The sequence below is a fragment of the Ambystoma mexicanum genome, chromosome 11, assembly GCF_040938575.1.
Source record: "Ambystoma mexicanum isolate Mex_15411 chromosome 11, UKY_AmexF1_1, whole genome shotgun sequence".
Lineage (NCBI taxonomy): Eukaryota > Metazoa > Chordata > Amphibia > Caudata > Ambystomatidae > Ambystoma > Ambystoma mexicanum.
Window position 1 is genome coordinate 1234838083 of NC_090934.1, and position 72089 is coordinate 1234910171.

A 72089-nucleotide genomic window follows, 5' to 3' on the forward strand; every position below is an offset into this window, starting at 1 on the left:
GAAGAGAAGGAATGGGAATGCATACTGGGATTCCCTCAGGAGGTGTGCAGTAACTCCCGCTTTACATTAATTCAGCTGAATGTGCTGTACTGCACCTAGATGACACCTAATAAGGTAGCTAGATTCAACAGCAGCACACAACCAACATGCCCTTGGTGCGACACCATGGGGGCGGGCTAAATACATATGTTTTGGGGCTGTGCGAAATTCTTAGTTACTTACCTGTAACTGTATTTCTCCAGCATTGGTATCTTTCATAGATTCACATGCTTGAATATTCCCCGTCGTCAGACTGGGAATCCTCGGTGATAAAAAGAATTATATATATATATATATATTTTTTTTTTTAAATATACACACATTGCTACATAGCAATGCATGTACATAGCCCATTATGGCCTATGTGATATTCTATTGTGTAGTCCCTCCACCTCACTTTGGTCCTTTATGGCCCCAACCAATGAGGTGGCAGGGCTTAAGCTCTGCCCCCAGCAGCCATCTTCAGATTTTGAACCGTAGAGACTACAGTATAATGGCTGCTGAGCGTAGGAGCAGCCTCTCAGGGGAGTTGGGTGAGAAAGCAATGAACAGTCAGTACGAGGGTGGGCGCATGTGAATCTATGAAAGATACCAATGCTGGAGAAATACAGTTACAGGTAAGTAGCTAAGACTTCTCCAGCATTGGATCTTTCATAGATTCAGATGCTTGAATAGAATACCAAGCAGTAAAGACATGCCACCATCATATACATATATGCATAAATACGGAAAGATCATATTTCTGATCAAACCTTTACCATGCAGCAACACAACAGTTACATACTCCGGGAAAGGTGGGAAAAAGGAGGCTGGTCCTACCTTATGCAAAGAGATGGCGGAGCACTGCCTGACCAACAGCAGTTTCTTTGTTGGTATCTTCAGCCAGGCAGTAGCGTTTCGCAAACGTGTGCAGAGTGCTCCACGTGGCGGCTCTGCATATGTCCTTCAAGGCAACCCAAGCGTGGAATGCTGAGGCGCATGTGAATCTATGAAAGATACCAATGCTTGAGAAATACAGTTACAGGTAAGTAACTATGACTTCTCCAGCATTGGATCTTTCATAGATTCAGATGCTTGAATAGAATACCAAGCAGTAAAAACATGCCACCATCATATACATATATGCATAAATACAGAAAACATTTATTTCTGATCAAACCATTACCATGCAGCAACACAACGGTTATATACTCTGGGAAAGGTGGGAAAAAGGACGCTGGTCGTACCTTATGCAAAGAGATGGCGGAGCACTGCCTGTTCAACTGCAGTTTCTTTTTTGGTATCTTAGCCAGACAGTAGCGTTTCGCAAACGTGTGCAGAGTGCTCCACGTGGCGGCTCTGCATATGTCCTTCAAGGCAACCCCTGCGTGGAATGCTGTTGACGCCGCCCTCCCTCTGGTGGAGTGCGCTGATGGCGGTCTAGATAGAGGGTCGCCTTTCATCTGATGGCAGTGGGTGATGCAGGACGAAACCCAGCGTGCCAGACTTTGTTTAGAGATATGCTGGCCCTTGGTACGGCCAGAGAAAGCAATGAACAGTCGGTATGAGGAGCGGAACACCTTGGTTCTCTGCAAGTAAAACTTCAGCACTCTCGCAACGTCCAGAGAATGTAATGTTGTTTCTGCTTCAGAGGCGTGATTCTGGAAAAAAGTTGGTAAAACAATGCGCTCAGTCAGTGTCATTTCCGACAGCACTTTAGGAAGGAACTTAGGATGTTGTCTTAAAATGACGCGGTCCTTCTGGAACAAAGTAAACAGAGGTTCAGACGACAATGCTTGCAACTCACTGATCCTTCTGGCTGATGTGATGGCTATCAAAAATGCTGTTTTCCAAGACAAGAACTTCACCTCACATCTGTGTATGGGTTCGAAGGGAGGTTCCATGAGGGCTGTCTAGATGGTGTTCAGGCTCGAGTTCGGGACTTGTGTGGGCGTAGGAGGATAAGTATGCATCAGCCCTTTCAGAAAGACTTTAACCGCTGGCAAAGAAAGCAAGGATTGCATCTCCGGAGTTGTTGTGTACGCCACTATGGCTGACAGATGGACCGTAATGGAGGACAAAGAAAGCCCTGTTTTAGCTAGGCACAATAAGTAGGGTAGAACTTGGTCAACCAAAACAGTGTGAGGATCGAGGGCAGATCTCTCGCACCACTTGGAAAATGGAGTCCACTTCCTGGTGTAGGTGACTCGTGTCGACGAGGCTCTTGCTGCCCTGATGATATCCCAACATTCTGATGGTAGCTTAAGATTAATCATTTTGTGCTGCTCAATAACCATGCCTTGAGAGATAGGCTCCTTGGGTAGTGGTGGAGGACCTTGTGGTTCTGTTGCGTAAAAAGGTATTGATGCGCCTTGAGGCAAATCGGGGGCCGTCGGGATAGACGCTTCAGAGTCGAGTACCAGACTTGTCGCGCCCAATCTGGTGCAATTAGGATCGCTGAACAATTCTGTTCCTTCAGTCTGCGTAGTACCCACGCAATGAGGGGAATGGGGGGAAAGGCATAGAGGAACTTTCCCGTCCAAGCCACTGAGAAAGCGTCTCCCATTGATTGATAGTCTGGGAACCTCGAGGCAAACCTTCAGCACTTCTTGTTGAAAAAAGGTCAATCTGCGGATGGCCCCATATGGCAAAAATCCATTGGGTTTCCTTTTCGTCCAGCTCCGTGAGACGAGCTGTAATCTCTGCTTAGTTTGTCCGCTAGGACATTGTCCACTCCTGGAAGATGCTCTGCCTTGATCTGCACTCCGTGGTGCAAGGCCCATGCCCATAGCTGTTGGGCTTCTTGTGACAGGGTCTCTGACCTCATGCCTCCTTGCATGTTTGTGTAGTGCATGGAGGTTGTGTTGTCTGTCTGGACTGTAAGTACCTGTCCAGCTACTACAGGAAGGAAAGCCTTCAGCGCCCACCTTATGGCCCTGAGCTCTAACACATTGATGTGGAGTTAGGTCTCTTGTGCCGACCAAGTGCCCTTGGTTTGGAGTTCCGCTAGGTGAGTGCCCCAGCCTGATAATGACGCGTCCTCAGCAGAAGGGTGGATGTCGGTGCTTGAAACGGCATCCCTTGTAGAAGATTCCGTGGAACATTCCACCATCGAAGAGCCTTGCGTAACGTCGATGGAATCTGGACGACGTCCTCCCAACTTCCGAGAGCTTGTTTCGATTGGTGGTCCAGGGCCTCCTGAACCCGTCTCTCTCGCCAGGAAGCACGAGGTTGAGCATAGAATCTCTGATACTCTTTCCGCCGATGGTCTCACTCTGGGAATGGTGGTATCGAACTTGACACCCAGGAAGAGAACTGTCTTGCTGGGAACGGGGCAGGACTTTGCATTGTTTATGGAGAAACCTAACTCTTTTAGGAGGTTGATAGTCCTTAAAACTGCTGAGCGAGCACTTGCGGCGGAACATGCTTTTATCAACCAGTCGTCCTCCTGAGTTTTGCAGCTACTGGTGCCAAGCATTTTGTGAAAACTCTTGGTGCTGATTTCAGCCCCAACGGGAGCACTCGAAACTGAAAATGAAGCTCTCCAACCGCGAACCTTAGGAACTGCCTGTGAGCTGGATGGATCGGTATATGGAAGTATGTGTCCTCCAAGTCTAAAGTGACCAAGAAGTCGTGCTTGTTTAACCAAGGAAGCACTCTTTGCAATGCTACCATCTTGAACTTTATGCGTTTGATATATTTGTTCAGTGCCCTCAGATCCAAGATGGTTCTCCATTGACCGTTTTCTTTTTGATGAGGAAGAAGAGGGAGTAGAAACACTTTCCCTTCTGGGGGTACAGCACCGGCTCTACCGCTGCTTTCTGGAGCAGTTTTTGAAGTTCGGACATGACCTGCCTTAACATATGCACCTTGCGCGAAGTTGTAGGCAGGGAAGGAGGTTGGTCTAGAAATTCTAAGGTGTGACCCTCTCGGATCACCTGCAACACCCATTTGTCTGATGTAGCTGACTGCCAGCGCTGGAAGAACTGGCTCACCCATCCACCCACTGGGGTGTTACGTTGACGGGAAAGAATCGGATAGTCAGTTTTGTTTGCTTTGCGACTTCCCCTGGGCGGAGCCACACCTGCCTCTATGGGAGTATCTGTTGCAGTATTGATATTTGTTCTCTTGGTACCTGCTCCCTTGCGCCTTCTGACCATAAGAGGAGCGGCCGTACCCTCTGTACTTAGAAGATGAGCCTCTAAAGGGGCGAAAAGACAGACAGTCCTTATCCTTGTCCTTTAAAGAATTGATGGCTTGGGCTGTGTCCGTGTCGGATTTAATTCCCTTCAGATGGTCGTCGACTTTTTTCCGAAGAGCTCTTCTCCATCAAAGGGCATGTCCAATATCTGTGCTTGGACTTCGGGCCTGAAATTGGTAGCCTTCATCCAGGCCTGTCTCCTGAGTACTGTGCCGTGGGCCATCTGTCTGAAACCTGATTCAGCCACATCAAATGCTGCGTCGATCATATGATCCGAGGTTGCTTTACAATCAGCGATTATCGATTCAGCCTCTTCCTGGAGCTCTGGTGGTAACTTCTTAGCCAACTTGGACATACAGAGCCAAAGCTAGCGGTCAAATCTCGCAGTCATGGCCATTGCATTGCCCGCTCTGATGGTAAGCGACGCAGAAGCTGATAACTTCCTGCCCATGGCTTCTAGCGTACGTCCGTTCTTGTCCGGTGGTGCTGACAGCGACGAAGCGGGATTGGCAAGCTTGTTCCTAGCTGCAACTGTGATGACAGAGTCCCGTTTTGTATGACCTCTCAGACAAAGCGGTGCAGACTCGGGTGCTTTATATTTCTTCTCTGGTCTGGACACCAGAGCCAGAGTAGATAATGGCGTAGAAGAGATCTTGGATCCGGACTCCCAGATGGTGTCGAGGAGAGGGATGGTGGTCACCGTCCTCCTGCGTTTGTCCCTGTGCTCATAAAGCACTGATTTCTTTTCCTCTGATGTAACTTGCAACTTGAACAGTTCTGCAGCCTTGCCTATTGTGGTGTGGAAAGAAACCAGATCATCCGGAGGTGAAGCATCGCCTGGGGAATCTTTCTTCCTGGGCTTCTCGACAATGTATTCATCCCAATCACTTGCTGCGTCAGGGTCCTGTGTAATCTCGCCTTCTTCTGGATCAGAGAATTCTCTAAAAGGATCCTCCTGCCAATCCGAGACTGAAACGGAGGACGGCACCATTGTTGGATCCCTATCCGGAGATCGAGGTCTATGCGATGATGCTGGTGATGGGACCCTTGTCGGAGAAGCACTGCGCGTCCTGCTCATAGATCTTCGTGCAGGCTCAGGTGATTGTGCTCTCTTTTGAGGTCTACTCCCGTGAGGTGAACTTCTTGATGTACCTGGAATTGGAGACGTGTATCTCCGATGAATTTCCGGTTCTCTCAAAGCAGCAGGCCTGCTCTGCTCCCTTTGACGCCTGTAGAACTCATCCATGAGCCTCTGTATGGACACCATCAGCATCACGTCATGAGGATAGGTGGCCTCTTCCGTAGAAGGCTGCCAAGGGAACTGTATTGCTTAGGAGAAGGACAAGGTCGTTCTTCCACCACTTCTGCATCTGAAAACTCCTCCTGGAGAATCACGTCAGGAAGCTCTGCCATGTCCCCCCAAAGGAGATACTTGTGCTATCATTGGTTCAGCAGCTTCTGCAGCTTCAAGGAAACTGTCATCAATCACAGGTGTCACTGTGGCGTGAGCGGGAGGTGTCTCGGGCTCCAATTCCTCCATAGTTACAGGAACCTGCGGTGTCGTCGACGGTGTTGTGGTCGACGGTACCTTCGTCGACGAGCGTCCCGACGACGGTAGCTTCGTCGACGAATGTGTTTTGGATGGTCGCTCCCCCGTTGATGAGTGCTCCGTGGATGAGCGTTTCGTGGACTAGTGCCTCGTGGACGAATGGTGTGTTTCCTTCATTGACAACCGTTTCGTGGACAATAAATCCGATGACGAGGACTTTGCTGTAGACGATGTCTTATGTGTAGTCGATGATGAGGGTTTCGTCGACGGTCTGGCTGATGATGGGCCTTTACCCTCCCCCCCTGTTTTTTGCAAACACCTCCTTACCTTTGGAGGTAGAGTTTGCTGCCAAATGTGACTTCTTCTGGCTTGTGGAGTCCAGTGGAGGTAGAAAAGGTATTAACTCCAGCTTCCTTTTACTTTTGGCAATGGGAGAGGAACTTCTTTCCACTGAAGAGGCCCTTTTCTTCGAAGTTTGCCTCTCAGATGGAATGTTGGAGTGGACAGGAGCTGTTCTGACAGACTCTTCATGTCAGGTGAGGACAAAGGCAGCGAATATGGCAAGGGAAATGTGCAAAAAAAACAACGTGCACACAGGAACCAAGACTCACGTATACTAAAACCCAGGAGTGCAAATAGAGTGTGACAACAATACAAATATATGAAAAGGGATGTAGGGTAAGCACTTAGAAACTCCTTATGACTGCAAGGAAAGTCGGCAAGCTCCTTACCCACAATTGCTGTTACAGGTACTGACAGCGCTAAGCCCTCGTAGAGGGCAAGCAACAATAGGATCTGTGAGCTAACACTCTTGATGGTATTGAATAAGAGAACTTAAAAACAGTACTCACGAGGACGAGAAAAAACACTTGAATGTCAGCAAGCCCACAAACCCTGTTGAAAGGCTATAACAGCAATGGGAGGATAACTAAATACATAAGACTCAAGACAAGGGGCAAGTAGGACTAGTGATTACAGAATAGTGAGGAAAACATAGGCATTCATTCAGGAGCTAGCTACAACAGCACACCACACTTAATAATCAATGGGAAATAAATGCAGAAGTGCAAAGGAAGACATAGAATGGATTCCAAGAGAAAGTAAAGGAGCAGGAGCAGGGCAAATGAAATTACAAAGGCAAACTTCCCCCACCCATCCAAGGAAAAAGGCAGGAAGCTAAAGCTATAAAGAGGAAAGACTAAAACATCAAGGTTTACAGCAGCAAAGGACAAAGTCAAAGAAAAATAGAACACAGGCAAACTGGGCTGCACCAAAAGGGAAAGCACTGAGAAAAGCTGCCTGTAAACAGAGGAATACAGAAAGGGAATCTAGGAAGCAGACATCAATTAAGCACATCAATTCGAAATCCAGGGTTAAGGAACAAAGAATAGAAACTAGGAACAAGGAACAAGGGACCAGTCACAAACAGGAACACTGCATCAATGACCAGCGCTGGACTGAAGCAAACTCAGGCTTTTAAAGCTGCTTAACGAGCACACGCCTCAGGTGTGCTGATTGCTGCACCTGCAGCCACAGGTGTTGCCTATCTCCACTCAACCTTGTCCTGCAAGGGTGGAGATGAAGCAGTGGGCCAGGCATTCTGGGAAGCATAGTCATTTGATTAAAGAAGCGTGCTGGCTGCCAAAAACTTGGATGGATCCGGAAGGGAAGTAGCTTGGAAAATTGTCAATTGGCTCGCGTTCTGGTTCTTCCGCCTCTATGTCGGACAATACCCCCTCCTCCTCACCTGTTTCTTCAGACGTGCTTTCCTGTCGAAAGTTCTTTCTTTGTCGTCCTCTTTGTTTCTTTTTGAAGAGATAGGGTCTTCCCCGGAGCAAAGCCACAATGGTACCCTTATTAAAAGGGCAGCAATGGGCCCCGCTCCGGAACAGCCCTTGGAGAGGAAAAAGCCAGGAAGGCGGAAAAAACCTCTCAAGAAGATTGATTGGCAGGACTTGCGGAGTGGTGACTCAGCGGGTGATGGTCTTCTCAAGGTATTGGAAGCGCGGGCTGGTCCAAGCTCTTTAAAGGTCTCCAAGGCCCACAGGCGGTCCTTTCAGTAAGTATGGGAAGTGGAACAGTGATATTCCGAGGGAAATGCAGCAGAACCCAGGTAGACTGGTCACGTGAGGGTTTGTATGCCGAATACGCGGCAAGGAAGGAGAAAGAAAGAACGAGCGCCGAAAAAAGGGACGGACCCAACTCGGCGAAGGAAAGGGAAAGCCGGGTAAAAAAAAACAGAAAAGGGGGAGAATGGCTAATAGCGGAGAGAACCGCAGGGAGAAGGGAAGAGAGGGAACCGCAGAGGAACGGGGAAGGGAGCAAGCAGGAGGAGAAAACAAACACAGCGTGTAAACCCAAGAGCGGAAGCGAAAGGGTTGCAACGCGACGCGTCGCAGAAAGGGGAGTGGTTAAAAAGGGCGGAGAGACGACAGATAAGAAAAAACAACTAGAGCCACAAACCCGGAAGTAGTGAAGAGAAAGAACGGCACACCCTAATGGCCGGAAAAACTACAAGCCTTCCATAGCCTCCATGAGGGCAGGCACCCAAGGCGCGTGACAAAAATAGGGATTTAGCGCTCCCAATTCAACACAGCACTGTAGCATAAGGTTCGGAGGAAAAGTCCAGAAAACCCCCAAATCATGCCCCCAAGTGGTGTGGACGGGAGCGAAGGGAGCGAGTCGTGACACTTCGTCTGAAGATTGATCACTGGCCTCCAGATGTAAAAGAAGTCTTCTGTGCCTGTCCTGAAGGGTCTTGTTGGAAAAGGGCTTGCAAATTTCGCATTTCTGAATGTCATGCGGATACAAGCAGTAAATTCAAAGTTCACGAGGATCCTTCATGTAAACTAACTTCTTCTTGCACCTCGTGCAGTCCCTGAACAGGGAAGGCTTCTTGACAGCCTGAGATGCAGCCATTCTGAAGAGAAGGTTTACACAACGATTTTGGGTCAAAAACAAAAGTTATTTGTCCCAAAAATTATATAAGGACAAAGCCCCTTACCAGGGGAACGAAGTAGAATATATTTGAAAAATATATTCCACAGAAAAAAGTAGAAAAGAATTGAAGAGCTCAGAGAGCTTGAAGATTTCATATGTCTTTTAGACTGCGGTGAAAAATCTGAAGATGGCTGCCGGGGCAGAGCTTAAGCCCTGACACCTGATTGGTTGGGGCCATAAAAGGACCAAAGTGAGGTGGAAAGACTACACAATAGAATGGCTCATAGGCCGTAATAGGCTATGTGCATGCATTGCTATGTAGCAATGTGTGTATATAAAAAAACAAGTTTAATAATTATTTTTATCACCGAGGATTCCCAGTCTGACAACGGGAATATTCAAGCATCTCAATCCATGAAAGATCCAATGCTGGAGAAGTACAGGAGCTCTAGGCACGGATAGAGCAGGCCTGTAGGAGGGCTGGGGTCACTATGTACGCCTGGAACCTGAAAGAGAGTCTGTTGGGTGCACACCCAAGGAACAGTAATTTAAACATGTTATAAAATTAATGGAAATGGCGTGCATATTAGCTAAAAGTGCATCACCATGGCGTGGAAATCAGCTAAGGGCCCGCAATACGTACGCTGGCACAAGGAGTATGAGTTCTGGGTGGAGGTAGAATCCAAAGTGTGGGTTGGTGCAGTGAACGGGTCGGAGGCGAGTACTAGTGTCACCTATGAATCCTGGAAAACGCTAGTGTGGGACATGTTCCACCCCTCAGATGATAAGCCTCCGTGAGGCTATGATGCAAGCCGCAGAGGAAAAATAAGACATTACCGGAATGAAGGTGAGGGTCCGGTGGCACACTCATAAAATGGAAGTTGTAGTTACTGTCATGCATGCTGCACCCGATTAAAGAGGGCATGCGGTGCACAAAGCGCCCCCGTACATTTGTCCTGCATAAAGGAGCAACATGTAGGTTACACAGCCCACTACGTGAAGAAAGTTTTACTGTTGATATGTTAAATTGTCTTTGATGATCTGTACCTACCATACAAATCAGCATATTATACTGGCAATAATGGAAGAATTGGTAAATGTATAACTATTTCTGTATAAATGGCAACAAAAAGATGTAAAAAAAACAATTGTTGCCAAGAGTCACAAATAGATGCATTTTATATCCCCAAAATCACCTAGAAATTGCATAAAAATGGCACAAAGAATTCAATCAATCCACATTATGGTTGCTGAGGAAAAGGCATAAATGACAATAGTCTTTTTTAAAGTATTGTGAATCTTCATGTGGGGCAAATGGCAATTTCTGCTTCTGGTCATTTGTTTTCACTGATTCAGGTTGTACCTTCATCAGCCTCCTTTTGTGTTGGAAGCTTGCTCCTTGAAGTGGGTGCCCGCATTTTCACACATATTAGTCGTGCTCCAGCCAAGGTCTGGAGAACACTGAATATTGCCTTTAGCGGCACATTTTTACTGCGGGTGGTCATTAGATGGGAGATGTGACATCCGGGCTGGAAGTGGGAGTTTTCCTTTGTGATATTTTGCCCACAGCCAGAAACAGGGTCTGCCTTGGGCTGACATTTTCCATGAAGACAATGTCACTGGAGTTTTGTAGGTGAAACCAAATATACATTACTCTTGTGAACCCCCACATCATGTTTTGTTTTCATGACATTTTTCTGTGAGCAGTGATATTGTATCCACTTTTGCTTTTTAAAGCCGTTTTTATTTGCACACACATGTGCAGGCCGTTTTTGATTTCAATGTTTAAAAATCCTGTTTTCCATGTGACAGGGATCTTTGATTCCTCCTCTTTTTGTAAATTAAAATGCTGCTTGTGCATTGGTAATGACAGGTAGGCCCCTTTCCACATGGCTCTTTAACTTTACTTGAAAAACAAAAACAAAAGCCATGCCGTTTTTGTTTCAGTGTTTAAAATCTTGCAATTCATGTGAAAGGGACTTCTGTTTGGGGCCTTTAAATGCACCCACCATGCCGTCCCCTTTTCTTCCATGACTCTTTGTGGGGGAAGAGCAGAGTGGGGTTTTCTTAGGTGTCATTTTCAACATCAGGGAGTGGGCAATGCAGTCTCCCCTTCCATCTTTGGGTTGGGGGCTTTGGCATGGCACCCCCTTTCCTTCTTTTAGGAGTGGACATTCCAGCCTCCCCTTCCACCTTTGGGTTGGCGGGCATGGCACAGCACCCCCTCTCTTCCTTCCTTTCGGGGTCCCCGGGTTACTCACCAGACTCTGCTCTCCCCTCCAGGCTGGAAGTGTAAACAGTTTAGTTCTCTAATAAAAGATAGAAAAAGAATTTCAGTACTTTTTACACACATTTTCCCGGGGGAAGAATTTACAACAACAACATACAATTATAACATGACACTAAAAAAAAACGTTGTTAAGGGGACGTTATGGTTAAGTTGCACTACTAAAAACCTATGCAATTCACTAAAAACACTTTACAAACGTGCCATTATGGTTCAAAGTAAAACCAAAAAACCCCAGAAATTCGCCAGTTATGGTAGGCTAAGCAACCATACCTGCCCTCACCACTGTGCACTGCTAACACTAACACCCAGGACCTGAAAGATGGCAACACAAATGTCATCGATGACTTCACTGATGATATCACATGTGTAGCACCTTTGTTTTTGTTCACTGCCATATATATATATTTCAGTAAAAAACTTTTTAAAAGGGACGTTATGGTTCAAAGTAAAACCGAAAAACCCTTGACATTCGCTAGTTATGGTAAGCTAAGCAACCATAACTCATACCACCTACGTGCATTGCTAAGACTAACACCCAGGACATCAAAGATGACATCACATATGTCATTGATGACATCACATGTGCATATATTTTCATTAAAAGTCTGCACAAGGGAGTTTTATTATAATGTTGATAAAAAAAACTGTGAAGGCTCATTGGAATAGATGACATGAGCTATGTGGTGCATTAAGCAATGCATTGACATAAATAGCATTTTATTACAAAGTTCATTACAGTACAATAATGTACTCATGTACAGACATAAGCATTGTGTACAGCATACATGATGTAGGTGCACTATTCATTCATTCACTATTCTTCGATTTCCAAGAAGGCCCCATCAGCTTGAGCCTACAGCACCATAAATGATGTGATGTTGCTCCGAATAGCGAGTTCAGCATACGGACAAAGCAGGCTTAGAGTGTCATCCCACGTAATTGTTACGGACAGGCAACCGCTAACGAGCAGTTGTATTTGCCGGCCGAAAAATCTCTCACTCGGCATCTGGAAACCATGGCACGGACAGTATGGCAATATGTACCTGGGCGGGAAACGTTACAGAAAATACGTGTCAATAACCAACCTCTACCAAAACATTTAAAAAAAGACACAAAAAATGTTCAAAGTAAAATGTAAGTGGTCAAACATGACATTTTACTGAAATGTTACTAATGACCATGTGTATCTATAGTAAAAGGCTACAAACGCTGAGATTCTGCATGCACCGTAAGAGAAAAGAAAATGCCAACTACACATGAAGACGATAATGCAGTTATGAAAGCAAAATGAATGGACAATTAAAAAAATATTACGTCTCGTGATTGCAAACAAGACGAAAAGAACGTGCAAACTGATACACAAAAGCGGAACCTGTGCACTATGCAATATTACAGGAAAAATGTAAGAGCGCAGAAAGATAATACGTCAGTTATATTGGCACAATTAGCTTTTCGGTAATGTAAAATTAAAGTGCGGTTCGCTGTAGAATGGGCAAAAGTAAACTTACATAATATTTACTGCCCCCATTATTTTTCTGCAAGTCAGACACCAATGTGTTTGCATCGAAGAATCTTCGTGGACTGATACTGCATGTCCGTTACAAACTTTTTAAAACATAACCTTATCAATTTCTATTTTTTTCGACCCTTTCATTCCGTGAATTTCTTCAAAGCTTTCCCTTTCGCTCAAAGTCAAAAAACAATTGCCCCTTATACATTCACTCGGATGCACGGGCGTATTGAGCGTCCAACCAAAAAAGCAACTCATGTGACCTTCACTCTGAAGCCAAATACATTCTTACTTTGCATCAACATATTGAAATCCAATTGTGAGAACCGCTACTCCCACACACCTCCAGAATCGCTGTTTCCAGCCAAGAGTGCAGATGGTGGCATTAGGTTTCAAAACTTAGGACCCCAGTCTGACGGCAATATAATTCCAAAAACATTTTAACCCGCATGCACTAATTGGTAGTGGAACAGTGAGCACTAACTCCATTTAAACGTATGACTTTGGTGACAAGAAAACTCCACTTTTTCAGTTTGTGCTCTCACATCCCATCCTACCCCCCTCAAAGGTCCCCTTCTGAAATAGTATTACAGAAGTGTGACACGTGCAATGCTGTCTTGTTTTGTATGTGTTTTTCTGGTGATGTCCGCATACAGCAAAACATAATAAAAGATAGCAGGGGCACTGAAGAAAGCTAACATACTTTAAGCTGTTCCACAACCAATCAGGGAAAGCGCCACATGTCAGCGGGCACAAACTTTTTCCCCCATTCAGTCTAGGGGGAAAAGAGACATTTTGAGAACCCCTCTTATAATTCCCCCCCTGCACCAAACATCACCAAACTTTCCAAAGAAATTCAGAGTGTCTGATATATATTTTTTTGCAAACTTTGGTGAGGATTCATCCAAGGGGAGCGCAGTTATAAGGCACCCAAAAAGTGCTCTTCCTATGGAAACAGCAACTTCACCATAACAACAGGGCCTAGAGTTTTAGGAGTATGACGTACGGCCTACGGCCTGCAGCCATGCACCCAAAACTCTACATCCTGCCCACAACCACCTGAGTGATGTGCGGAAATACAGTTGTATCGATAGGTGTGGTATGCTTCTCTTGTTCTGGCCAGAGGCTAGACTCCTAGCTGTATGTCCATAGATATTACAATGTGTGGGTGTGCAGTGGCTTATATCTCCAGTGCTTTTAACTTTGTTCTTGGGTGCATGTCCTTCGGCCATGCACTCAAGACTGTACACACTCCCCACAACCATCTAATCGATAATCAATACTATGGGTGTACCCATTGCTGTGAAATGCTGCAGTGGTTGTGGCCAGGGCCTACAGTCTTGGAAGTATGGCCTTCGGCCTACGGTCATGCATCCAAGACTCTAGGCCCTGGCCACAACCACCGCAGCATGTCACACCCATGGCGGCGTACTAATCAATAGCACACCAATAGGAAAAAATAATGAAATCACGACATGTACTCAATTTTGATGGTCGCTAACACCACGCGTGTTCTTAGAACAGTTTCAAGGTGCCTGTTCACAGCACAGACTGAAATACTACCCTTATTAAACCCCTCATTTTCTGCACGTACAAACATCCCGAACAAGGTGGGCATAGAGAATACATCATTAACACCTGCTGCCCAAACAAGTACAGTATTTCACCCATCCCTTACTCTATGAACCTCCCCAAGCACTGTAGGAGATCAAAATAGTTTCCTAAACAGCATTTCACATGGAGACTACATCATTCCCACCTGTCGCCCAAACAAGTACATTATTTAACCCATCTCTTGCTCTGTGAACCTTCCCAACGCACTGTAGGAGAGCAAAACAGTTTCCAAAACAACATTTTGCCTCTGGTGGCGACCGCGCTGTCTTCGGATACAAGATGTCGGGCGCATCCACACATTCTGACGCTCATCACGGCTCGCTGCAACCAATCGGCAGAGACTTTGCGTGTCCGCGGTCATGACCAGCCCCTTCGCCAATCGGAATCTTGTCCGCGGAGCGAACAGGGAAGTGTGACCGCGGAGCGGACATTGAGAATGACTAATTTTTTAGACCTACTTTTTGGTCGTTTTAAAGGAAACTACTGGACGAATTGGTACCAAATTTACAAAAGAACGCTTTCGGGACCAAGCTCCTGCCACAAATTTGATGAAAATCCGTCCAGAGGGTTGGGCTGTAGGCATGCGCAAAGTTTTTCCCCCATTCAGTATATGGGAAAAAAAGACGTTTTGGGACCCCCCCTATAACTTTTCCCCCCCTATACGGATCTGCACCAAACTTTGCAAAACAATTCTGAGTGGCCCATATACTTTTTTTTTGCAAAGTTTGGTGAGGATTCTTCCAGGGGGAGCGAAGTTATAAACCACCCAAAAAGTGTTCTTCCTATGGAAACAGCAACTTAACCATAAATATATATATATATATATATATATATATATACACACACACACTAAAAAAAACCTTGTTAAGGGGACGTTATGGTTAAGTTGCACTACTAAAAACCTGTGAAATTATTATGGTTCCAAGTAAAACCGAAAAACCCCTGAAATTCGACAGTTATGGTAGCCTAGGCAACCAAAACTGCCCACACCACTGTGCACTGCTAACACTAACACCTAGGACATCGGAGTTGACATCACAAATGTCATTGATGACATCACTGATGACATGACATGCGTGTTTACCTTACACACAAGGGGTTGTGAATGAAAGTTTGGCAAAAAAGTATCAGGGGTTATCGGGACATGTGTAAAAAAGTGTATACTTCATCACGCAATGTAGTGTTGTAAATAAAATTCCATTACAGTGTTATTTCTAGTAGAGGAACCTACTCATACAGAAATGTAGGTATAGGCTGCAGCATAACCACAAAGGTGCTATGTTTGTATTTTCCAAACTTGTATAATAAAACAGTGATTGCTTCAGTATGAGACTTTTCTGGTCTGTGAAACATGTACTAAATTGCTAATAATTCATCACATACTACATATTTCTACTAATACCCACATAACATAAACAGAGTACAATTCATGCAAATATGAGGCTTATATGTGGAGAGAAAAATAAGCGAACAGGAAGCAGTGTCATTAGCAACTGTGTATAATCTACATTTTGTATTCACGCACAAAAATGTTAGCTGTGTTGCATGCCTACTTCTTCCCCTATATATGTACATCATAAGATGGGATTGAAATGTAAGCAAAGTATTTTAAGAACATGTGAGAATAGCAATATCTATAAATCTAATCCCTTTTGAAAGTTAAGTTTCTGACTGTCAATAAATAAAACCACCTGGCCTAGATATGGCAGTGAAGAGAAACGAAGGGGCTACGGATGTCATGTCATCAGTGATGTCATCAATGACATTTGTGATGTCATCTTTGATATCCTGGGTGTTAGTGTTAGCAGTGCACAGTGGTGTGGGCAATTATGGTTGCCTAGGCTACCATAACTGTCGAATTTCAGGGGTTTTTCGGTTTTACTTGGAACCATAATGTGACGTTTATAAAGTTTTGTTAAGGGAATTTCACAGGTTTTTAGTAGCGCAACATAACCATAACGTCCCCTTAACAAGGTTTTCTTTGTGTGAATTTCACAGGTTTTTTGAGGGGGAACCTAATCATAACATCGCGTTTATAAAGTTTTTTTGCCCAATATACACTATCATCATGTGATCATGGGAGATATATTGTATAATCTGCTTAATTTATATACATGTAACATAGAACATACAGAACCCCCTTGCTCTTCATATTTGAAAGGCACAGACTGAGCGCCTGTCTAGAGACAGACGCGGACGAGGCAAACAGCACCCAAACAGTCAGGGGGTATCTGAAATTGTACTAATGTCTTACACAAAAAATGTGCAACTTAGAAAAAGGACACACAAAGACATTATAAGTACTAGTATACAAATAGGGAAACCTAAACGTCTGAAACAAAAACATGCATTTAATCACCATGTGAAATGAAATGGATTATACCATAAAAAAAATGTATGCCTTCAACGTAATTACCTCACAGAAACTCTGCAGCCAGGACCGACAGTAGACGCATGCACTACAACCAACACAAATTACAAGAAAATAGTAAGTGACCTTCTTATATGTGTGTGTACTTTTTTGCTATGAGGGACAGAAAAAATAATTTCGTTTAGTTATTTTGACACAGAAATGTGCAGTACTTTGGATTGGCTCGAGGAAAATTTCCCGCATGGGGAAATGTCCAAAGATAGCGATAATAATGGTACACAGTGCTCTGCATATGCAAAGTAATGGTGAGTATTTTATGGTCATTTAACATATATATATTCATTTTTAACAGACCAGGAAAAAAAGAAGAAAGGCCAACAAACGACACATAGGAAGACAGGCTGAAAAGAATAGAACTTAAAATGGACACACTGAGTGACAACTAATAGTTTAAGGCAATTTGTGGAGGAGTTTGTGAGAGGAAAAATACGTTATCACTGTCCCATCTGTACCTGCCCCCCTTCTCCATTTGCTAGTGAACCATACCCAAACCTTCAAGGAGAAAATAGACGTTTTGATGAAACATCCATTCCTTCTTCCCCTCACAAATCATTTTCTGACAATCAGCCCGTGTTGAACCCCATTTCCCCTGTATTCGTGTCATTATCTGCTTACCCCGGTATTTCTGTTTATTAAAGTATGTATGTGTTTTTAGAAAGTTTTGGTATATTTACTGTAGTCGAACTGTTTGAGGATTTTTTTTTAAAAGACTTAAAATGTTCGCGACCAGCGCACCTGTTCGAGCTAGCCGTAATCAATAGAATATGGATGTTCTAACGCCAATACAGCTACCCGTACCAATGCCACCCAAGATGAAAGTGATCTGTGCAATTTATGCATAAATTAACAGAATGGGACGTTCTAAGGTCCTTGTACCTCTCCGTACAACTCACAAACGAGATAAAACATGTTCCTAGAACACACCAGGAGGCGGGAAAGACACACCAGAGCAAAGTGGTAGCGTCCTAAGGATACTATAACCGTCCGTATTGTCCGCAGCCAAAATGGAACTGGAACACCATCCGTAGAACAGGCGCGGTGGTCGGCATGTTTGTAGTCAAACAAAATGGAGGTGTCCTAAGGACCCTGGACCTGTCCGTACAGTCATCAGATCATGTACGCACATGCGCAGTACACCCATAAGTACTGCGAACAGCGTGCCTGTCCCTAACTGTCCGTCTCACTTGTGTCGCACTTTTAATTAGTTCCAGGACCCGAACACTGTCCGTAGAACACTGGCACGCATGCGCACGTTCATTACTCTGCATTTGCTGTCCAGCGGGTAGGCATTTCACGCTCAGATGTGTTCAGGACGTCATCATCTGACCACACCCACGCTGAGCGTGTGGACTAATTTGCGCAGTTTGTCTACTTCCGTAACATTGCAAAAGAAGTTATACATACATAAGAAAATATTTTACAGTATAAAATCACCATTTCATATGTCGCATACAGTAGATCTACCTGAGAACGTGTCGTTTAGAATTTTTGCAGCGCTTTTGAGTGATCAATATGGTCACGAGTCGCACCCCTCCAACCCTACAAATGGCCACACCCCGAGCTCATCTTCATTGTGCTTCTGGCTATAGCTGTTAGAGGTGTGCTGCTTTTAGTGCTGTAGCGACCACTAGGTAACTAATCCTTATGGCATCCATGGCTACTGTTGCTTCATTAGCCTCAGCACCACCGCCAAACCCTCCACCGCCACCACCTCCCCAAGGGCCTGCAGAGGGATATATGGGTGAGGATGTAGAGATGGAGGAAGAAGAGGAAGAAGAGAATGAGGTGGAGGAACTCTGCACTACTAACACTCGGTGAGAGTCGTGGGTGTGGCAGTTGTTTTCCGTTTTAGGGAACGTACCGAAAGCACGTGCAAACTTTGTCAGGTGTAACGGATGCCAGTTGGTGCTCAGTCGCGGGAGACCTGGTGCGTACAGCTTTGGTACGACAACCATGAAGCGACACCTAACTTCGTTTCACAGTGCGGACATTTGCAAGGTGGTGCCATGCGAAGAACGTAGTAGATGGAGTTCCTCCACAGCATTCTCCTTGTCCGATCCTCTCACCACAAGAGACGCTCCTGTGGGTGAGCGCATCCCTCCAGCTGCCTCACAAGCCCTTCGCAATGCTGTTGACCCTTACCTTTCGAGGGTCACAATATTGTGTATGTATTGTGATGCAGTACTCTGCAGGGGGGAGAGTCTGCTAAGTTCTTTTGAGGCTACGGTCACGGAGCACCAGAAGAACTGCTCCCTCCTAAGTAAAGGCCACCCTATATCTTTCTCTCTGCACCTGCCCCTTCTTATCCCTGTGGTTGGTGTCCGTACCTTACCCTCCTTTGCCTTCCTCTCCTAGTGTCTCTTGTCGTCAAAAGTAGTAAACCGGATAATTACAAAAATTAATAAAAAGGCTCTTTTCAGAGCCGCCTTTTGCAGTTAAAGAATACTATCAAGTGACGGTTGTAGGCCTCCGCGCATTTTTTGAAAAGTTTGCGGACAGTCGTAGGACACACAGAGTAAGCTTAACAAAACCAATGGACTTTTTGCTGGGAGTAAGTGGTGGCTCTGAAAAGAGCCTTTCGGTGGTGGTGTGTGTCCCTCAAGAAATTTTGTTTTGTAAAAAGGGATTGTCACATACGTGACTATGATGACAAAAAAAGTTGTAAAGCATTTTGTACATTGCGAAGAAAGATCTGATTGCCAGCATATGTGAGATGGACTCCATCTCTACGAAAAATTAAAGAACTACGAAACAAAACATTTTAATTGTGGAATCAGGACATGCCAACATCTCTTAGAAAAGCATAAACAGCCTTATTCACATTGCGCCTCGCTTTCTCCATTTGTGGACCAAATGCAGACGAACGCAACCATATCTGTCTTTGTGCAATACGGGAAAAAACAATTTGGCAATTTGGAAACATGTCCATGACCTTCGCAAGTCCTTCCTTCATTGCAAATTGCAAAGAAATTTCAGACACATGGCCTAAACTGTTTCCTCCACAATGAATGATAAGTATGTCCGGGTGACGCTCTGTCTGTAAAGTTGCACAGAGAGGTACCAAGTCCAGCCACCTCATTCCATGCACGCCATGCCAGTGCACTTCTACATTAGGAAATCCAAGATCTGCACATAGACCGCAACTTTCAGCATGCACCTTCAACCAATGTATCCATGAGTCTCCCATAATCCAGATAATCTGTTTTTGAGCACACAGAGCCATGGCTGTCTGGTCTCCTGTCAGTGAAAAGACGTTCTCACTAAATGTCTCCAAACAAAACACACCCACTGAACTTTACTGATCAATCCCTAGCTTCGCACATTCTCATTGGCATGCGTCTCCACCCCAGAATCAGCGCCGCCTGCAAACTACCGCCATGTTCGCGGACACGTACAGGATCAAAGCGTGAGGACTGCACATTTAAATATTATTCCCCTTTTCCCCTTTAAGGTGGTAAGGTGGGCTCTGAAAAGAGCCGTTTCTTTTTTGGGCAGATGCCTTACAGACATCTGTTATTTTGTATTTTTTTTTATATTTTTTCTTCTAACTATACTCCTACAACCATTAGAGAACCTTCTCCAAAGCAAGCCTCACATTCCAAAAGAACATGGCATTTCCCAAAGAAGATAACACAACACCATCTGCTTCAAAATAAGCCGCATTACTGGGCACAATGTTCTCGTGGCTGCAGAAAAACATACCAGAGCATAACATAAAAGCATGCATGCCGCGATTGATGGTACACCTCCCAATTCCTTGATCAGGGCAGAAAACAAAACTGTTGTCCCATTTTCCTCTAGGGAGTAACTCAGAAAAGATGTATTTCGCAGTTGGAAATATGTTCATGACTGCTTGCACCAACTGTTCCAAATCGTCCAACAAAGTATGTGCACTCACATAGCCCAAATGACAACCACTGTAGTGCAAAAGGACCACATGAGGAGTGCTCATCGCACGCATCTCGGTGCAAACTCTGAAAATTGCCGCAACATTGCGATCAGTCTCAGCGCTCCACACCACCTCTACTCCTCTCACAACGAAATGGTGCGCTACATTCCTACTTTCGGCATATGCTGTAAACCATGCACAAAAATATCTCCAACGATCAAAACCTTCACCCTCTGCACCTCTGCCATCTTCAGTATACGCACCGTCTTTCGACACAAAAGAGCACTGTGAACATCTGATTGACTGATGGCCACCGTTCCCTTTCCATGCTAGATTTGCTGTAGAAACCCATATGTGACACACCCTACCCGCGCACAAGCGTTGTGTACGTGCAGCACGTAATTCTTAACAAGTCCTTCTACCCTTTCCACATCACTCACAAATCCATTCCCTCATTGGACACACCTAAGCAGTCACACAACCATCCACCAATCAGATTCAACATCCCATCATGTAACTCTGTCATCACAATTTCGCGCTTCAAATGTACTATTGATCACTCTAACTACAAGTTGCATATCATTGCAAAGCACCTACTTCGAAAAGTACTGTACAAGTGTCGCTGGTTTCTACGTACAGCTCCATCGATGTGCACATGCATGCGTATAAAGTACAGGTATGCATATTTTAATCAGAGAACATGTACAACCCGTGTGATTTCATTTAAACAAATTAATGCTACTAAATCTGCATAGCCAATACATACCAATGCTCCCCCTTTAAGTGCAAGATGTCCGATTGTTCATTAACAAAGCGCACTACTTCTTATTGTCTCCGGCATAACCTATACATACGTTACAACCTTCCCTATTTAGTACGAAACTCGATTTTCCATTAGAAAATGGCACCATTTTTTACTGAATACCGCCTACATCAATGCTACTTCCAATGCGATTGTATGAGAAAAATAAACGCTTGCGATTGCTGTGGTGACATGGCCCTCTGAGGGTTTCCCGATCTTTCGAAATCGTACTTGTAATAAGAAAGTACTGAAATGTTTCCCAACAACTGTAATGAGCTATCGCTTACAAACCTCTCTGCTACAGATAACACAGCTTAAAAGAAACAAGGCATTTTCATAATCTAACAATTTTATTCATTTCTGAAGCACTTGCAACTAACATACAGCAAGTAACATACAAAGGCAGCACATAGTGAAGTGAAATGCACACATACACTGTTTGAAATATCAAAGGAGAATACTCCGACGACAGATGCAAAATTAACGTCTACAGTAACATCACTACTTTAAACACACAAAGTTACTAACTTCTTATTTTTACAATCGCAGTGAAGACTACTGTCCTCAAAATCAACAGCATCTACATTGCAAATGACATATCTGAAGAAAGCTGGTCATTCTGCAAATAAAATGTAAGTACAGAACAACCTTTATATTCTAAATACTCCTGAAACAGAGAGTGTGGGTTATGTATTTAATTTGCGCACCAAAGCAAACAGTGATTTCTGATTCATTTTACCCAAAATCCCCATTTATTAAACAAAGATTAACAAGCAGAATGGCTCACAAATCCCCGTCTGTTTGGAACCCAAATAACATACAGACGCCTTACAATGTTAGTAGTAGAAAACAAATAGATGTTTCAATTTAATGCCATTACGTTTACTATTAAGGCGTCTCCTCACCACTAGGCCTCTTTGTACTCTGATCTGAAGTACATTGTAGTTGTATACAAACCGAAAAATATCCTCCCCAAATCATTGTAAGAGACCTAAGCACATTCACACAGCACCACAAAGAGCTTCCCCATCAAACTCATGCACGCATGCACACAGCACACATACATTATATAACAGACCAAAGCATGCCTTCTTTTTTTCAACAGACCCCAAACAATGCCTACCAAAAAGCAAGTCCGTAGAAAGGAACGCAGAAGTAGAGCCAATAAAAATAAAAGTGTCCAACCTAACCATCCATCTGTAGCTGAGTTTGTAGAGAACGTTGGAACAATACAGCTAACAGTCATTTAGCAAAACAAAGGAAGCTTCAACTACCAAAACGTTACCCCCTCCAACAAAATGTGGCACAAAAGACAAAACTCTTCACAAAAAATCAGCTACCAGTACTCCTAACAATGCTACTATTAATCCTGATATAGTGACAAGAACCTATAGTAAAAAAAGTATTTTAGCCAAAATGTTTCGCCAGAGTCCTTCAGAATCTAATATAAAGAGGACCGAAATCATCCTCAACCCTTAAAACGTACCATAGAAAATTAATCTTACAAGCTCTCGCGGACAGTGCAATCCTTCTAAAAAGGAAGTTGTTTATATTAGTATTGAATAGGATGAAACCACTAAAAAAACTAAGTGCCAAACTACAAAAGAACCTTATCAATCAACGGAATGTGAACAAAAATAACTTCTTATATATTTGTGGAGGTGAATGGAGTCACACAACTACCAGAGAACCATATTTTAATGAAGAAGCATACAAACAAAATCAAACAAACACAATTGCCATCCATAGCAGTGAACGAGGTTATGAAAAAATTCATCATAGCATCATGGAACAAGAAACACTGCTTAGAAAAGTATCCCCTAAAAACTCAGAATTACCTTGCGATTCACCTGAACCAGACCGTCCCGTGTAAAAATGGCTGTGCACATCAATGTGTGCCATTCCTAACATATTATTCAAATCTTTACGTCAGTTCTTCAATCAGTATGTGAAAGGTAAATACAAAATTAAAATTAAAGTGCTGCAAAATATAGATATCTGTCCAGTGCGCAAATACACAGGACTACAAGGACATTCATTAGCCTGCATTTCTGGACCTATTTGCAAAAGCACCTTCCAAGATATCAAAAGGATAGCAATACATCATAAAAATGTAAGAAATCTAGTGTATAAAATATACTATGCTAAAAGTCCAGCTTCAGAATTAGCCAATTTAAATAACACTCTTCTACATGGTACACCCAAATATCTACAAGAAGAAATGGACCGTATTCAGAGAAAATATTTTGGAAGTGAAACCCACTTGCAAAATTCAATAGTACCAACAATTCTGTACATAGCAACCTTCTATTACACACATACAAAAAAGAAATACTAAAATTTAAAAGTGCATCAGCTGAAATACCAAACCATGTGTGTGTGTGTTGCCGCAGAAAGTTTTACAAAAGGAACACAAAAAATATAGATGTAGCATTCAAAATAGAAGACAATGAAGATTCCAAATGGTTTGAATTAGCTCTCTATTTTAGCCGAAAAAAAATATCAAATAAGTGAACCACTAATATGTTGCAGTTACTGCACTACAAAACTAGACAACAACCAAACTCCTTCACGTGCAATCACAAATAATTTGGAATTGTTCCCACTACCAAAAACACTGCAACAACTCAATTTGTATGAGAGCATCATAATTCAAAAAGTTCACCCTTTTCAAGCAATTATACGCCTTCATCCAAAAACAGCAAATGTACCTCCCTCTGAATTGGTGAAAGGCATTTGACGCAAAGTAGTTTACTTGCCATTAGATATAACAGAAAATGTACACACTCTAGGAGTGGAACGTTCAATAGAGCATTCTTTAATTGTCTTGGTAAATGGTGTACTAACAAAAGACAAAAAAATTTGGCAACAACTGGTGGACTTACATCAAGTTAGAGAAGCCTTGCAATATTTAAAAGACAATAACGAATACTACAAGGAAATAAATATTGAAGAAAGATTAAGGGAAACAACTGAAATAATTGAAGAGTCAACAGAAACTGGACAATTCGAACTTCTGGATCTTGCTGCAGTATCCACTCTTTTGGACCAGTACACAATTCATCCATAGCATTCCAATGAAAGCATAGATGATGCACTAGAAACGTACTGAATGCGACAAACCAAAGGTTCATCAATGAGCATATGGGAAGAAAGTATAGAAGCACATGCTTTTCCACTGCTATTTCCTACTGGCAAAGGTGGAAGATACGATGATAGACCCACTCAAATTACAGCATCAGAATACTGCTCACTACAAATGTATTCGCAAGATCCCAGGTTTAGACAAAATGTAGAATTCATAATCCACCTACTCTTTGAAAATGAACTAGCAACCCTATGTTACGAAGTTGCACACATTTTGAAATCTGAAACCCACTTTCAAAATATGTCAGCTACGCAATGAATACAAAAAGTACAAGAAAAAGATGAGGATTTACAATCAAATATGACAAATTTGTTTGCAAACAGGCGTGGTACAAATGAATACTGGTTCTGACGGCACGGAGACGTACGTTGTATGATCAGAAACCTTGGACCACCGACTTGGTTTGTTACACTAAGTTGTGCAGAATATGCATGGGAAGATTTACATGAGTTCCTACGCATATCAAACAACAAAACCGGCATACATTTATTAACACCTGGAGAACTTTGCTCTCTAGATCCAGTTAATGTGTCAAGATATTTCCATCATCGGTTCATTGCTATGCTACACTTTATTTGCAATAAAACTGTTCCTCCCCTCAGAGAAGTGCAACACTTATTTTGGAGAAAGGAATACCAAGTGAGAGGAGCACCACATATTCACATGCTATTATGGATCAAAGGTGCACCTAAATTTGGTCACGACACTGATGCCACTGTTTTGAAATTCATCCAAAAATATGTCACTTGTGAAATCCCTTCACAACGGACACATAGTGACCTGCGTGGGCAGATTTTACAATTTCAAAGACACACATGTGGTAAATATTGTCGTCGCAAATACAAAAACAAAGGGAAATACTACACCAAATGCCGCTTTGGTTTCCCTAGACCACTTACAGAAACAGGTGAAGTCAACAACTTCATGTCTTCAGTTCAACATAGTGTTAAAGATAAATCAGCTAAGAACACGTATTACATAAAAAGAAAAGAAGAATCAAAATACATCAATGATTACAATGCAATCATTGTCCTCTTATGAAATGCAAACATAGATGTGCAGTGCATTGCAGACAATTCCACTGCTGTTGCACGATATGTTATAGTCTACTTAACAAAAGCAGAAAAAACAGCGCTTCAAGACCACTGGGATGACCTATCATCAGACAAAACACTACCTCAGAAATTATACAGTCTAGGCATAAAAATGCTCTCTCATAGAGAATGTGGCACCTATGAAGCAGCAGATCGTTTAACCGCTACTGCTTTGTATGGAAAATCAGACAACATAGTATGGCTAAGTCTTGGCCCTGCTAAATGTAGAAAAAGAGTTCTGAAATCATATGAGGACATAGAAACAATTGCCAGAAATGGTCCCAACAGTGAAGACATTTTAAAAAACAATTTACTGGACACATACTATCCGAACAGGAGTAGGACTTTAGAAAGCACGTGTCTATACCACATAGCTCAAAACTTTGCATACAAAAATAATATAAAACCTGATGAAAACAAAGGCAGATATAGAGTCACAGATTGGGAAGGCAGCTTAGTGAAACTTAACAAAGAAGCTTAATTAATCATGTTAAATTGTCATGAAAAACTCCTCAACAGAAAGAACTATATTACATGTCTCTGCTACAACTTTTTAAACCATGGAGAAAAGAGGAAGAGATACTAGATAACTATGACTGCTATGAAGATACTTTCAAAGCAAATGAAAGCGCTATCACCAATGTGAACTTTATGCAGTACAAAACAATGTTGCACAATGAACAGCAACACGAAGCACAACTTCAGGCACAGCTAGATAAGGACTCTTCTGACAGTCAACCTTCTGTAAAAGGAAGCCAAGAACCACTAGGACAGCCTCTAATAGCAAATGGGGCAGAATTAGCTATGACAGAAGTGGAAAACACCATGTGTCATTATCAAGAAAATATAGAATACTTAACTGTACAACAAGCAAAACTTAAAGATTAGCGCACCATTTTTGAAGACGTAACAAAACAAATAGCACATGGTGTACAGCATGAAAATAAAGAATGTACCTGCCAAAATTACAAACCAATACTACTGTACATCAGTGGTGAAGTTGAGTCAGGAAAAACATTCTTAATCAAAATCATCAGCAAGTTCCTTGAGCAATTGACAAACAACAAACTGTCAGCTGTTGTAACTGCCCCCACAGGTTTAGCTGCCTACAATGTAGGCGCTGTCACTTTACACCGATTACTACTTCCTCCAGTAGAACACCAAAACAAATTAGACTACTAAAAACTTTCTGCAGAAGCTGCAATGGAACTATGCAGAGTATTAAAGCAAATGAAAATGCTACTAATAGATGAAGTGAGCATGGTTTCCAACCTAATGTTGGCTTTGATTCACCTCAGATTGCAAGAAGTACTTAAAACAAACTACGAAGAACTCTTTGCAGGGAAACACATTATCATTTTCGGAGATCTTATACAATTGACACCAGTGAAAGGTGAACCTATTTTCAAAACCTTAGGACACAAACTGTGCCGCAAAACGGTTGGCAGCATAGGAAATGTCAACCTTTGGCAACATTTCCAATACAGAGAATTAACAGAAAACATGCGGCAATCTGCAGATCTCACTTATGCCAACATCCTAAAAAATATTAGAGTTGGTGTACTACCTCAAGAAGCACAAGCAATATTGAGAAACCGGCACATTCATGCACTTCATGGCGATAATGCATGTGCTACTGATGTTATGGAACAATTAGTGCACAAAAATGTCAATTGTATGGCCTTAATGCCAACCCTTTCAAGCTGTTTCAAATTCAATGAAACAATGTTAAATAAAGAAATGCAACCAATAATGGAAATTTGCGGCACAGACAAACTAGACGTACATGGCATGACACTACCCATGTGTGAGCAAGCCACAACAAGACTAAATAGCTTAGAAATTTCAATCTCCAACACAGCTGGGTTGGAAAAAATATTAAAATTATCCTTTAATTGTAGAGTAATGCTTAAACGTAACTTTGACGTAGAGCAAGGGCTAGTTAATGGAGCACTGGGTACAGTTGTTGGCTTTCAATCATACCCACGTGACACCAACATTCAGTTTGTCAATATTCACTTTGACAAACTTTCAGAAGTGAAAAGAATAGGGCGCTCAACTGCTCGATTCCTGCTATTCAAAGACATGTATGTACATAGAGAACAATTTTCTCTAACTCTTGCATATGCAGTCACCATTCATAAATCCCAAGGTGTTACCCTAGACAAAGCATTGATAGATATAGGAAACACAGTCTTTAAAGAAGGCATGAGCTACGTAGCCCTTTCACGCTTACGTACACTTGACCTTCTATTTCTAATCAACTTTGATGCAAGTAAAGTGAACGCTGATATTCCTTGCATTTTAGAATACAATAGACTACGTTCACTGTACAGCCCCCATCTCAAGCAATATCCTCTTCCAGAAAAAGTAAAACGTGGTAAAAGAAAACTAATTGAAACAGAAGTGCAACAGATCTCACAGCAAATCCTTCAAAGAAAACAAAGGAAGGTAAAGCTTCCTCAAGTACCACAAGCAAACAAGAACCTATTAGGGAAAGTAAACCAGGTACTTCTTCAAAGAAGGAAGACAAACTCCGAAAAAAGCACTCAGATACAGAACTAGCTGGCCCATTCAAATTTGCAAATGAAACTGGTGTAAGTTGCTATGCAAATGTAGCAATAAATATTCTTTTGCAATTGCCACCAATTGTTAACAACATTTACTTACACAGAACAGACCAATTGTGTTTACAAATGTTAGTCCTTCATAGAAAAAGCAACAAACAATCCTGACAACACGTACAGTGTTCACGGAATGAGACAAGAATTGGACTACTGTGCTGGAATAGTGAAATTCACTATAAACTCGCAAGAAGATCCACAAGAATTTCTAATGTACTTACTACAAGTACTGGAAAACAAAAGCATACCTACAAATTAACAGGGTAATTCATAGAATTTCACACAAAAGTGGCGCACGCGGCTGGCGCACATTGTGCGCGTGCGAATGTCTGCGCCAGCCGCGTGCGCTAAAATCGATATCCGTGCACAGCGTATTCATGGATTTTAGCCTCCAAAACCAGCCGTGGCGCAGAGTGGCGCAGCGACCCTGCAGCAGCGCCAGTTACGCCCCCAAGAACGCCCTCGCGCAAGGAAAAGCCATCAAAATTCCCAATTCAGCGCAAAGGGCTGTGCTAACCCTGGACCAGTATACAGGGCTGCCAAACAGCAAACGCAGAGCGGGGAACGTGTATTAATGGGTACGCGGGAAGTGCCACACGCGATTTCAGCAGGGTACGTGTATTTCTAGGGTGCAGGGAAGTTTAACATGTGTTTACAGCAGGGTACATGTATTACAGGTGTGCGCGGGAAGTGCCACACGCGATTTCAGCAGGGTACATGTATTTCTGGGGTGCGGGGAAGTTTAACACGCGATTTCAGCAGGGTACGTGTATTACAGGGGTGCGCGGGAAGTTCCACACGTGATTTCAGCAGGGTACGTGTATTTCTGGGGTGCGCGGGAAGTTCCACACGTGATTTCAGCAGGGTACGTGTATTACTGGGGTGCGGGGAAGTTTAGTACGCGATTTCAGCAGGGTACGTGTATTACTGGGGTGCGCGGGAAGTTCCACACGCGATTTCAGCAGGGTACGTGTATTTCTGGGGTGCGGGGAAGTTTAACACGCAATTTCAGCAGGGTACGTGTATTATTGGGGTGCGCGGGAAGTGCCACAAGTGATTTCTGCAGGGTATCTGTATTTCTGGGGTGCGCAGGAAGTTCCACACGCAATTTCAGCGGGGTACGTGTATTTCTGGGGTGCGGGGAAATTTAACACGCAATTTCAGCAGGGTACGTGTATCACTGGGGTGCGCGGGAAGTTCCACACACGATTTCAGCAGGGTACATGTATTTCTGGGGTGCGGGGAAGTTTAACACGCGATTTCAGCAGGGTACGTGTATTACTGGGGTGCGCGGGAAGTTCCACACGTGATTTCAGCAGGGTACGTGTATTTCTGGGGTGCGGGGAAGTTTAACACGCAATTTTATCAGGGTACGTGTCTTACTGGGGTGCGCGGAAAGTTCCACACACGATTTCAGCAGGGTACGTGTATTTCTGGGGTGCGGGGAAGTTTAACACGTGATTTCAGCAGGGTACGTGTATTTCTGGGGTGCGGCGAAGTTTAACACGAGATTTCAGCAGGGTACGTGTATTACTGGGGTGCGTGGGAAGTTTCACACGCGATAGGCCCTGTGCGAGTGGAGTACGTGTATTTCGGGGGTGCAGGGGAGTCCTACACGTGAATTGGCGGTGTGGGTCCTCCCAGGTGTTCCCTCTACACCCTCCACGGCCCCTGCAGGCAGACCACACCACAGGGGACTACCCTGCACCCATGGTCATGTCCCGTAGGCAGCCCATCCACGATGGGCATGCCCCCCAGCCAAGCCACAAGTCACCTTGCACTAGTGATCACCAACGCATTACCCCCTTGAACCTCCACGCCCCAGCAGTGCAGGGCACCTGACAGCAGGCTCCCACTCATATCCCCCAGCACCCCCACCCCCCAAACAGTGCAGAGCACCTGCCAGCAGGCCCCCACTCATGTCCCCTTGCACACCCACCCCCCAAGCAGTGCAAGGCACCTGCCAGCAGGCCCCCACTCATGTTCCACTCATGTCCCCTTGCACCCCCACCCCCCAGCAGTGCAGGGCACCTGCCAGCAGGCCCCCACTCATGTCCCACTCATGTCCCCTTGCACCCCCAATGTCCGATAAATTATGAAAATCAATAAAACATAAGCAAAAGAAATCCAAAAAGAAATGTTGTCCTAAGTCACAGTTCAAAAAATCGAATCCACGGGAAAATAAAAAGTAAAAACCATTGCTCCATGGGGAACACAAAAAAAATATTAAAAAAGATGAATCCAATGTAGAACTATGTACAATTGAAGAATCCAGGGTCCATGAGCCCAATTTAAGAAATGAAACCTACCAAAAACTACTACCTAATAAAAAAACTATATACAAAAAGGTGGTCCATTGTCCAAGCAGTCCAAAATAAAGAAAAAATGAAAGGAAACCTAATACTAACTAACTAACTATTTACAAGGGCAGCGGGCAAGTCCAACGGCTCACTTGGGGATGTCCCGGGCCAGGGCATCATCGAACTCCTGCTTGATGTCCCGGAGGGGGTCCTCTTCCATGACCCCGAGGGTTCGCAGGGACGATGACATCTGGATCTCCAGGTCCCTGCGAATGGCCTCGAGGCACTTGGCCCGCCTCAGGGCCCTACGCATGGAGTTCTCTGAACTGACCATCGTGAGCCGTGCCTCTTCCGCCTGCTGCCGCTCCGCATCTATCTGCTGGCCCACGACACTTCCCGTTCAGGGTCCTCCTGCCCTCCGGCCGATGCCTGCCCCTACGATGATGAAGGCCCCGAGCCATCATGGCTCCCACCTTGTTGCTGCTGCTGCTGTGCCGCTGCCTGTGCCCTGGCTCCTGCTGCCTGCACATCCTCCTCCAGCTGGGGTGCAGTTGTTGAGGTGGCCACCCCTGCTGGACGTCCGACTCCCGACTGTGGCAGGGATGTGTCCTCCACCAGCCTAGCCGCAGGGTCAGAGGCAGCTCCACAGGGCACCCAGGTGACACATGGGTGGGAAGATGGCACAGAGGACAACTGGCGCATAGGGGGTTCAGTTGAGGAGGGGGTCGGAACAAGGTCCAGAAAACGGAGGAATCCGGCTCTGGTGAGCTGTCCCAGTGGGTCAACGCAGTCAACGAGCCATGCGAGAAGACTTGCAGTCTCCTCATGAAAAGACTGCAGGTCAGCTTGCATGGCACGTTGACGCAACACCACCCCACCCAGGACAGGCTCAACCCGGTGCCGGATAGCCACATGCGCAGGGAGAGGAAGGCCAGTTGGTGTAAGCCAATCCCCTCCCTGAGAACGGGTCTGGACGTAGGTATCCCTGCTGGTGCACGATGATGCAGTCACAGGATCGGGGACAGGATTACACACAGGCACCTCTGCGGCGGCCTGTGCTGCCTCCTGTCCCTGCCCCTGCACTGCACCACTAGCACCAGAGGAATCCCCACCTCCAGACCCCGTCTATGTCCCTTGCACGGCCTCCTCCTCCACCAAACCCCCCACCAACCTGGATGACTCCGTGCCATCTTCCTCCGTCGGGCCCTGTGGGGTCTCAGCTGCCCCTTCGGCTGCCGAGGAGTCCAACTCCAACCTCCACCTCTTGGACCTCCCCTCGGCAGCTGCGACCTGGGACGCGGCACCGGACTCCTCACTCCCCGACGAGATGACAACCTGGGAGGGTAGCCGGGCCTTGCGTCTCCGGCTGGCGGTGCGATCCCTGCCGCTGTGCTCCACAGCACCTTCTCCGCCCTCTTCATCAGTTGACGCTGCAGACCGGGAGAGATAGGAGACAGGCATCAGGGCACTGTACAATGGACTCATACACACATGACAGTTGTACATGAGTGGCATTGTCAAACTTCAGACATGACATCACAATCCCCAACACACGTCATTGCAACTCACACACATGAGTTATTCCACAGCCATATTGCAACAGCCAGCACCATCACTACACATACAACAGCATGAGCAGCCAAAGGTGAGCCAGACATCACATGAAACACAGGGAGTGCACTAGACATGCACACACGCCACCACACTTACATGCATGTGTACACCTCCGCCAACTGTCGCAGTGATGAGATTGGCATCCATGTCACATCTGGCAATCAGTCTTCTACATATCAGTCTCTCTAGCATCCATGTTGCATCACTGTTGCACCCTTGTCAAATACACACACATGCACATGTACACGGTGCAGATACATGCAGCTGGAACCAACATCCATGTGCGACACTACAACCATGCCAATTTACATACACAGTAATCCAAACATGTGTGCTCACACATCTGCATTTGGCCTGCATGCTTACCCACACATACACCATCCATGTGTCTCACACATGAAAGGACTTGCACGTGTCAGCCTCACAGCCCTGTACATACACATCCATACATGGCCCTACAAAACCACATGTACAACCTGCACACTACTGGCACACCACCACACGCACAGCTTCCAATCAGTATGCATGTACACTTACCGCTCGACTCCATACAGGTCTGCCTCTAAAGGACCTGGACGTGGAGCGCTGGGCATATGCATTCCAGGACCCGCATCTGATGTTCCGACAGGTGGCCCCGGCGCCCCTTAGCATCCGCTGCCTTCAAGAGGCGCCGGGCCTTGTTGAGGGTCCTGGACCTAAAGTCCTCCCAGCGCTTCTTGACATGTTGGAAGTCGCGGACTGCCACCGCCTCCGCGTTGATGGCAGTCACAATGTCCGTCCAGATCCGAGTCCGTCCTTCCTTGTCGGTGCGCAAACTTCCGAAGAGGGCATCATACTGCCCCAGGACTTGCTCCGCCAGGACACCAACTTCGGTGGCAGTGAAGCTGGTGCCCCTCTGCCTCTCTGGCTGGGGGTTGCCAGTGGTGCCAGATGGTGTGGTGCCAAACATGGCAACCCCAGAGGCAGGTGTGGGTGGGCAACTGGGTCCTGGGGCTGGGCTGTCGAGCGATGGAATAGCAGTTCCAGCAGGGGTGGTCACAGCAACAGCACTTCTGGCTGACGTGCAGGCAGCAAATGGCAGGGCACGTGGGCAGCAGACAATCAGGCAGCAGCAGATGGCAGGTGGGAGCATGCTCGGGGCTCTGGGGGCAGTAATTCGGCCTTCTGGGCAGGAGTGTGGTCTTCCGTGTGTGAACGTGTGGCCAGCTTGATACGGAGTGATTTGGCACGTGAAAATCTTGCACATCAGCGTGTAATTCGAGGAAAGGCCCTTAGCACGTAAGCGCGTCAGCGCACGTACGCTATTTCATTGGACCAAAGGCCCTTAGCGCGTAAGCGTGTCTGTGACGTGACACGCGTGGTTGTTTCCCTCATAGCATGTGACAACAGAGCACACGTGGAAAAGCTGCACGTCCGAGTGTCAGCGCGTGTAATTGGAGGAAAGGACGCGTACACGCATAAGTGACGTGTATGTGTGGGCCGGTTTAAAAGGTACGTGTAGAATGCCCTTTTATTGTCCATGCTTTTCGTGGAGAGCGAGTGGGTGAATTCTGTACTTCTTGTCGGTTCACACGCGATTACTTCACAGCGTTTCAAGTTCGTACGTCTTAGTTACTTACCTGTAACTGTATTTCTCCAGCATTGGTATCTTTCATAGATTCACATGCTTGAATATTCCCCGTCGTCAGACTGGGAATCCTCGGTGATAAATTAAATAATAATAATTTTTTTTTTAAATATATATATATATATATATATATATATATATATATATATATATATATATATACACTGCCACCTAGCAGTGCATGTACATAGCCCATTATAGCCTATGAGCCACTTCATTGTGTATTCCCTCCACCTCACTTTGGTCCTTTATGGCCCCAGCCAATGAGGTGGCAGGGCTTAAGCTCCGCCCCCGGCAGCCATCTTCAGATTTTGAACCGTAGAGATTACAGTATGATGGATGCCGAGCATAGGAGCAGCCTCTCAGGGGAGGCGGGCGGGCGCATGTGAATCTATGAAAGATACCAATGCTGGAGAAATACAGTTACAGGTAAGTAACTATGACTTCTCCAGCATTGGATCTTTCATAGATTCAGATGCTTGAATAGAATACCAAGCAGTTAAAACATGCCACCATTATAACCAGATATGCATAATTACAGAAAAACATATTTCTGATCAAACCTTTACCATGCAGCAACACAACGGTTACATACTTCGGGAAAGGTGGGAAAGGAGGCTGGTCCTACCTTATACAAAGAGATGGCGGAGCACTGCCTGTCCAACTGCAGTTTCTTTGTTGGTATCTTCAGTCAGGCAGTAGAGTTTCGCGAAAGTATGCAGAGTGCTCCACGTGGCGGCTCTGCATATGTCTTTCAAGGCCACCCCTGCGTGGAATGCTGTTGACGCCGCCCTTCCTGTGGTGGAGTGCGCAGACGGCGGTCTAGTTAAACGGTCGCCTTTCAACTGATGACAGTGGGTGATGCAGGACGATACCCAGCGTGCCAGGCTTTGTTTGGATATATGTTGGCCCTTGGTACGGCCAGAGAAGGAAATGAATAGCCGGTTTGAGGAGCGGAACTCCTTGGTTCTTTGCAAGTAAAACCTCAACACCCTAGAAACGTCTAGAGAGTGTAATGTCCTTTCCGCTTCCGAAGCGTGATTCTGGAAGAAGGTTGGTAAAACAATGCGCTCAGTGAAGGACATCTCCGAAAGTACCTTGGGGAGGAACTTCGGGTGAGGCCTTAAGATGACGCGGTCCTTCTGGAACAAGGTAAACGGAGGTTCCGAAGACAAAGCTTGCAACTCACTGATCCTTCTGGCCGATGTGATGGCTACGAGGAAGGATGTCTTCCAGGACAAGAATTTCATATCGCATCTATGTATGGGCTCGAAGGGAGGTTGCATGAGGGCTGTTAAGACGGTGTTGAGGCTCCAGTCCGGAACTGGTGTAGGTGTAGGCGGATAAGTACGCATCAGTCCTTTCAGGAAGATCTTGATCGCTGGTAAGGAGAGTAAGGCTTGCGTCTCCGCGGTTACTGTGTAGGCCGCTATGGCTGACAGATGGACCTTGATAGAGGACAGTGAGAGCCCTGATTTAGCCAGGTGCAACAAGTAAGGCAGAATTTGATCAACCGAGGCCGTGAGGGGATCGATCGCAGAGGTCTCGCACCATTTGGAAAACCTGGTCCATTTTCTGGTGTAGGTGAGTTGCGTGGACGGGGCTCTAGCGGCCCTGATGATATCCCAGCATTCTGATGGTAACTTTAGGTGCATCAGTTTACGCTGCTCAGGAACCATGCTTTGAGGGACAGGCTCCTCGGGTCGTGGTGGAGGACCTTGCGGTTCTGTTGTGTCAGTAGATATTGATGCGATTTGAGACGAATCAGGGTTTTGCAGGATAGATGTCTCAGCGTCGGGTACCAGACTTGCCGTGCCCAATCGGGTGCAATAAGAATCAAGGAAAAATCCTGTTCTTTCACCCTGCGAAGTACCCTCGACATGAGGGGAATGGGTGGGAAGGCGTAGAGGAGCTTCCCCGACCAATCCACTGAGAACGCGTCTCCCAGCGATTGGTGCTCGGGGTATCTTGATGCAAATCTCTTGCATTTTTTGTTGTTCCTGGTGGCAAAAAAGGTCGATCTGCGGATGGCCCCATAAGGCAAATATCCGTCGGGTTTCTCTGTCGTCCAACTCCCACTCGTGTGACGCTGTGTATTCTCTGCTTAATCTGTCCGCTAGGACATTGTCTACTCCTGGAAGGTGCTCTGCCCTGATCTGTATCCCGTAGCGCAAGGCCCATGCCCATAGCTGTTGGGCTTCTTGCGACAGAATCCGAGACCTCGTGCCTCCCTGCTTGTTTGTATAGTGCATGGAGGTCGTGTTGTCTGTCTGGACCGTAAGAACTTGACCAGCTATAACCGGTAGGAAGGCTTTCAGCGCCAACCTTACGGCCCTGAGCTCCAACACGTTGATGTGGAGCTGGGACTCTTGTGCCGACCAAGATCCCTTGGTTTGGAGGTCTGCAAGATGAGCGCCCCAGCCTGATAAGGAAGCGTCCGTCCGCAGCAGGAGGGTCGATGTCGGTGCTTGAAACGGCATTCCCTTTAGAAGATTCCTCGGAGCGTTCCACCATCGAAGGGCCTTGTGCAACGTCGATGGAATCTGGACAATGTCTTCCCAGCATCCGAAAGCTTGTTTCCATTGGTGGTCCAGAGCTTCCTGAACCGGCCTCATGCGAAGCCTGCAGTTCGGTATGAGGAATATGCATGATGACATCATGCCCAATAGGGATTTGTAAGAGCGTACAGATGTTGTCTCTTTCTGTAGGAAGTTCGAAGTTAAGCGTAGAATCGCTGCTATTCTCTCTGTGGATGGTCTCACTCTGGGAATGCTGGAGTCGAGCTCGGCTCCCAGGAAAAGAGCTACCTTGCTGGGAACGAGGCAGGACTTCGTCTGGTTGATGGAGAAACCTAACTCTTTTAGGAGGTTGACCGTCCTCGACACTGCCGAACGAGCCTTTGCAGCTGAACTTGCCTTTATCAGCCAATCGTCCAGGTATGGAAAAACCTCCGTTCCTGCTCTCCTGAGACTTGCCGCTACCGGTGCCAGGCATTTCGTGAAAACTCTTGGCGCCGATTTTAGACCGAACGGAAGCACTTGAAACTGAAAGTGGAGCCCTCCCACTGTGAACCTGAGGAACTGCCTGTGTGCTGGATGGATCGGAATGTGGAAGTATGCATCCTCCAAGTCTAAAGTGGCCAAGAAGTCGTGCTTGTTTAACCAAGGTAGCACCCTTTGTAGAGCTACCATCTTGAAAGTTATGCGCTTGATGAACTTGTTGAGAGCCCTCAGGTCCAAGATGGGCCTCCATTGACCGTTTTTCTTTCTGACGAGGAAGAATCGGGAGTAGAAACCTTTTCCCCTCTGAGAATAGGGTACTGGTTCTACTGCTGCCTTCTGGAGCAGTTTTTGCACTTCGGACATGACCTGTCTTAGCATATGCACTCTGCGGGGAGTTGGAGGCAGGGAAGGAGGTTGGTCCAGAAATTCCAAGGTGTGACCCTTTCGGATCACCTGTAACACCCATTTGTCCGATGTAATTGACCGCCAGCGCTGGAAAAACTGGCTCACCCTTCCCCCCACCGGGGCGTGGCGAAGGGGGGGGGAGATTGGTCGTCAGTTCTGCTTGCCTTGCGACTTCCCTTGGGCGGAGCCACGTCTGCCTCTATGGGCGTATCTGTTGGATGACTGATATTTATTGGCTTGGTACGTGCCGCCTTGTGCTTTTTGACCATAGGAGGAACGACTGTATCCCCTGAACTTGGAAGATAAACCTCTAAAGGGACGAAAAGACCGATGGTCCTTACTTTTGTCCTTTAAAGAACTGATGGCTCTGGCTGTGTCAGTGTCTGTCTTGATTGCCTTCAAATGGTCGTCTATCTTTTTCCCAAAGAGATCTTGGCCATCAAATGGCATGTCTAGTATCTGCGCCTGAACTTCAGGTCTAAAGTTAGTAGCCTACATCCAGGCCTGCCTTCTGAGCACTGTGCCGTGTGCCATCTGCCTGAAGCCTGTTTAGGCCACATCAACTGCTGCGTCGATCATGTGATCCGATGTTGCTTCACCATCCGCGATTATGGATTTTGCCTCCTCCTGGAACTCCGGTGGTAATTGTTTCGCCAAGTTAGACATGCGGAGCCAAAGCTCGCGATCGAATCTTGCGGTCATGGCCAGTGCGTTACCGGCTCTGATTGTAAGTGATGCAGAAGATGACACTTTCCTGCCCATGGCCTCCAATTTACGTCCGTCCTTATCCGGTGGGGCCGACAACGGTGAGGAGGGGTTGGCGAGTTTCTTTCTGGCCGCCACTGTAATAACTGAGTCCGGTTTCGTATGACCCCTTAAACAAAGCGGTGCCGAATCCGGAGCTTTATATTTCTTTTCTGGCCTGGACACCAACGCCGGAGTCGATAAGGGCGTAGATAGGATCTTGGATCCGGAATCCCAGATGGTATCGAGGAGGGGAATTGTGGTCACTGTCCTCCTTCGTTTGTCCCTGTGCTCATAGAGCACTGATTGCCTTTCCTCCGAAGAAACCTGAATTTTAAACAGTTCTGCGGCTTTACCTATTATGGTGTGGAAAGAGACAAGATCATCCGGTGGTGAGGCCTTGCCCCGCGAGTCTCTCCTCCTGGGCTTCTCGACGACGTAGTCATCCCAATCACTGGGTGCATCTGGCTCCTGAGTTATTTCTCCTTCTTCTGGTTCCGAAAATTCACCAAAAGGATCCTCCTGCCAGTCTGATACCGAGATGGTGGACGGTACCATGGTGGGATCTACGTCCGGCGATCGCGGTCTGTGCGATGACTGTGGTGACGGGACTCTTGTAGGTGAAGCACTGTGGGTGCTGCTCCTCGGTCTTCGAGCAGGTGATCTCATCCGTTTTTGCGGTCTACTCCTGTAAGGAGAGCAACCCGATGTGCCTGGAATCGGGGATGACTCTCTAGGAATGGGATTAATCGGAATTTGCTTCTCCCTTTGCCGTTTGTAAAATTCTTCTACAATCCTCTGCACGGATAACATGAGCACCGGGTCATGAGGATATTCGGATTCTCCCGTGGACGGGTGCCAAGGAGGGCTGTATTGTTTCGGTAAGGGACCGATGGACTCTTCCACCACTTCCGCATCAGAGAATTCTTCCTGAAGAATTATATCCGGAAGTTCTGCCATGTGCCCCAAAGGAGAAAATTGCTGCACCGGAGGTTCAGTTACAGTATTCTTCTCAATGATATTGCTTGTAATGACAGGAGCTTCAAGAGTGAGAGGCAGTAATTCCTCTGTAACTGCCGAAATTTGTGGTGCCTCTGAAGGCGTTATGGATGATGTTATCCTCGTCGACGACTGAGATTTTCCCGTCGACGAGGGCTTCGCCGCCGACTGAGATTTTCCCGTCGATGACTGAGATTGTCCCGTTGACGAAGGCTTTGCTCCCGTCGACGACAGAGATTGTCCCGTCGACGGAGGCTTTGCTGTCGACTGAGCTTTTCCCGTCGACGACTGAGATTTTCCCGTCGACGAGGGATTCGTCGTCGACGACTGACCTTTTCCCGTCGACGAGGGCTTCGTTGACGAATGTGGAGTATGTTCCGTGGACGACTGCGTCATGGAGGAATGCTTCGTGGACGAGTGGTGTTTCTTGCTCGTCGACGATTGCTTCGCGGTCGACATGTCCGATGACGATGATCTAACTGTCGACGATGTCTTAAGCGTCGTCGTCGTCGATGCTGGTTTCGTCGACGGTATGGCCGATGACGGGCCTTTACCTTTCCCTTCATTTGTGGGCGGTTTACCCGCCGATGACTGCCCCCCCCCCCCCCGTTTTTTGCAAACTCCTCCTTACCTCTGGAGGCAGATTTTGCTGACTTTTTCTGGCTTGATAGGTCAACTGGAGGCAGAAAGGGTATCAATTCCAGCTTCCTCTTTTTGGATTTGGGAGAGGAACCCCTTTCCACTGAAGAGGCCCTTCTCTTTGAAGTTTGCCTCTCAGATGGAATGCTGGATTGGACAGGAGCTGTTCTGACAGACTCTTCGTCCGAAGATTGATCCCTGGATTCCAGGTATGAAAGGAGTCTTCTATGCCTGTCATGAAGGGTCTTGGTGGAAAAGGTTTTACAAATCTCGCATTTTTTAATGTCATGTGGGTACAGACAATAAATGCAATGCTCGCGAGGGTCCTTGTAGTAAACCAATTTCTTCTTGCACCTCGTGCAGTCCCTGAACAGGGAAGGCTTCCTGACAGCCTGAGGTGCCTCCATTTCTGAAGAGAAGTTCAGTCGACGATTTTGAGAGGAAAACAACAAGTTTTGCCACCAAGGTTAATTGGAAAGAAAGCCCCTAAGAAGGGGAACAAGATGGAATATATTTTACAAATATATTCCACACAAAAGTAGAAAGAATTTGAGAAAGCTCAGAGAGCTTGAGGATTCCCTGTGTCTGATAGACTGCGGTGAAAAATCTGAAGATGGCTGCCGGGGGCGGAGCTTAAGCCCTGCCACCTCATTGGCTGGGGCTATAAAGGACCAAAGTGAGGTGGAGGGAATACACAATGAAGTGGCTCATAGGCTATAATGGGCTATGTACATGCACTGCTAGGTGGCAGTGTATATATATATATATATATATATATTTTTTTTTTTTTTAAAAAAAAATGTTATTATTATTTAATTTATCACCGAGGATTCCCAGTCTGACGACGGGGAATATTCAAGCATCTGAATCTATGAAAGATCCAATGCTGGAGAATCCCTGTTACCTCTGACAGCTTTAATTTTTCTACTTTTTTTGGGCCTGTTTCCTCAAACAGTGTTCACTTCTCCTTTTGTCCTGTCTCCTCAGACAGCGTACAATTCTTCTATTGGCGGGGGTGTTGCCAACGCACACACACGCATATTTTTCACGTTCTTATTCCAGGCAGACGGTGAGTTCTGCACGTACTTAGCAACTGTGCTTGCCCCGTGTGTCGCACTCCCCTTCAGAGGTCATTGTAGGCTGTGTGTATTATGCGTACGCTTATTTTTGTGTTTCTGAGTGCCACAGCGTAGTGCGGGTTCTTTTTTCCATGCACGTGATCTACGAGGGGTTGCGTGCATGTTTATTTTTGTTTTTGGGCTGCCTCTGCGTTGCGTGACCCGTCATCTTCCCACAGGGGTCACAGACAGCCTTGTTAGAGCACTAGGGTACGAATTCCATCTATTACCCTACCCCTTTGACCCCCAATTGCCCAGGACAATAGTTTACTGCTCCTCCCATACGCACAACAACATCAGTGCCATGGTTGGGAGGCGACCAAGCGGTAAGGGAGGCAAAGGTGGCCGACCTTCAAAAGGTGGACGTGGTGGGCGCAGTAGGGGACATGGCCAGGATTTGCAGGGTGCCCCTAGACCCCCAAGTGTGGAGGACCAATCAGGGACACCCGTGCTCCCCCGCCCCATGGTTGAGGGAAACGTGGCTGAGACCATCCCAGCTCAGCCCCTGTTGGACCAGCCCATTGTGGCACCTGACCTGGCACAGGATGACTCCCTGGCTGACTTCCAGGTCAGCAAGTCTAGGCCACGTGCGGCGGTGCAAGTTGTCACCAAGGCATGTGGATCTGGGGCAGATATGTCATCTGCTGGCCCAAGTATGCAGGGTGGTGAGGCTGCAGGGGCAGCTGCAGCTCTGACTCTCCCAGCTCCGCCCCAGCTCTGACTCTCCCAGCCAGGACAGTGTCGGTCCTGGTCCATCATACTGATGTTCCCCCTGCCAACATCACACTTCAGACAATGCCTGCACCAAGTCCTATGGTCAATGTGCATTTGCACACTCCAACAACCCAGTCCACCGGTGATTCTGCCCCTACTGACCAGAGCGGCGTTAGCCACTCTGGCTCCGCTCCACCTTCTAAAAAGAGGAAGAAGGGTGCTCTGGCACGACAGGCGGAGACCCCAGGCACGGCTACACACTCTGGCACGTCAAGGAAGCCTTGCTTTAATGACACAGAGCTTAATGCACTTGTGAGCTATGTGTCGCAACATAGCCACGAAATGGTGGTGACTGCAGGGTCCAAGACCACACCTGGTCAACGTAAGGCACACTGGCAGACCATCGCCAACCACATAAGTGCCCTTGGATTTGTGAGGCGCTCAGCTGATGATTGCTACAAGCGGTGGAACGACCTGAAACGCAGAGCAAAGGACAAGCTGGCCTCAAATCATGCCGCTACTCTGGTAACTGGCGGTGGGTCTCCACAAGAGGACAACAAACTCACTGAACATGAGTCTGTTGCTGGGACCTTCGTCACAGAGGAACAGATCCGAGGTGTGGGAGAACTACCTGATTATGACACATTGTCCGGTGAGTGCCCATGCGTGTGTGTGTAGTGCATGTGTATGTTGTTTGGATGACGGGTTCTGATTGAGTGCCAGGTGAGGGTGTGTACTCCAGAGTGTTATGGGTCACCCATTTCCTTCCTCACATGGGATCACATGCCTTGTATTTGGATATGACTGCATCCCTTCTGGCCACAGTATCCTATTAGGTCCACAATTGTGCAGTTGACCTTGTACTGCCATCTTGCAACTACATTGGTCAGAATTTGTAAGTGTGCCTTCAGGATAATATTTTCCACTCTCCCCTTTTTTGCTAGACATTTATCAACCATATTGTGACATATGTGATATGCTTCCGTCATTGTTTACTGGCCACACTGGGGCAATGCATTTCCTGGTTATGTACACAATGAGACCATTCAGGCTGATGGAGTATTGGACAGCACAAATGTTTAGATGAGTGCCTGTTTGCGTGTGGAAAATGAAAGATGTTTCCTGTGATGTCAATGTGACGAAAAATAGATCAGTCAACTATTACTGTATTCTTGTACCTTGCATGTGTTGCAGTGAGTGGCACATGTGTACTTAGTCACAGTATGCTGCACTTTTCATGTCATCATGTCCATCTCACATGGATGGGTGACAGTACTCAATCACTGACACATGGCTGTACTTGTCAAATGTACCATGGCTATGCTAAATGCCATCTGTGTGCTGCCATGTGTCATGTATGTGTATTGGACATGCCACTCACAGGCAAATGTGTGATGGCAGTGCTACCCAGCATGCAGCAAATGTGTTGCTCTCCCATATTGGTGTCATCAGTGTCTGCCTTTTGCCTCCCCTTACTACTCAGTGACAGTGCAGGCATGGGAGGGTTATAGTCATGTGGGACATGTGTGAATCATGTACTGGTTCTGTAGCTTGACAGGCCTATTTGTGTGCTATGGTGCTAATTCCTGTTTCCATTTTTTCTCTTTCATCTTTTTGTAGGGGATGACGCACTTGATGCTGTTGAGGTTGAGGAGATGGTGCAGACCCAGGAGGAATCCCAGGCACGACCGGGCACCAGAGGGGGACGTGGTGTGGTGGTGGGTGAGAACCCAGTCCTCCTGCAGACCATACTTTCCAGGGGTGTCTCTAGGTGCACCTCCCCAGACCTCTATTCAGGTGCTGATTCGGATGATGAGACCTAAGTGCCGTCACAGGTAAGTGTTTCTGGCAGGGATTCTGTTCTGTCCAACCCACCTGCACCAGGGGTAGATCCCTCTATGGGGATGTCAGTGTTGGTAGAGGCGCCTTTGGTGGTTACGGATGCAAGGTCACACTCCACAGCATCTGATCCTGTTCCTGGGCCAGCAGATCAGAGGGGGAATGCAGTCCTGCAGCCTCAGGCGGTGCCAGCACAGCAAGGTGCACATCGCCTTGCCCCAAGCAGGTGTGGTGCCCGTCGACGCGGTGGCCGTACATCACCAGGCAATAGCGTATGGGAGAACTCCATGTACGCCATGGCAACCTAACAGTCAGCATCAGTTGAAATTATGGCTCAGGCAATGGAGAGGGTGGCACCTTCCATTATCCCCCCTGAAAGGCAGATGGAGCAACTACAGCAGGCAACAGACTCAATTTGCCAATCACACAGGGAAGACATGTTGGCGTCAAACAGGGACCGACGGGCGGCACTGGAGACTCTGCGCCAATCCATCTCAATAGAGTCCCAGACCCACAGGGAAGCCCTGAGTGAAGAACTCCATAACCTCAGGCAGACTCTTCTTGAGCTTGAGACTTCTGCTAATTTGAGGGCAGAACAGCGGCTGGAGCACCTCACAAGTACGCTCTCAGCTGAGATGCGGGCAACTCGGGAGGAGATCCGGGCATCACGTCAGGTGTTGCATGGGGATCTCCGCACTATAATCCTCCAGAACGAGACCTTCCACACCCGCATGCTTGCTGCCATGGAGGACCATACCAGGGCTTTGCGTGGGCTGCCTCCCATAGCACCACCACCTCCTGATGCAGCAGCAGAGGGTCATGAGAGCGATGGAAGCAATTCTCCCACTTTGGCATAGCCGTGCAGGCCATGAGCCCATGGAGGTGTTTTTTTTTTCACAACATCCACACAGGTGGCTGTTGGTGCGCACCCTGTCCTCGGACCTCCTGGGTGGCCTCCCCCCCGGGCCCCCACATGGCCATTTTTGATTTTTGAAAAATAAATTGACAGTGTGTTGCCTTGTGTGGCTCCCGTGGGCATCCACTGTATTGCGGCTGGGCACATGCAGGCTTGTCCTGAGTTTGGGTTAGATGCTTGGGTTCATGAGACACACACCCCTCCTGCTTCCCGTTTCCATGGGCTTGCAAAGGGTGTGACCAAGTGACAGTGATGTACACAGTGACGTTGGGCTCCCATGAGCTGTGTGGGCAGTCTGTAGTCAATACTGTGTAGACATTCCTTGTGTATATTGTTGTTGTATTGTACACTGCATGGTGTATTAATGTATGATTTTGCTTCCATGTCTCCCTCTGAATTTGCAGGTTCATTCCGCATATCTTCACAAGGCCGTCTACTTTGGAGATGGAGTTCATGTTGTAGGCAGTACACAGACCAGTTTTGAAGGCTGCAAGACTTCAGTTTGAAGGGGGTGATGTGGTGGCATATTCAGGTTGTATGACTACAACTACTTTAACTTAGTACTGTCATGTTTTAGAAATGTTTGAACTTGTCTAGATGCATTCTTTAGTTGGTAAGTATTTGGTCATGTGTGTTGTTAGTTCAACATTACTAGGAGCATACTGTGTGTAGCCAGTTTCCATTAGGGACACTGTACTTTGTGACACTTGTGTCAGGTTTTTGGGATTGCTTTGTTTGCTCTCACATAGCATGACATGCCATGGTTTGTTGGGTGGCGGTGCTGGGGAGGGATTGGGTGACATGGCACTGTTCTCATGTTGTATTTTGCAGTATTTTGCAAGGGGGTCATGTATTTAGCAGCATATGTGTCTTTTGATGATACAGCATTGGTGGTGTTTCTGTAGGTAGGGATGCACACATTGTGACACTTCCAGGTGACCAATCTCAGGATGGTATGGTTGTGACAGTTGACTGTCTCTCATGTCATCATCATTGATTGTCAGCTGGTATGTGGGAGGGCTGTGTGCACTCCACAGGGGTGTGATTCTAAGTGAAGTAATTAGCCACCAGCTGTGTTCGGGCTGCCTCACCCCGTGCCATTTCCCCTCCCATGCGCAGCGGGCGTGCATGTGGTTGGGGATGTGGGGGCACCACCATGTCCACGGCAGGCCCCGGCGTGTTGCAACGTTGTGCAGGACACATGCTGCCACTATGATCCTGCACACTACTGGGGGAGCGTATAACAGCTGCCCACCAGAACGGTCAAGGGAGCGAAAGCGTGACTTGAGCACTCCAAATGTGCGCTCCACTATGCCCCAGGTTGCAATATGGGCTGTGTTGTATCTTACCTCGGGTGGCGTGGTGGGGTTCCGAATTGGCGTCATCATGTGGGTGCTCAGAGGGTAGACACTGTCCCCTGGGGAGGTGGTGATGGGTATCATTAGTGGGGTTGTGACATTACTCAGTATCTGACATGCATGCATGTGCTGTGGCATTTATACTCACCAAGCAGCCATGTATCGCCATGCCGCCCAGCTTCTAGGTCCCGGTTTAGGGTTGACATTCTGTAAATGAAACGGTCGTGGGTGGACCCTGGATAGTTGGCATATACTGAGGTGATGATTCTCTTGGCATCACATACTACCTGCACGTTGATGGAATGCCACTGCTTGCGGTTTCTATAGATGTGCTCTGATGCCCTGGGGGGACGTAGGGCCACATAGGTGCAATCAATAGCACCTAGGACTTTGGGGAATTGTGCCACCCCGTAGAAATCCTGGACGACAGCTTGCCTTTCGGCAGGTGTTCTGGGCAGCTATATGTGCCTGCGCACTGATGGGCGTGCAGTCATGATGGCCAAGACCTGGTTGTAGGCAGCGTGACTGTGTGGCCTGTGACACCCCCCCCGCTATGGCACTTGTCCATTGAAATGAAACGGTGGCCAAAAAGTGCAGTACATTGAGGACCTTCTCCAGGGGGCTGAGTGCTTGGGAACAGAGGGTGGGTGATGTGAGGTCATCCTCCCACTCACTGACCAGGTCGAGTATTATGTGAGGTGGAAACCTGTACCTCCCATACACCTGGTCATCAGGCATGCCAAAAAGGCTGGTTCTGGGTGTGAAAATTCTGGGCCTGACTATCCTCCTCCTCCTCCTGCGGTGTCCCACGAACACTGCTGCGAGGAACGGTACGTTCATCCTGGCGTCTGAGCTTGCTTGTTGTTTGAGCACACTTTTATACTGCGCGGGTCCACGTACGCCTGCTTCCTGCTGGCGTACGTGTTTCCGGATTAGCGCATCTTTTTTGGCGCGTGCGTGTGAGCGTTCCGCGCATTTGCCTCCTGTACTTCCCCACCCACCCCAGATTTACACGTACCCCGCTCGCACAGGCCCAATCACGTGTAAAACTTCACGTGAGCCCAACTTCCCGCGAGCCCAACTTCCCGCGAGCCCCTGAAGTACACGTACCCCGCTCGCCCAGGCACAATCGCGTGTGAAACTTCCCGCGCACCCACGAAATACATGCTATTGTTGACACAGCGGGTGTCAGTGTTTGTCGCGTACCCCTTTGCACATCATTTGTCCTAGAGGGCCACAGTATGGGAAATTCATCAGAGCTGTATATACGTGCTTTTTAATAGCGCACATTTTTTTAATTCGCAGGGACGCTACCGCCTGCCTTCGTGTGGCGGACATGTGTTGATGTACATAGTTGACTTTTGGTTTGTGTCATGGAATCGCCATTTCACTGCTGGGGGGTGGGGGTGCAGGGGGACATGAGTGGGGGCCTGCTGGCAGGGGCCCCTGACTGCTGGGGGGTGGTGGTGCAGGGGGACATGAGTGGGGGCCTGCTGGCAGGTGCCCCTGACTGCTGGTGGGTGCTGGGGGACATGAGTGGGGGCCTGCTGGCAGGTGCACCTGACTGCTGGAGGGTGGCGGTGCAGGGGGACATGAGTGGGACATGAGTGGGGGCCTGCTGGCAGGTGCCCCTGACTGCTGGGGGGTGGGGGTGCAGGGGGACATGAGTGGGACATGAGTGGGGGCCTGCTGGCAGGGGCCTCTGACTGCTGGGGGGTGGGGGTGCTGGGGGACATGAGTGGGGACCTGCTGGCAGGTGCCCCTGACTGCTGGGGGGTGGGGGTTCAGGGGCAAATGAGTGGGACATGAGTGGGGGCCTGCTGGCAGGGGCCCCTGACTGCTGGGGGGTGGTGTAACGCTCACCTGACTCCCACAGAGGCACTGGTCTAGTCTGGGTTGCTGTGGCCTCTTCAAGCGTGATGCGCAGAACTCGGAACACCGACTGAACAAGACCCTCAAATCTTGCTTGTCTGGCCCGTAGGAATATCCTTCTGCAGATGACAAAGGGGATTAACAGTCTGCAGAATAGTGTGCTTGCTCCCGCCTTCCCCCCTACGTTCTTCTCTAACTTCCTCCGAAATCCCCGGTTGAAGCTCACCTTATGGTTTGAAAGGATGAACTCTCCATCCTGCTTCTGGTGCAGGGGCGCCTGTTTGTCCAGTTACTTCACTGGTTTTCAGAATGGCGCTGGCAAAATCCACTTGACTTTTCCGAGCGGAACGCCGTAAGTATGAAGATTACAAAAGTTCAAGTGTAGAGCCTCCTTTTTTTGTTGCCCTCCTAACCTGTGATCTGTCCTTTATTTCAGGTGCAGAATGAAGGCGATGCGTTGAGGGATTGAATTGCCGATGGTAAACTCAGGTGAGTTAGCGATGGGGGCGATCCCTCTTAATGTCTTTATATTCCTCCAGTAATGTCTTTTGTCCTTTCCCCTTAGGGGCCTGGGTGCGGTACCTGCCAACGAAGCGGCGCCGACCCAAAATGAGGAATGGTCCACCAACAGAAGACCGGTAAGTGTTATGGCGGAAAATTAGGCTTTCCTCATATGTTCCTTCTGCTCACCTTTTGTCTCTTCTTCTCTCCCCTAGGCGCAGAGATGTGGCGACCGGTGCAGACAGTCGCGGTGGAGCCAGAAGAACTCCCGAGGACAGGTGAGTGAAGCACAGCGCTGCAGCGAGCAACGCGGTGCTTTTAAATGAAAGTCTTTTCTCAGGAACGCTGGCGTGAAGGTTCCGGATGCAGGTAAGAAGTTTGATAAAATTCTTGGTTTTCACCTTTCTCTTCTCTTCTTTCCTTACAGGTGTTCTAGGATCGAGGCGGGCGTGGCTGGAGACCAGATGAAGAGCAGACACAGTGAGCGTTCAGCTGCTTGGATGCAGAACAACGCGAAGCGTGAGCTACTGTCTGGGCGTGGCTTAAATAGCCCCCAAAGTAGTTCCAGGTAAGTATCCTTCCCTGGCCACGCCCGAGTGGCAAAATAGTCCCAATGAAAAAATAGTCCCTTTTAGGTCTCAGGGAGGCCTGAATCTTGCAGCATGGTCTGCATCAGGTAAGTGCACAAAACACCTTCCTTTATGAGCCTGGTGCCTATGGCGCCAGGACTGAGTCCAAAGAGCCCCTATAAGGGGCCGCTGGGCTTTTACCCGGGGGCATGATGCCTGCTCCCGGGGGTGCTGGGCCTGGCCTGGTGCTCCGGGGGTAGGCATCATGACAGCACTCCCCCCCAAGGCCCCTCCCAAGGTCGTTCCCTCTGGAGGTTTTGGTTTCTTTGGGAAATTCCAATGGAACCTTTTTACCAGCCGAGGTGCATGTACGTGGTCGCTGGGTTCCCAAGACCTTTCCTGAGGCCCGTACCCTTTCCAATCAATTAGATGGAAAAATTCTGATTTTGAGATTTTAGAATCCAAAATGTTCTTCACCTCGAATTCAGGCTCCCCATCTATCTGAATTGGTTCTGGTGGCTTTATTAATATGGTTCCTGGTTGCACTGGTTTCAAAAGTGACACATGAAAAACGGGATGAATCCGCATGTTAGCTGGTAGATCGAGCTTGACTGCCACTGGGTTAATTATAGCTTTGATCGAGTAAGGGCCCAAATACCTTGGATTAAAAGTTCGAGGTCCCTTGAGCAATAAGTGTTTGGTAGCCAACCATACTTGATCCCCTATTTGGTATGGAGGCGCCGCACTCCGATGCAGATCCGCATTCTTTTTGAATTTCCCTTTCGCTTGTTGCAAATGTGCAGTCGTATCCTTGAAGGGTTGAGTTATCGTGGAATGCAAGTGGTCCACTGCGGGCATTTCAAGGCTCAGAGGTGAGTCCAGGTCTGAAGTACGAGGGTGATGTCCAAATACGGTATAAAAAGGGTTTTGTCCAGTTCCAGAGTGTACTGAGTTATTGTATGCATATTCGGCCACCCATAAAATATCCTTCCAATTACCGTCCGATTGGTGCAACATACATCGTAGGAATTGTTCAAGGGTCTGGTTCGTTCTCTCCGTCTGACCATCGGTCTGTGGGTGGTGGCTGGTTGAGAGTCTTACGTCGATTTGTGTCAGTTGACAACACTTTCTCCAAAAATGTGAAATAAACTGGCTTCCCCGGTCGGAGACTAGTATGGATGGGAATCCATGCAAACGGATGATATGTTCGAGGAATTCCTTGGCTAGGACAGAAGCTGAAGGTAATCCTTTCAACGGAATAAAATGGGCCATCTTGGAAAATAAATCCACCACAACCAGAATAGTATTGCATCCATTACAAGGGGGCAGGTCTGTGATAAAATCTAGTGACAAGGTGTGCCAAGGTGCTGGTGGAATGTCTAAAGGCTGAAGAAGACCGGCGGGTTTTGTCTTTTGGCTTTTGTTTTGGGCACAAACTCCACAGGACATCACGAAAGATTTAATATCCTTTCGCCAGGAAGGCCACCAGAATTGTCGTTTAATTTTTTCCTCAGTTTTGGCAATGCCAGGATCTCCTTCCATCAGGGTATCATGATGACGGGAAATAACCAGTTCTTGCAATTCCTTTTCTGGCAGAAATAAGCGTCCTTGGAAGTAAGGTAGGCCATCGTTGACCGAAAAGTAAGACCCCCTTTGGATCCAATCCTGCAAGGCTGTAGAGTCCAGGAGTTGTTTTACCCGTGTTTGAATGTCTTCAAGGGTTTGTAAAGAGGTTATCCCCAAAATTCTTTGTTCGGGAATTATCGACACAGGTTCAGAGTTTGTGTCTATTTCTCCCATTCCTATTCGAGATAGCGCGTCCGCTTTGCCATTCTAACAGCCGGGGCGGTAAGTGATTACAAAATCGAACTCAGCAAAGAACAAAGCCCATCGGAGCTGACGTGACGATTGAGCCTTGGCAGTTTTTAAATATTGTAAGTTTCGGTGATCAGTGATCACAGTGATGGTATGCCTGGCGCCAAGAAGATAATGCCGCCAAGCCTTAAAGGGGGACTTAATGGCTAATAATTCCTTGTCGGTGATTGCATAATTTACCTCAGGCGGCGAGAACTTTCTGGACCAAAATGCTACGGGGTACAGTTGGTTGGTTTCAGGGTCTCTCTGAGAAAGGACAGCTCCCATGGCTAAGCTGGACGCATCGGTTTCGACTATGTATGGGAGATCGGGACGCGGGTGCTTCAAAATAGGTGTGGACGTGAATTTAGCTTTCAATTCCTGAAAGGCCTGTTCGGCTTCCTCGGTCCATTCAAAGCGTTTATTTTTTCGCAAGAGTGCAGTGATGGGTTGTACCACACGTGAAAATTCCGGGATAAATCTGCGATAAAAATTAGCAAAACCAAGCATGCTTTGGACACCTTTCACCGAACTAGGTGATGGCCATTTGAGGATGGCATCCACTTTTCGTGAGTCCATTCGGACCCCTTTAGGTGTCAGGATGAATCCAAGAAACTCAACCGCAGTGGTATGGAAAACGCACTTTTCCAGCTTTGCAAACAGTTTGTGCTGGCGCAATTTCTCAAGGACGGCCCTGACATGCTTTCTGTGATCAGATTCCGAAGAGGAGTACACAAGAATGTCATCGATATATACGACAACACAAACATCGATGAGTTCCCGAAGGACATCGTTCATGAAGAATTGGAAGGCAGCAGGCGCGTTGCACAACCCGAAAGGCATCACCTGGTATTCGAATAATCCATATTTTGTACGGAAGGCCGTTTTCCATTCGTCGCCTTCTTTTACTCGCACCAGATGATAAGCCCCCCGGAGATCTAACTTGGTGTATACGCAAGCGTCCTTCACCTGGTCAAGGAGTTCAGGGATCAGAGGCAGAGGGTAACGGTTTTTAACAGTTATCTGGTTCAATGCGCGGTAGTCGATACAAGTTCTAAGATCGCCTTCTTTTTTGGGCGCGAAGAACAAAGCCAAAGATGCCGGAGACTTTGACGGGCGAATGAAACCATTGGCTAGGTATTGATCTAAATATTGTCTCAAATGCAGATTCTCAGGTTCAGTAAGGGCATAAATCCTGCTACAAGGGGGTTGTGCACCGGGCACCAGATCGATTTGGCAATCGTACGATCTGTGGGGAGGTAACGTGTTGGCCTGTTCCTTTTGGAAGACGTCCTGAAAGTCTTGGTATTCCAGAGGTAGTTGCATGGAGACAGAGGTTACAGACGCTAGACTAATCTTCAGATTTTCTGGGTAGCAGGTTTGTGCACAATCCGGGAAGGTTATTCTCTTCGCTCGCCAATCAATTCGAGGATTATGTGTCTCTAACCAAGGGATTCCGAGAATAACCTGAAACTGTGGAGCCTTGATTACATCAAACACAACTGCCTCCCGATGGCCGTCCGGACCTATAAGTGTCACCTCAGCAGTGGAATGTGTTACCGGTCCAGAGGCCATCGACTGTGGTGATGACATCTTTGCTGGTTTTAGGACGCAGAGGGAGGTTAATCCTAGAGACCAATTCACGATCCACATAATTTCCTATAGCCCCACTATCGATGTATGCCTTTACTGTATGCAAACGCTTAGGCTGTTCAGGATCTACGAGGACCATTGGCACAATGAAATGCAAGGTCTGAGAGTTAGTTTTCAAGCTCGGCAAGCGGACCCCTACGCTTGTCGGGCGTGGTCGTTTCCCGAAACAGAGTCTTCATGGTTTTTATCAGCGGCTCCTACCACCTTCTTGGGCGGTTTTGCCGGGCAATCTCGTAGAAAGTGTCCAGTGGACCCACAATAAAGACATAATTGCATCTGCCGTCTTCTTTCACGTTCTTTTTGAGTCAAAGGTCCTTTAACCCCTCCGATTTGCATAGGCTCAGAGACATCAGCACCCTTGGGGTTAGCGTGGGTCTTGACCAACATCCGGGTCTCAAACTTGGACCGATCTGCTTTTTTGTTTTGAAGTCTGTGATCCAATTGGACCACTAAGTCTATATATTCTGTGCATTCTTGGGGTGGATTTACAACTTGGGCCAGGACATCTTTAAGTTCTCCGCGTAGACCTCGATAAAATAACGTGATTCTTTTATCCTCTGGCTACCCAGTTTCCACAATTAGTCTATTAAAGGTTGCAATGTAGGATAGGAGGTCCTGATTGCCCTGTCGCAGGGATAGGAGTTTGTCATCCAGAGCCTGCCCCTGAGAGTGTCGAGCAAATAACCTTTCCATGCTTGCTTGAAATCCTTGAAAATCACGGAGAATCGGGTCATCTTGAGTAACCAGTGGAACTGACCAATCGGCAGCACAGCCACTGAGATATGACAATACAAAGGCTACCATGGTCTGGTCATTAGGGAAGGCCCCAGGTCTGCATAGGAAGTGCAAACGACACTGATTCATGAATACGGCGAATCGTTTGGGGTCCCCAGCAAAGCGTTCGGGTGGGGCCAGCGGCATGTTTCCAGGTAGATTAATCTGCACAGGGTTACTAGGAACCACAGGAGCAGGGTTCCCCCCGGAACCGGGTAGAGGAGTGTGTCCAGCTTGACCTTGCAAAAACTGTCTAGCCAGGTCATCAGTTCTTTCCTTTGATACAATCACTTCCCTCCTGAGAGCATTAGTCTCTTGACGAGCGGCGTGTACTTCGGCCCGTAATTCCCCCAGTAGTTGGGCCAACTGATCAGTCTCAGAAGTTTCCATAGCGCCTGGGTGGGAATTTGTAGGAAGGCTTCGCGTTCTGTAACGCTCACCTGACTCCCACGGAGGCGCTGGTCTAGTCTGGGTTGCTGTGGCCTCTTCGAGCGTGATGCGCAGAACTTGGAACAACGACTGAACATAACCCCCAAATCTTGCTTGTCTGGCCCGTAGGAATATCCTTCTGCAGATGAGAAAGGGGATTAACAGTCTGCAGAATAGTGTGCTTGCTCCCCCCTTGCCCCCTTCGTTCTTCTATTCCTCCGGAATCCCCGGTTGAAGCTCACCTTATGGTTTGAAAGGATGAACTCTCCATCCTGCTTCTGGTGCAGGGGCGCGTGTGTGTCTAGTTACTTCACTGGTTTTCAGAATGGCGCTGGCAAAATCCACTTGACTTTTCCGAGCGGAACGCCGTAAGTATGAAGATTATAAAAGTTCAAGTGTAGAGCCTCCTTTTCTGTTGCCCTCCTAACCTGTGATCTGTCCTTTATTTCAGGTGCAGAATGAAGGCGATGCGTTGAGGGATTGAATTGCCGATGGTAAACTCAGGTGAGTTAGCGATGGGGCGATCCCTCTTAATGTCTTTATATTCCTCCAGTAATGTCTTTTGTCCTTTCCCCTTAGGGGCCGGGGTGCGGTACCTGCCAACGAAGCGGCGCCGACCCGAAATGAGGAATGGTCCACCAACAGAAGACCGGTAAGTGTTATGGCGGAAAATTAGGCTTTCCTCATATGTTCCTTCTGCTCTCTCTCCCCTAGGCGCAGAGATGTGGCGACCGGTGCAGACAGTCGCGGTGGAGCCAGAAGAACTCCCGAGGACAGGTGAGTGAAGCGCGGCGCTGCAGCGAGCAACGCAGTGCTTTTAAATGAAAGTCTTTTCTCAGGGACGCTGGCATGAAGGTTCCGGATGCAAGTAAGAAGTTTGATAAAATTCTTGGTTTTCACCTTTCTCTTCTCTTCTTTCCTTACAGGTGTTCTAGGATCGAGGCGGGCGTGGCTGCAGACCAGATGCAGGAGCAGACACGGTGAGCGTTCAGCTGTTTGGATGCAGAACAACGCGAAGCGTGAGCTACTGTCTGGGCGTGGCTTAAATAGCCCCCAAAGTAGTTCCAGATAAGTATCCTTCCCTGGCCACGCCCGAGTGGCAAAATAGTCCCAATGAAAAAATAGTCCCTTTCAGGTCTCAGGGAGGCCTGAATCTTGCAGCATGGTCTGCATCAGGTAAGTGCACAAAACACCTTCCTTTATGAGCCTGGCGCCTATGGCGCCAGGACTGATGTCCAACATGAGCCTGGCGCCAACGGCGCCAGGACAGAGTCCAAAGAGCCCCTATAAGGGGCCGCTGGGCTTTTACCCGGGGGCATGATGCCTGCTCCCGGGGGTGCTGGGCCTAGCCTGGTGCTCCGGGGGTAGGCATCATGACAGGTGGGGGTGCAGGGGGACATGAGTGGGGGCTTGCTGGCAGGTGCCCCTGACTGCTGGGGGGTGGGGGTGCTGGGGGACATGAGTGAGGGCCTGCTGGCAGGTGCCCCTGACTGCTGGGGGGTGGGGGTGCTGGGGGACATGAGTGGGGGCCTGCTGGCAGGTGCCCCTGACTGCTGGGGGGTGGGGGTGCTGGGGGACATGAGTGGGGGCCTGCTGGCAGGTGCCCCGGACTGCTGGGGGGTGGGGGTGCTGGGGGACATGAGTAGGGGCCTGCTGGCAGGTGTCCCTGACTGCTGGGGGGTGGGGGTGCAGGTGGACATGAGTGGGACATGAGTGGGGGCCTGCTGGCAGGTGCCCCTGACTGCTGGGGGGTGGGTTGCTGGGGGACATGAGTGGGGCCTGCTGGCAGGTGCCCCTGCACTGCTGAGGGGTGGGGTGCAGGGGGACATGAGTGGGACATGAGTGGGGGCCTGCTGGCAGGGGCCCCTGACTGCTGGGGGGTGGGGGTGCAGGGGGACATGAGTGGGGGCCTGCTGGCAGGTGCCCCTGACTGCTGGGGGGTAGGGGTGCTGGGGGACATGAGTGGGGGCCTGCTGGCAGATGCCCCTGACTGCTGGGGGGGTGGGGGTGCAGGGGGACATGAGTGGGACATGAGTGGGGGCCTGCTGGCAGGTGCCCCTGACTGCTGGGGGGTGGGGGTGCAGGGGGACATGAGTGGGGGCCTGCTGGCAGGTGCCCCTGACTGCTGGGGGGTGGGGGTGCTGGGGGACATGAGTAGGGGCCTGCTGGCAGGTGTCCCTGACTGCTGGGGGGTGGGGGTGCAGGTGGACATGAGTGGGACATGAGTGGGGGCCTGCTGGCAGGTGCCCCTGACTGCTGGGGGGTGGGCTGCTGGGGGACATGAGAGGGGCCTGCTGGCAGGTGCCCCTGCACTGCTGAGGGGTGGGGTGCAGGGGGACATGAGTGGGACATGAGTGGGGGCCTGCTGGCAGGGGCCCCTGACTGCTGGGGGGTGGGGGTGCAGGGGGACATGAGTGGGGGCCTGCTGGCAGGTGCCCCTGACTGCTGGGGGGTAGGGGTGCTGGGGGACATGAGTGGGGGCCTGCTGGCAGATGCCCCTGACTGCTGGGGGGTGGGGGTGCAGGGGGACATGAGTGGGACATGAGTGGGGGCCTGCTGGCAGGTGCCCCTGACTGCTGGGGGGTGGGGGTGCAGGGGGACATGAGTGGGGGCCTGCTGGCAGGTGCCCCTGACTGCTGGGGGGTGGGGGTGCTGGGGGACATGAGTGGGGGCCTGCTGGCAGGTGTCCCTGACTGCTGGGGGGTGGGGGTGCAGGGGGACATGAGTGGGACATGAGAGGGGGCCTGCTGGCAGGGGCCCCTGACTGCTGGGGGGTGGGGGTGCAGGGGGACATGAGTGGGACATGAGTGGGGGCCTGCTGGCAGGTGCCCCTGACTGCTGGGGGGTGGGGGTGCAGGGGGACATGAGTGGGGGCCTGCTGGCAGGTGCCCCTGCACTGCTGGGGGGTGGGGGCGCAGGGGGACATTAGTGGGACATGAGTGGGGGCCTGCTGGCAGGTGCCCCTGACTGCTGGGGGGTGGGGGTGCAGGGGGACATGAGTGGGGGCCTGCTGGCAGGTGCCCCTGACTGCTGGGGGGTGGGGGTGCAGGGGGACATGAGTGGGACATGAGTGGGGGCCTGCTGGCAGGGGCCCCTGACTGCTGGGGGGTGGGGTGCAGGGGGACATGAGTTGTTGATCATATTGCAAGGTGACATGTGCCTTGGCTGGGGGGCATGCCCATGGTGGATGGGCTGCCTGCGGGACATGACCAGGGGTGCAGGGTAGTCCCCTGTGGTGTGGGCTGCCTGCAGGGGTCGTGGAGGGGGGAGAGGGGACACCTGGGGGGACCCACCTTGCCAATTTACGTGTAGGACTCCTCACACACCCCCGAAATACACATTCCCCGCTCTGACAGCAAAATCGCGTGTGAAACTTCCTGTGCACCCCTGAAATACACATACCCAGGCCAATTGCGTGTGAAACTTCCCGCGCACCCTAGATTTACATGTACCCCGCTCGCCCAAGGCCAATCGCGTGTGAAACTTCACGCAAACCCCTGAAATACACATACCCCGCTCGCCCAAGGCCTATCGCGTGTGAAACTTCACGCGAACCCCTGAAATACACGTACCCCGCTCGCCCCAGGCCTATCGCGTGTGAACCTTCCCGCGCACCCCCGAAATACACGCACACGCTATTTTTCACACAGCGGGTGTCAGTGTTTTTGGCGTACCCCTTTGCACGTCATTTGTCCTAGAGGGCCACAGTATGGGACATTTATCATGGCTGTATATACGTCCTTTTTGTTAGCGCACATTTTGGCGCAAATTTCTTTCATGCACAGGGACGCTACCGCCTGCCATCGTTTGGCGTACGTGTTTAGGCATGTGTGCGTCTTTGCCCGTCCGCTGGTTTGCCCTATTCGATTCCATGAATACCTGTTGTAGGCGAGCATGTGGGCGTTCCGCACACTTACCTCCTGTACTTCCCCCGTGATGCCCACATTTTCACGCGTTGTTCCCCATTCCGCGTGTCACGCCCCGTGTTACGCCTACTTTTGTTGTGTGCGCCTCGCTACGTGCGCTTTCGCTGTGCGTTTAGCGCACACGGTTTGAGGACGTGTGCGCCAGCGTGCGCCACGCAGTATTTTGGCGCACATCCTGGAATTTCCTCGCGCTCAGACTTCCATGAATCTCTGTGCACGGGTTTCGCTGCGATTTTCGCACTGGCACTGCGATTGGCACGCTTACACCGAAAATTTCAGCGCACATTATTTCCATGAATCGACCCGCATATCTTCCAGATTTCATATATGTGGAAACATACATGCACCCTCTGTAGCAATGTGGTACAGGAACAAATCCCAAATGAGCGCTTTGTGTATGTATCCATACCTAATTGTGAATCCATTCCATTTCAGCATCTTGTACAGAATGCAGATTATGTACTGTGTGTAATTCAGACAATCGTCGCTCCACCTTACTAATACAAACACATAGTAAGTACATAATACTTATGCTGCTACGTTATAAAGCAGATGGTACCAAAAACAACAGCACTTGGAAAGAAAACCTTTACAACAGTAGGTATAATCTACCATGCAGGAGCCACAACCAATGCAGGTCACTACACTGCCTACATTAAAAAAGAAATGTGGATGGATGGAATGTAATGATACCACTATTACTCTTAAGCTAATTACCAGCTAATCTTACAAATGCGTATTTTATCTTCTTGAAGCCAAAGTTTAATAACTAATGTGTACTTCTACATTACCAAAAAACGAAGTGAAAGACTACAAACAGTTAGAATACGCCATCAGGTATCTTACTGCCCAAGACTGTATAACAAGGACGCAGATAATTGAATACCACACAACAGTAACAATAAATGAACAGTTAGAATACGCCAACAGGTATCTAGCTGTTGTTAAAATCAACAACAAGGCAACAAAGATAACATTAAGCAGAAAGAACAAGGAAACACTCAAAGAAAACAAAGAAATAGTTTGTAGCATAGCAAATTAAGGTTTTTTTAATCCGACAAGGATTCTTTTCCCCCAGACCCAAGGATTAGAAAAACAAACACAGAAACTGAGCACAATGCACAGTACACTGGTTTGTGAACTAAATATAAGGGTAAAAAAAAAAAAAACGGAACTGTCTATTATACTTTGTGAAAAATCTTTATAAAATGCAAACACTAACATGCTTTTTTCTTTTATCACAGAAATTAAAAAAGGCTACTTTCGGCGAGTACTGCAATCATGTAACACATGTATGGATTCTGAACAAATTAAAGAGTAAGTATAGTCATTTCATACGTATGCGAATGTACACGGCTAATCTATGGCAGTAATATGGTGCAGTGCCTGCAGGCTGGGCCTAGCATCTTTGATGAACAACCTACCACCTACTCCCTACAGCCAAGCAAGAAAGACTATAGGTCCTACCCACAACCATCACTCCATATAAAAGCCGTGGTGCTTCGATTTTCACTACTTCTAAATTTAGTTTTCGGTGCATGGTCTGCAACCATGCAGCCAAGACACTGCAACGTGCAAACAACCACCGCACCACACCACGCCCATGTTCACTCATAACCTCACTGCTTATGACTTCAGTGTTGGGTGCATGGCCTTTGGCCCAAGACTCTGGGTGCTCTGGGTGCTGCCCAGAACCACTAAAGCACCACCAAAGCATATAGCAACCATTTTGGCATCTAATTTCAGTACATATAAACTTGGTTTTGGGAGCAAAGTTTTTCAGTCTATGGGAAAAAAAGATGTTTTGGGACTCCCCCAGACCAAACATCACCAAACTTTGCATAAAAATTCAGAGTGGCCCATATACTTTTTTTGCAAAGTTTGGTGAGGATTCGTCTAGGGGGAGCGGAGTTATAGGCCACCCAAAAAGTGCTCTTCCTATGGAAACAGCAAGTTAACCATAACTACGTGGCCACTAGCATGGCCATGTAATATATATATATAAGATTTCCATCCGAATTGTCATCTTTCCTTTTCATTCTTCAGATGGTTCCTCTGCTCGACTTCATTTGGCTCATCAGTCATAAAGCATGTCTGGGATGACAGCTTTTCAACTGGTTGATGTGGACTCATTTTTCTTCTGTCCGTTCTCCTTTTAGGATGCAGATCTTGTAAGCAGTAGGTGATATTTTATCTACATTTTCAAAGGCACCACACCAAGATGGGAGGAATTTCAGCTCCCTGGCCTGGATTCTTTTGAAAATTGTACAGGTAAACCTTGTCACCTATTTCATACTCTTTCTTGGTGGTCTTTAGATCATAGTAGGTCTTCATTCCTTCAGCCGACTTTTCTAAATTGCGCAAAGCAAAAACATGCTGGAGGTGCTTCCTTAAATTTTCAATTTACTCATGAATAGTGGACGCATTTATTAGTGTCTACTGCTTAGTCCTATAGAGCAGATACTGTGGTAACACCATTTTTGTCCGTTCATGAGCTCAAATGGAGACATTTTTGTTGCAGAAGATGGAGTTGACCTAATAGCCATCAGGACAAGCGGCAATCGGATGTCCCAACTGGGTCCACAGTCTTCTTTTAAGATATTCACAATTGGTTTATTGCATCTCCCCCCCCCCCGCTTGAGGCCGGCGGTAGGCAATGTGGAGTTTTTTTTACCCCATGAATCTCCCACGCATCTTTGCCATCAACTCACTGGTAAAATGGCTTCCTCAGTCTTACTCAATCCTTTGCGGGAGGCTGAAACGAGAGAAGATGTGGTTGATCATTAGTGCAGCAGCTGTCTCTGTCTTACAATTCGGGGCTGGAAGACATTCTACCCACTTTGTGAACAAGCATGTCACAGTCAACATGTACTTGTTTTCTAGAGGAGCGAATCACTGGCCCGATGAAATCGACTTGTAAATTCTATGAATGCAGTGTCATTCCTCTTTTTTGTAGGGGAGCTCTGTGTGCGAGTGAACTGGGTGGGAATTGAGCACACACAAGACACCCCTTTAGGTAAGTGTTGAGGTACCGGCCCATGTGTGGCCAGTAGGCAACCTCACGCAACTTTTCCAATGTCGTATGAAACCACCTCTGACCAGCAGTGGCCACGTCATGTGTGTGGTATAACATCAGGCTTCGGAATGAGGTAGGTACCACCCCTGGTCACAGCCATAGGGCTCTTCTTACCCACTGTCTTGGATCTGGAACATCTTGGAAATCTTCATGAACACCCGGAGATACTCTGTACCGCCATACTCCAACTCTGTTAGAGGAAAGCTTACAGGGTCTTCAGTGTGTCGATAACATTTGCCCATGATCAGGTCCTCTTTCTGTGCACTGATCAAATCTGCATCTGGGGTATCTTTACTCCACTGGGCTGTTGAGAGTTCGCTGTTAGCCCAAATTTGTGACCTGGTGACAGTTGCCATTTGGATTTCACTCAGCAGGGATTCAGTTTCTATGACATCCCCCTGCAGAGCTCTGGTTTTAGCCAGCTGGTCAGCCAGGTCATTCCCAATGTTATCTGGCCCCTCTATCTTGGAATGACCACTTATCTTCTTCCAATAGATGGCCATCTTATTGGAGCTCACCAGAACGTCGATTTAATGTTTCAGTTTGGCATGCTTTAGTTTATTTATTTGCATTTTTTCAAAAGTGCTCACACAGCCCGCAGGCATCGAGGCGCTGTTACAGGAATGGTTGCGTAATTATTATTATTTTTTTGTCTTAGTTGCGCTTAAATACCCAGAGGTTTCTAAGCACGGACCCAGGGGTCGAACCTGTGTTTCTTCGCGTCATCTTGCTTCCAAGACAAACAGGTTGCCGCTGAGCTATCCTCCCGGTTTAGGGATTTGGTGTTGGCACAAAGCATGCCTCGATTCTTCCAGTTAAGCAGGTGCACCACAAACCCATTCCTGACATAATCAGAGTCAGTGAGTATGACCAGTTCATTGAGTGCAACCTGACTACTTCGGGGTCCTATTTTATAACCAGCAGAGGGTTCCGGGGTATAATTCACCCAGGCATTCCCAATGCCAGCCACCAGTTCTTTTTCCCTCTTGCTATCAACATGGTAGGAGCACCCATCAACATAACTGTGGGTATCCTGACACGTGTCATTTTCTTAGACCTTGTGTGGGGAATTTAAGTATGCCCCCATGTTGTTGTTGGTCATTAGACTTTCGTCCTCGCTAGGGGACTCTTCTGGTTATGGCCATATCTGACCTCCACAGGAATGCCTTGCATGGACAGAATCCAGGAAGTAAGTCTTAGTTACTTACCTGTAACTGTATTTCTCCAGCATTTGTATCTTTCATAGATTCAGATGCTTGAATATTCCCCGTCGTCAGAATGGGAATCCTCGGTGATAAAAATAATTATTACATTTTTTTAATACACATCCATTATTTCATAGACAATGCATGTAAATACCCCATTGTGGCCAATGAGCCATTCTATTGTGTAGTCCCTCCACCTCACGTTGGTCCTTTATGGCCCCAACCAATCAGGTAGCAGGGCTTAAGCTCCACCCCAGTCAGCCTTCAGATTTTGAACCGTAGAAACTACAGTATGATGGGTGCTGAGCGTAGGAGCAGCCGTTCAGGGGAGGCGGGGAGGCGCATGTGAATCTATGAAAGATACCAATGCTGGAGAAATACAGTTACAGGTAAGTAACTAAGACTTCACCAGCATTGGATCTTTCATAGATTCAGATGCTTGAATAGAATATCAAGCAGTTAAAACATTCCACCATCATATATATATACATATATAAGCATAAATGCAGAAAAACATTTCTGCCAAACCTTTACCATTCAGCAACACAACGGTTACATCGTCAGGGAAAGGTGGGAAAAGAGGCTTGTCCTACCTTATGCAAAAAGGTGGCGGAGCACTGCCTGTCCAACTGCAGATTCTTTGTTGGTATCTTCTGCCAGGCAGTAGTGCTTAGCGAATGTGTGCAGGGTGCTCCAGGTAGCAGCTCTGCATATGTCCTTCAAGGCTACCTCTGCATGAAACACTACTGAAGCCGCTCTCCCTCTGGTGGAGTGCACCGAAGGAGGCCTGGTGAGGGGGTCGCCCCTTCACTTGATGACAGTGGGCAATACATAGAGACCCAACGTGCCAGACCTTGTTTGGAGATATGCTGATCTTTTGTGCGACCAGAAAAGGCTATGAACAGTATGTTTGAGGAGCGGAACTCCTTAGTCCTCTGTAAGTAGAATTTCAAAACTCTAGCCTCATCTAGAGAATGCAATGCTCTTTCTGCCTCCGAGGTATGGTTCTGAAAGAAAGACCGCAGGACAATACGCTCTGGGAGTGTCATTTCCGATAAGACCGTGGGAAGGAATTTGGGATCTGTTCTCAAAATCATGCGGTCCTTCTGAAACAAAGTAAAATGAGGTTCTGAAGACAAAGCTTGCAGTTCACTGATCCTCCTGGCCGATGTGATGGCTATCAAAAAGGCCGTTTTCCAAGATAAGAATGTCATGTCATATCTGTGAATGGGCTTGAAAGGGGGATCCATGAGAGCCGTTAGTACGGTGTTTAGACTCCAGGTAGGGACTGGTGAAGGCGCAGGAGGGTAAGTACGCATCAACCCCTTCAGGAAAACCTTGACAGCCGGAAGAGAGAGTAATGACTGTGTTTCTGGGGTCGTCGTGTAAGCTGATATGGCCGATAGGTGAACTTTGAGAGAGGACAGTGAAAGCCTTGCCTTAGCCAAATGCAATAAGTAAGGCAGTACATGTTCTACCGAAGCTGCAAGTGGGTTAACTGCAGACGTCTCACACCGCTTAGAGAAGCAAGTCCATTTCCAGACATAGGTGATTCTTGTAGAGGGGGCTCTAGAGGTCCTGATTATGTCACAGCAGTCTGCACAGAAATTCAGATTCATAAGTTTATGCTGCTCAGGAACCAAGCATTGAGGGAGAGGCTTGCTGGGTCGTGGTGAAGGACTTTGTGGTTCTGTTGCTTCAATAGGTATTGATGCGCTTTGAAGCAAATTGGAGGCCATCGGGATAGATGCTGTAGAGTCGGGTACCAGATCTGTCGCTCCCAGTCTGGCGCTATTAGGATCATAGAGCAATTCTGCTCCTTCATTCTGCATAGAATTCCCGCTATGAGTGGAATGGGGGGAAAGGCATAAAGGAATTTCCCTGTACAGTCCACCAAGAAAGCATCTCCTGCTGACTGATGTTCTGGGTACCTTGAGGCGAATTCTTGGCATTTTCTGTTGGCTCTGGTTGCAAAGAGGTTGATCTGTGGATGGCCCCAAATGGAGAAAATCTGCTGGACTTGCCAATGCCCATAACAGTTGAGCTTCTTGTAACAAAACCTCTGATTTCGTGCCCCTTTGCTTGTTTGTGTCGGGCATGGAGGTTGTATTGTCTGTCTGGACGGTCAGTACCTGTCCAGTTACTACTGGAAGGAAGGCTTTCAGGCCCACCGTATCACCCTGAGCTCTAAGACATTGATGTGGAGCTGTGATTCCTGGTCTGACCAAGTCCCTTTTGTTTGGAGGTGCATCTGTCCTTAAGAGAAGAGTAGATGTTGGTGTCTGGAATGTCATTCCTTGCAGCAGGTTCCGCAGAGTATTCCACCACCGAAGTTCTTTGTGTACTGTTGTCGGTATCCAGACTACATACTCCCGTGAACCTATTGTAACGCTCACCTGATTCTCGCAGAGGCGCCGGTCTTGACTGGGCGACTACCGTATCTTCAAAGGTGATGTGCAGCACCCGGTTGGCTCTTTGGGCTGGACCTCTGTGCCCTGTATGCCTGACGTGCAGAGTAAGATGTCTTAGGTAAGTGAATGCCGAGCTCTCCATCTGCCTCGGGGCAGGGTGCTGTAACCAGTTTCTTCACTGGATAGGTAGCGCAGGCCTCTTGACTTCAGAGGACTGCTGTCCGTCGTTTACTGCACGAACGGTAAGTTTCGAGTAACTCAAATGTCTTTAAAGTCTTTAATAATGATGTCTCTTGTTTTGCAGGGTTCCGGCGATGGCGGATGACGGGCTGAAGTGAGTTGAAGATGGAGCCCGTGTGATGAATAGAAGCGCCTGGAAGCACGTAAGTAAGCGCTTGTTGCCAGCTTCACGATGCGCTCTAACTGTCTTTTTATTTTGCAGGTACAAGTTCGGAGCGGCTGCAGGGTGCCGGGATAACCACTGGGTTAGATGTGGAAAGGAGTAATGGCACGTGAGTATTAAAGTTCCCCAATGTCTTTAAACGCACCTTGTTTTGTCTTTCAGATGCGGGATGCAGCGCCGACAGCCTCCGGAGCGTGCGAAGAGTTGGTAAGCTTTTGTCTTTCAGATGCCGGAATGCAGTGTGAAGACATCCGGAGCGCACGAAGAGTAGGTAAGCCTTTGCCTTTCAGATGCCGGAATGCTAACCTGTTCTTTCTTGTCTTTATAGGTGTTGCTGAAGACTGGATTCAGGATGGTAAGCCTTTTTCCTTAGGCCCAGGACCGGATGCGGAAGACACGATGAGCGTTCTGCTGCAGAGGGTGCAGAATAACGCAAAGCAAGATTCATCCACCGGGTGTGGTTTAAATAGCCTCCTGTAGTGCTTAGGTGTCTCCTTCCACAGCCACGCCTAAGTAAGAAAAGAGTTCCTGGTAAGAAAAGAGTTCCTGCCTTCCAGAAGAGTTCCCGTGTTCTGAATCTAGGGAGTGGCTCCAGCCCCACCCAACAGGAAAAGTAGTTCCAAACAGAAGAGGATCAGAGGCTCAACTGGCAGGCAAGTAAGCAGCATGGTCTGCTGCAGGTAAGTCCACCCAAGCATTATGAGCCCGGCGCTTCCAGCGCTGGGACTGGGCATATTTATGAGCCTGGTGCCACTGGCGCCAGGACTGGGTCCAAAAGGTCCCAATTGGGACTGGTTGGCACTCGGAACCTGGGTTATGGGTCTGCTTCCAAGGGAGTTGGGAAAACCCTGACCTTTTGGAAGCAGAGATCATGACAGTACCCCCCCTCAAGGCCCCTCCCAAACCGGGCTTCGCCGGGGGTTTTGGCTTGTCAGGAAATGTTCGGTGAAATCTTTTGATTAGGCGAGAAGCGTGGACATATTCAGCAGGTTCCCAGGATCTCTCTTGGGGGCCGTAGCCTTTCCAGTCAATTAGGTAGAATAGTTTAGATTTGGAGATCTTGGAGTCCAGAATGCTTTTGACTTCAAACTCGAGTTCTCCATCAACTAGGATAGGTTTTGGAGATTTGGTTAGTCGGGTTTGAGGTTGCACGGGTTTTAATAGAGAGACGTGGAAGACCGGATGTATCTTCATGTGCGGGGGCAAGTCCAACTTGACCGCTACTGGGTTTACTATGGTAGTGATGGAATAGGGACCAAGGTATCTTGGGTTGAATGTGCGTGGCCCTTTTAGAGATAGATATTTGGTGGATAACCAGACTTCATCCCCTACTTGATAGTGAGGGGCTTCCTTCCGATGTTGATCTGCTCCTTTCTTGTATTGTTCTTTAGCCCTTTGAAGGTGAGAAACAGCTTCCTTAAAGGCTTGGGTGATTGTAGAATGCAGGTAGTCTACTGCTGGTGTTTCAAGATCTTGGAGGGGATCCAACTCCGAGGTTCGAGGGTGACTGCCGTACAAAAGAAAAAACGGGGTTTTCCCAGTTCCCGAATGGACAGAGTTATTGTAGGCATACTCGGCTATCCAAAGGATATCTTTCCAAGTTTTTTCAGTTTGTTGCAGCATGCAGCGTAAATACTGTTCCAGAGTTTGATTGGTCCTCTCGGTTTGTCCGTCGGTCTGAGGGTGGTGACTGGTCGATAGTCTCACATCAATTTGAGCCGACCGACAGCAACTTCGCCAAAAATGAGAAATAAATTGACTACCTCGATCCGAAATTAGAACCGAAGGAAAACCGTGCAGTCGGACGATGTTTTCGAGAAATTCTCGGGCCAGAGTTGCTGCTGTTGGCAAGCCTTTGAGCGGAATGAAATGCGCCATCTTGGAGAATAAGTCCACGATTACTAGAATCGTATTGTATCCGGAGCATGGAGGTAGATCGGTGATGAAGTCGATAGAAAGCGTATGCCAAGGGCGAGGTGGGATGTCAATAGGGCGTAAGAGGCCTGCTGGTCTTTCCTTTTGACTCTTGTTTTGGGCGCATACTCCACAGGACATTATAAAGTCTCTGATATCTTTTTTCCAAGACGGCCACCAGAAGTAGCGCTTGATCTTTTCTGAGGTCTTGGCTATACCGGGATGACCTTCCATTAAAGAGTCGTGATAACAAGAGATTACTTTTTTCTGTAAATCTGTGCTGGGTAGGTATAATCGTTCTTGGAAATACAATAAGTTGTCCTTTACTGCAAAGTCCTTTCCCTGCAGATGCCAATTCTGTATGTCTGCTGGAGTTACAAGTTGCCTGGCTTTATCCTTAACTTCCTCTATGGGTTCTGTGGCGATTACACCCAGAATTCGTTGTTCGGGAATGATTGGTACAGGTTTAGGGTTGATCAAGTGTTCTTCCACTCCCATCCGAGAAAGGGCATCGGCTTTACCGTTCTTTGTACCAGGTCGCTAGGTAATTATGAAGTCAAACTCGGCAAAGAATAATGCCCAACGGAGTTGTCTAGAGGATTGGGCTTTTGCGGTTTTCAAATATTGCAGGTTTCGGTGATCCGTAATCACAGTAACGGTGTGTCGGGCCCCCAGCAGATAATGCCGCCAAGCCTTAAAGGCAGACTTGATAGCCAGAAGTTCCTTGTCAGTAATCGTGTAATTGACTTCAGGAGGCGAGAATTTGCGGGACCAAAATGCCACGGGATGCAACTGATTGGTTACCGGGTCCTTTTGTGATAGAACTGCCCCCATGGCAAGGCTTGAAGCATCAGTTTCCACGATGTAGGGGAGTTCGGGGCGAGGGTGTTTTAAGATTGGTGCAGAGATAAATTTAGTCTTCAAATCCTGGAAAGCTTGTTCCGCCTCGGTAGACCATTCAAAACGTTTGTTTTTCTTTAACAGGGCAGTGATGGGTTGGACTATTCGAGAGAACTCGGGATTAAACCTGCGGTAAAAGTTAGCGAAGCCTAACATGCTTTGCACACCTTTTACGGAGGATGGTGATGGCCATTTGAGAACTGCATCAACCTTCTTTGAATCCATACGCACTCCGCCAGGTGATAATATGAATCCCAAGAATTCAACTTCAGTCACGTTGAAAACACATTTTTCCAACTTAGCGAAAAGTTTGTGTTGACGCAATCTTTCGAGGACCATTTTCACGTGTTTCCGATGTTCAGATTCCGATGAAGAATAAACGAGAATGTCGTCGATGTAAACAACAACACACACATCTATGAGCTCTCTGAGGACATTGTTCATAAAATATTGAAAGGCGGCCGGGGCATTGCAAAGTCCAAAGGGCATGACCTGATATTCAAATAGCCCATACTTGGTGCGGAAGGCCGTCTTCCATTCATCGCCCTCTTTTACTCGTACCAAGTGGTAAGCTCCTCTAAGATCCAGCTTTGTATATATGCATGCTTTTCTGACTTGGTCCAGGAGTTCAGGGATCAAAGGTAACGGATATCTATTCTTAACGGTGATCTGGTTCAGGGAGCGATAATCGATACAAGTTCTAAGGTCTCCTTCCTTTTTTGGAACGAAGAACAAAGCTGAAGAGGCAGGGGACTTGGAAGGACGAATAAACCCATTTGCCAGGTATTGATCCAGGTATTGTCGAAGGTGAAGGTTCTCAGGCTCGGTGAGGGCATAAATTCTACTACAAGGAGGAGTAGATCCAGGTATCAGGTCTATCTGGCAGTCATAAGACCTATGAGGAGGTAGAGAGTTAGCCTGCTCCTTCCGGAAAACATCTTGGTATTCTAGGTATTCGGGAGGTAACTGGGGAGTCTCTGAAGAAATTGCTGCCAGTGCAACACCAGGTGGAGGGTGACAAGTAGAGACACATTCTGGAAACTGGACCGTTCTTGCTCGCCAATCGATCAGAGGATTGTGTTTCTCTAACCAAGGTATTCCTAGAATAATCTGGAACTGAGGGGCCTTGATCACATCGAACACGATCTTCTCATGGTGTCCATCTTGACTTACTAGCGTCACCTCTTGAGTGGTATGCGTTACTGGCCCGGAGGCTATCTCCGTACCATCCACCGTAGTAATGACGTCCTTTACAGCCTTGGGACAAAGAGTTAGATTCATCCTCAAAACCATTTCATGATCCACATAATTGCCGATGGCACCGCTGTCGACGTAAGCTTCAATTGCATGTAATCGATCCGGATTATCAGGGCTAATGAGGACCATAGGTATCACGAAATGCGAGGTCACGGAACTGGTTTTCACGCTCGGCAAGAGGACCTCTATTCTTGTCGGGCGAGGTCGTTTCCCTGCTCAGAGTTTGTAACTGTGGTAACTGCAGCTCCTACTGCCTTCTTGGCAGGTTTCACCGGACAGTCTCGAAGAAAGTGCCCTGAGTTTCCGCAATATAGGCATAATTGCAACTGTTTTCTCCTTTCCCGCTCCCTTTGTGTTAGAGGACTTTTCAGACCCCCTATTTGCATGGGTTCCCCGGAGTCTACTCCCTTGGAAGGAGTTGGCAGTTTGGAAAATACTCGAGCATCAAACTTGGAACGATCGGCCTTCCTGTTCTGCAGTCTGTGATCTATTTGAACGACCAAGTCTATATAATCCGAACAGTCTTGTGGGGGATTCACTACTTGAGCTAAAACGTCTTTGAGCTCTCCACGTAGACCTCTATAAAACAGCGTAATCCTTTTGTCCTCAGGCCATTGAGTTTCCACTATTGAAAGATGCAATGTAAGCCAAAAGGTCTTGATTACCCTGTCGCAACGAAAGAAGCTCATTGTCCAAGGCCTGCCCCTGTGCATGTCTTGCGAACAGTTTTTCCATACTAAGCTGAAAGGCTTGAAAATCATGGAGAACCGGATCATCTTGATTAACTAGAGGGATCGACCAGTCTGCCGCATTGCCACTAAGGTACGAAAGTACAAAAGCTACTTTAGCTTGATCAGTTGGAAAAGCTGCTGGCCGGCATAAGAAGTGCAACAGGCACTGTTTGATAAATACCGCAAACCTCTTTGGGTCACCAGAAAATCGTTCGGGCGGAGCCAGAGGTACATTCCCAGGTAGGTTGATCTGCACTGGATTCGTAGAGGATGTTGAAGGAAGATTTGCCCCTGATGTGGGTAGCGGGGTCTGTCCGGCTTGTGACTGTAGCAATTGTCTAGCAAGATCATCTGTCCTCTCCTTGGAAATAATTAGTTCCCTTCTTAGAGCGTTCGTTTCCTGACGAGCTGCATGCACTTCTGCCCTTAGTTCCCCAAGTAACCGGGCTAGGTGGTCAGTATCCGAGGTTTCCATAGCGCCTGGGCGAGAGTTTTGCGGTAGGCTTTGCGTTCTGTAACGCTCACCTGATTCTCGCAGAGGCGCCGGTCTTGACTGGGCGACTACCGTATCTTCAAAGGTGATGTGCAGCACCCGGTTGGCTCTTTGGGCTGGACCTCTGTGCCCTGTATGCCTGACGTGCAGAGTAAGATGTCTTAGGTAAGTGAATGCCGAGCTCTCCATCTGCCTCGGGGCAGGGTGCTGTAACCAGTTTCTTCACTGGATAGGTAGCGCAGGCCTCTTGACTTCAGAGGACTGCTGTCCGTCGTTTACTGCACGAACGGTAAGTTTCGAGTAACTCAAATGTCTTTAAAGTCTTTAATAATGATGTCTCTTGTTTTGCAGGGTTCCGGCGATGGCGGATGACGGGCTGAAGTGAGTTGAAGATGGAGCCCGTGTGATGAATAGAAGCGCCTGGAAGCACGTAAGTAAGCGCTTGTTGCCAGCTTCACGATGCGCTCTAACTGTCTTTTTATTTTGCAGGTACAAGTTCGGAGCGGCTGCAGGGTGCCGGGATACCCACTGGGTTAGATGTGGAAAGGAGTAATGGCACGCGAGTATTAAAGTTCCCCAATGTCTTTAAACGCACCTTGTTTTGTCTTTCAGATGCGGGATGCAGCGCCGACGGCCTCCGGAGCGTGCGAAGAGTTGGTAAGCTTTTGTCTTTCAGATGCCGGAATGCAGTGTGAAGACATCCGGAGCGCACGAAGAGTAGGTAAGCCTTTGCCTTTCAGATGCCGGAATGCTAACCTGTTCTTTCTTGTCTTTATAGGTGTTGCTGAAGACTGGATTCAGGATGGTAAGCCTTTTTCCTTAGGCCCAGGACCGGATGCGGAAGACACGATGAGTGTTCTCCTGCAGAGGGTGCAGAATAACGCAAAGCAAGATTCATCCACCGGGTGTGGTTTAAATAGCCTCCTGTAGTGCTTAGGTGTCTCCTTCCACAGCCACGCCTAAGTAAGAAAAGAGTTCCTGGTAAGAAAAGAGTTCCTGCCTTCCAGAAGAGTTCCAGTGTTCTGAATCTAGGGAGTGGCTCCAGCCCCACCCAACAGGAAAAGTAGTTCCAAACAGAAGAGGATCAGAGGCTCAACTGGCAGGCAAGTAAGCAGCATGGTCTGCTGCAGGTAAGTCCACCCAAGCATTATGAGCCCGGCGCTTCCAGCGCTGGGACTGGGCATATTTATGAGCCTGGTGCCACTGGCGCCAGGACTGGGTCCAAAAGGTCCCAATTGGGACTGGTTGGCACTCGGAACCTGGGTTATGGATCTGCTTCCAAGGGAGTTGGGAAAACCCTGACCTTTTGGAAGCAGAGATCATGACACCTATAGCTTGTTTCCATTGGTCGTCCAGGGCCTCCTGGACTGGTCTCATGCGAAGTCTGCAATTTGGTATGAGAAATATACATGAGGACATCATGCTCAGGAGGGATTTGAAAGAGCGTACCGTGGTTGTCCCTTTTTCATGGAACCATGAAGTCGAGCGGAGGATAGCTGTTACTCTGTTCGCCGATGGTCTTACCCTGGGAATGCTGATGTTGAACTCGGCCCCCAGGAAGAGAACTGTCTTGATAGGTACTGGGCAGGATTTTATATTGTTTATCAAAAAACTGAACCCTTTTAGGAGTTTTAGAATTTTCGAAACTGCCAAGCGAGCGTGACTGGAGGAGCTTGCCCTTATCAACCAGTCGTCCATATATGGAACGACCTCTGTTCCCATCCTTCTGAGTTTTGCTGCTACAGGCGCCAGACATTTGGTAAACACTCTCGGGGCTGATTATAGCCCAAACGGGAGCACCCGGAATTCGAAATGCAGGTCTCCTAATGCAAACCTGAAGAACTGTCTGTGAGCAGGATGAATCGGAATGTGGAAATATGCATCCTCCAAATCCAGAGTGGCTAGGAAGTTGTTTCTGTTTAGCCATTTATTGAATTGAATGCGTTTGATGTATTTGTTGATTGCTCTCAAGTCTAATATGGGTCTCCACTGGCCGTTTTTATTCTTGATCAGAAAGAAGCGGGAGTAGAAACCTATCCGCTTCTGAGGGTAAGGAACTGGTTCTATTGTTGCTTTGTGCAGTAATTTTTTTACTTTGAACATGACGTGCCGCAGCATGTGCACTTTGCCAGGGGTGGGAGCAAGTAATGGAGGTTGGTCTATGAATTCTATGGTGTGCCCCTCGCGGACCACCTGTAACACCCACTTGTCTGATGTTATCGAATGCCAGCGTTGAAAAAATTGGCTTACTCTTCCCCCCACAGGTGTGTGACGTTGAGGGGGAAGATCCGACCTGTCAATTTTGTTTGTTCTGGTCTTTACCTTGGGTAGAGCCGTGTCTTCCTCTCTCGGAGTACTTGTTGGAGGATTGGTATCTGTTGCACTGGAATGTGTTTCCTTGCGTCTTTTGACCATAGGAAGAACGATTCTATCCTCTATCTTTTGACGATGAGCCTCGAAAAGGGCGAAAAGACCTACGGTCTCTATATTTATCCTTTAAGGAACTGATGGCTCGAGCTGTGTCCATGTCTGTCTTTATTCCTTTTAGGTGGTCATCAACCTTCTTACCAAATAACTCTTGCCCATCGAAGGGCATGTCCAATATTTGTGCTTGCACCTCAGGTCTGAAATTCGTGGCTTTTATCCAGGCATGTCTCCTTAGTACAGTGCCGTGGGCCAACGGCCTGAATCCTGACTCAGCCACATCAACTGCAGCATCGATCATGTGATCTGAAG